Source organism: Schistocerca gregaria, chromosome X (assembly GCF_023897955.1).
Source record: "Schistocerca gregaria isolate iqSchGreg1 chromosome X, iqSchGreg1.2, whole genome shotgun sequence".
Classification (NCBI taxonomy): domain Eukaryota; kingdom Metazoa; phylum Arthropoda; class Insecta; order Orthoptera; family Acrididae; genus Schistocerca; species Schistocerca gregaria.
Window position 1 is genome coordinate 107,364,538 of NC_064931.1, and position 72,089 is coordinate 107,436,626.

A 72,089-nucleotide genomic window follows, 5' to 3' on the forward strand; every position below is an offset into this window, starting at 1 on the left:
GAGATGAACACACTAAGCAGATTCAGAAGGATGTCGGTTGCAGTAGGTACTGGGAGATGGAGAAGCTTGCACAGGATAGAGTAGCATGGAGAGCTGCATCAAACCAGTCTCAGGACTGAAGACAACAACAACCCACTGACGCAATTTACCTTCACTCGTTGCATTCAAGCCATAAACTTCTGTTAACTAACGATGAATTACTGCAGCTGATAGCCTTCTCGCGGTCAAAAAACGTATCACTGACCGTATCTCACATGCGGCGGGCGATTCAATAATAGTAAACATTATAAAGCGGCACAGCGATGCGTACACGTCAGCTACAGAGATGCAACTTGCATCAGTGTGAACTGGAAGGATGCCGGCAAGTGGCGCGGTGGCTTGCGGCGTCCGCGCGAACTACGGGACTATGCGCGAGAACGGCCGTTACCTAAAAAAAACAACCCTCGTATGTATCGCATGCAGATCGTCGCACTGGGTGTCGATGAAGTGTGATAGTAGTGTTAGTGTTGGATGCTTGACTAGTGGCGTGTTCCCCGACAGATGTGCCGCTGATGTGGCTGGGGGCGCGGCTCTCCGATCACGGCTGGGTGTGGACCAGCTCGCTGGAGAGCGTGCCGCCGGAACGCAAGGGCAGGCCGTTCCCACTCTGGACGCACGCAGACAAGCGACAGCTTCCCGGCCACGACTGCCTCGCCGTAGACCTCAGAAATCCGCAGATGCCCATGTTCGTGCCTCGCCTGTGCACTGATGTCCTTCACTTCGCTTGCGAAAGAGGTGAGTACAAGTATCTGGTACTTTCAAGTACGTTGTCCAGTAACTTTGGGGAAGAAGGGCAATGCTCGTCTCTTGAATATATCGCTACTAATGGATTACAGATTATTAGGTAGTTTTATAAACATTTGTTTTTTTCCAAACCTCGAGGCAAATACGGTATCTTCTCAAAAGTATCCGGACACTGCTATGTAATGCGGAATCGATCACTAGGTAACACGAGAGGTAGACACGTCAGCATCATACAAGAAGAGGGTATTGTGTTGTCAGCAGAGAGGCAGTACGAGCGGAATGCATTGGTCAGGAGAGCCCAATGATTTCGAATGTGAACTAGTCATTGGATGTCACCTTGGTAAGAAATACATCGGAGACATTTCAGCCCTTCTACTGGTGCCCAAGCCCACTGTCGGTGGTGTGACTGTGAAGTGGAAACGCGGAGAAGCAACCACAGCTTTACGGAGACCAGACTACGTCATGTGCTGCCGAACAGGAACTGTCGAGCATTGCGGAGATTGGTTGTACAAAATGGTATGAGATCAGCGGAAGGAATCACTCATGAGCTCCAAAGTCCTACCAGGAATACAACTATCACAGTAACTGTGCGTAGGGAATTAAAAGTAATGGTGTACAATGGTTGGCGTAAGTAGCGACCCCACTGGACGGTGGTTGATTGAGAACGAGTGACCTGGAGTGATGAGCTACGCTGTACCCTGTGGCAATCCGATGGAAGGATTTGGGTTTGGCTAATTCCTAAAGAATGTTACCTCTCATTGTGCGTAGTGCCAACAGTGAGGTACAGAGGAGGTAGTATTACGGTATGGGTGTGTTTTCTGTGGTATGTTGTTGTCCCATTATGGAGCTTATGAAAACGTTAAATGTGGAAGGATATGAACACATTTTATAACAATGTGTACTGCGTAAAGTGGAGAAGAAGTTCGGAGACGAGACCGATTGGATCAGCACGACAGTGCACCTGTCATAAAGTAACACTTGTGAGCTAATGGTCTGTGGACAACAACAGTTCTGAAATGGACTAGCCTACCCAGTGTCCCAACCTGAACGCAATGGAACACTTTCAGGATGAGCCAGAACGTCAACTTTCCTCCAGACCCCAGAATCCAACATAATTACCTTCTCTCATTTGGGCTCTTGTGGAATAATTGGCTGTCTTTCCTCTACAGACATTGAGACACATCATTGAAAGTGTGATCAGCACAGTTCAAGCCATCATAAAGGTGAAGGATGGACACACCCCACATTAATGTCTGCTGATAGGTATTCAGATACTTTTAATCGGATTTTGTATGTGATGTTATCGTTATGTAAAAGAGAGACGTTGGCAGCTGCGACGCTGAAATTTGATTCCATGTACCCTGCAGGATAACATGCGATAAGTTATTGTTACTCTTTACTGTTGTTGTTATTGTGGAATACGACGACGTTATCAAAAGGTTGAATATTTTTATCATTTTTTTTCCCTAATGGGCATATTCGATGAGTTTGGCAGTGTTTATTGCTGAATGCACTTTTATTCTTAACTCCTTTTTTATTATCTAACCCACGTTTGTAATTAGGTAGACCCTTGTGTTTGAGGCTATGTCATAAGCTGTTCTTCATCGCATTTCCCTTTCTTCCTTTTCTAAACAAAATTCTTTTCATCTAAATTTCAGTAATTAAATTATGTGTTGGGTTTTGGGGTTATACAGCAATGTATGCATAAAATAAGAGAAAAGCGTTAGTAATGTTTTGTGCATCTTTAAAAAGTAATAACGGTGAAATAAGGCCTACAGCAGATTTGAAGGTGGAGGTTATGTGTAAAAATTGCAACAAATAAAAATAATATATACGATCGACTGAACCGGTTTTAAAACATTTTAATGTGGACTCAGTCGAAATCGGCCCAGCATTGGCAAGTAATTGCACGCTCATCTATTAACAGACAACAGCGTTGCCGCAGTGGCAACACCGGTGCCCGTCAGATTAGCGAAAGTTAGGCGTTGTCGGGCGGGACAAATGCTTGGCTGGGTGACCGTCCGAAGCTGAGCGGAGTATAGCAGGGGTTAGCACACTGGACTCGCATTCGGGAGGGTGACGGTTCAAAACTGCGTGAAGCCAGCCCGATTCAGGTTTTCCATAATTTCTCTAAATCGCCTAAGGGAAATGTCGAGATGGTTCCTTCGAGAGGGCACGGCCCCTTCCTTCTACTTCCTTCCCTAATCCGAGCTTGTGTTCCGTCTCTAATGACCTCAATGCCGACGGGACGTCCAACAGTAATCTCCTCCTACAGTTCCTACGTGCCAGGTCTGTCGACCGCTGTCGGCAAGCGTCATCCACTCAGCCCTTGTGCGGCTAATTGAGGAGCTACTTGACTAAGAAATTGCTGGTCCGGTCACGGCAGCTGACAACAGCCGGGCTAGCGGTGTGCTAACAACTGCCCCTCCTTATCTGCATCTAGCGACGCCTATCGGCAGGGGATGATGCGGCGATCGGTATGTACTGTTTGGCCTTCCGAGGCCTCTTCGGACGGAGTTTACTTTAGTTTTTAATTAAGAAATATTATGAAAAAGGAAGACTAATACGTCCATTAAAAATTAATGGACTGCGGAATCCATAATGGAAAACACCAATTGTTGTACCGTTCTTTTCATCCATCGCATGCATAAAGGCTGGCAGCAGACGTATCCGCGTTCTTCTGTGTACCTGTACTTTTTTTTGACGAAGAGGCTCTTAAAGACAATACAATAAAAGTTCAAAATATCTCGGTGCTGTGGATAAGGTGACGCAGCGCACAGCTGATAAATAATTAGCTGCTTCTGGCGAAAGTAAATGGTTAGATGAGTGGCTTCGTAGGAAGCTAAATGATGTGGATATCAAGAGCTTGATGTGAGTCCTACTGGATGGGGACTAGATTTTACGGAGTTGGATGTGTCACACAATATTTCCTGTCTTTTTTGGTAAACTGCAAAGTATGGCCATTTCAAACTGCACAGGAAGTGATAACCCTTTGGTTTCTATTTTTATTTTTTTTGTCGAGATATAAAGGGTAGCGGGCATTTCCTAAGGACGGGACGGCAGTTAAGTGACATCTTTTGAGTTTCTCTTGGTGCCTTGAAATGCTAGACTACATTCTGGAATCAGAGACTCTGAAGAGAAACCTTGGAACTCAGACTTTGCGATTCTTGGTGAGTCACCAAGATGAACACGGATAGGTGACGTCGTTGACCGTGTTGGAAGAAGCTATGCACCATTATGTGTGACGAGGTAACAACTGAAATCCTCATCAGTAATGTACAAAGTTTCGTGTCTCCTCTGACGGCTGTTATCATCACCGATGGTCATCGCAGTGAACATTTGTAATCACAGTTGCATTTTTTTAAGTGAAGGAAGGAAGATTTAGAGGTAGAGAGGTCTGGAGAAGTTTAAAATTCGAAGTATTGTTGACAAAGAACTATCACACAAGAAGACGGACGTTTGAAAGGAGACGCTGTGGTCTTAAAGAACCAACATGGTGTCCACTTGTACAAATTTAACCATATAAAACTAACTCGGAACTGAAAGACGGAAATTTACATTTTTCCTACCGAACACGAGCCCTATGCCTTAACCAACGTGGCTGTTTTCGTTTATTTAATTTTTGTGTTTGATATCGTTTCGCAATTATAAATAAAGAAATAAACAGTTCCGATACAGCAACAACAACAAAAGGAAAATTCAGATAATAAAAAAATGTAATTGATGAGGTTCTCCTTGGTACCAGCCTAATGCGGTTATTTCAACCATCTGTCGGTAGCACGCAGGTGACACACCTGTACTGTATGTGGCACCATCTGCGTCAACTCGCTACATTTAAAGTATCTAGTGTCTCGCCATCCACTGTTTTGATGTATAGTGATAGTCATTTTTGTGCCACATGCCTGTGTACTATTTTGTACTGCATGTTGTGAATTGCACTGCACTAATAAAGTGACTGCTGGCAGGAAAATTTTCCTATTTTGCCAATTTGTATTTTCATTGGTAAAATGAAATCTCATTTATTTCTATGAAAAGACAGCATGGTAATGGCAATATTTTTCCATACATTCTATGTCGATTTCTTTCGCTTCTCCTATTACCTGCTAATCTCCTAGTATATTCATGTATATCCTTCTTGTACAACGCCTAGTCCGTTGGCTTGCAAGACAGGGAATGAGACAGACCCAAACCCAATAAACCGCCAGAAACAATTCAAAGCAAGTCATAAAAATTCTCAACATAATCGAAATTGAAGTTCTCCAACCAGCTATATTAAGGTCGGTATATGCGTGATCTAGGTTCAATCGCTGTCACAACAAATTTTTTCAACAAAGGTGAATATTTCACGAGTATTTCCGTGAAGTCTTGAGTACATAAAAATGGGGAAAAAAATTGGTAGCTCTCGACACTCGTAATCGCTGGTTCGAGTCTCGTTTAAGTCATTATTTTTTTCTTTTTTTCCTATTCAGTTCGAATACCTACATCATTTAAATAAAAAAATTCATTAAATATGTGCCAACTGACATATCTAATTGTCATTTTTATGAAAAATGAGGGTCTTCCTATGTTCCGTTACATATCGCACACAAAAATCCAGCTTTCATTGGAAAGATAAATATTTAATTGTCGATATTTTATAAAAGATTATTTATCAAACTTGTTTCGATTAAAAAACATTAGCCTTTAATTTTCTCACCTCCGCTTCACTGAAATGTTCATAGAATATCGGCCTTCGCTTAAAAATTCGTTGCCGCTTGGAATCGAACCCAGTCCCCCCTCCTCCGTGTCAGACGAGCACTATACACCTTTTTTTTGTTCTCATTTTAGTCGTTGTATTTGTCCAGTGCGGATGTCCCAGGACACCCGTTCAAGTTAAGTGTTGAGCCTTTGACTCAGTTTTTTTGTTACAGAGGGCAGCTAGCCCTCTGACCGAACACGCTGAGCTACCGTGCCGGCATACCAGAGACCCACAGTATCTGGGGGAAACAAGTGCCCGTATTTCATCATAATAAGCATGACTGGGAAAGTTCAAAGTCGATTTTCTCTTGAACTTTCGGGATTTGCAGCGAACTGTTATGGATCTTTCGTAGTTGAGTTCTGGACCTCGTACACCACTAATTAAAAAAAAAAAAAAAAATACAAAACTCTGCTGTCCGAGTGATCTCATTGTGTGATGATCGTGAGTTCGTGACGTCGACAAACAAAACCAAGTGCATAAGCGAAAACTTATACAGTGAGGACTCTGTAGAATGAAGAATCGTTAGGTGTATCACATTAGAGCATGCGTTGACTTCCCAACATTTTTACCCTCGCATTGAGGTATAATTGCTTATAGATTATATGTTATTTTTCCGGCACATTGTAGCCATGAAAATCAACTTGTACCACATGGCACTAAGCAACATCCATAGATTGTTCAACTAGTAGCCACTCTTGTAAATATCACACACTATCACCATAAACTCTGCAGCTCACCTTCACAACAGCTACAGCGTCTACTAAAAACTTTTTAATGTTACTGCCCTGAACTGCAGTACGTATCACCATTGTGAGTAGAGTGCGTATAAGTTCATTTCTTGTAGACAAGTCTTAGTGTAACACTGGAACCCGTGTATAGTGAAAATAAATTAGAGGGCGTAACAGTAATGCTACCTAATGGAATAATAACATGTAGCACATCTTAAGTCAATTAGAAATATACGCTTTTGTCCACAGCTGACAGGGAGTATCAACATTACATCAAGACGATCCACCTCCCCGATCGTAAAATTATGTTAATCGAAGAAAGGAAATCCTTCGACGAAGCGGTGCAGTCCTGCGCGCAATATGGGGGCGTCCTCGCGACGCTGAACAAGCCACATTTATTAAAAAGGCTTCAACCACACAGCAAAAGTAAGTAACTTCTATAGATCATCCCTTAATTCATATAATTAGCTATAGCTCTTCCGAAAACTACCCTTACAGTCATGTATGTAATGTGCTTGGCAGTCTGAATCGCAACAACAGTTTCGTGTACTGCAATGCAAGAAGCGAAATAGTATAACTCAGGGCTTAGTACCGCCACAGTTTACAACAAGTTATTCGGTAAATGGCTTACCTAAATACATACTAGAAAGCAGTGCAGAGATAATAAAATTAGCATATCAGCCTTTCTAAAATTGAGTAAGGTCTATCAGTTTGTTAACAAACATTCAAAAGAGTACAAAATTATTGCTTTCGGCTCGTTAATATTATTCCCCCCACCCCTCTCACCCCCCCCCCGCCCGTTCTCGTCTGATTAAATACATACAAACATATCTGTATCAGCTGAATTAATTTTTCTCATTTTTAGCTATAGGATTTCAATTCCTATGTCTTAGTGTTCGAAAGAAATTAAAAGCATTTAAGTTTGTTAAAGATTCAATTTTTGGAAATACTTCTGTCAATGTCTTCAAGTGACATTAACACTGATTTTCAGGCGATGCCTGTAATTATGGACAGAAATCGCGAGACTCCTAGCCTCTTCGGTAATGTAATTTGCAAAGCTTTACCGTCTGTTGCACAACATAACAGGCTAGGAGAAACAGTGCTACCATAATAATGTCGACCCACAGTGTCCAAGTTTACGTCACAGGAATCAGATAGTGATATGCTAACTGGACCCACGTTCGGAGTTAATAAAAACGACTTTTCACAAAAACAGTTTTAAAAAATCGTTTTTCTTCTACCATGGTAAATTTTCCCATAGAGTTATAAGCTCTTCACAACTGATACATTCTTTTCTGCAACGCTACCACTGTTAAGACCAGTGAACTTAGATAACAATGAGAGTTGAGATGCTGTAGGTCGCATTCATTAGACAGGTATTTCTGAAACACTGGAATGAAACAGTGCCTATATAGCATTGGATTCCGTGAATTAGATGAAGGGAAGAAAACCGTCGACAGTACTAGTGATGCATATTTCTGTCACCTTCAACAAACCACATCCAGGATACGGACGTTTAGTTGATCGCTAAGCTACCGATGACGATATATTCAGATGAATGTGGCATATTCCTTAATCACTATTAACATGATTATACACTACTGGAAATGGAAAAAAGAACACATTGACACCGGTGTGTCAGACCCACCATACTTGCTCCGGACACTGCGAGAGGGCTGTACAAGCAATAATCACACGCACGGCACAGCGGACACACCAGGAACCGCGGTGTTGGCCGTCGAATGGCGCTAGCTGCGCAGCATTTGTGCACCGCCGTCGTCAGTGTCAGCCAGTTTGCCGTGCCATACGGAGCTCCATCGCAGTCTTTAGCACTGGTAGCATGCCGCGACAGCGTGGACGTGAACCGTATGTGCAGTTGACGGACTTTGAGCGAGGGCGCATAGTGGGCATGCGGGAGGCCGGGTGGACGTACCGCCGAATTGCTCAACACGTGGGGCGTGAGGTCTCCACAGTACATCGATGTTGTCGCCAGTGGTCGGCGGAAGGTGCACGTGCCCGTCGACCTGGGACCGGACCGCAGCGACGCAAGGATGCACGCCAAGACCGTAGGATCCTACGCAGTGCCGTAGGGGACCACACCGCCACTTCCCAGCAAATTAGGGACACTGTTGCTCCTGGGGTATCGGCGAGGACCATTCGCAACCGTCTCCATGAAGCTGGGCTACGGTCCCGCACACCGTTAGGCCGTCTTCCGCTCACGCCCCAACATCGTGCAGCCCTCCTCCAGTGGTGTCGCGACAGGCGTGAATGGAGGGACGAATGGAGACGTGTCGTCTTCAGCGATGAGAGTCGCTTCTGCCTTGGTGCCAATGATGGTAGTATGCGTGTTTGGCGCCGTGCAGGTGAGCGCCACAATCAGGACTGCATACGACCGAGGCACACAGGGCCAACACCCGGCATCATGGTGTGGGGAGCGATCTCCTACACTGGCCGTACACCTGTGGTGATCGTCGAGGGGACACTGAATAGTGCACGGTACATCCAAACCGTCATCGAACCCATCGTTCTACCATTCCTAGACCGGCAAGAGAACTTGCTGTTCCAACAGGACAATGCACGTCCGCATGTATCCCGTGCCACCCAACGTGCTCTAGAAGGTATAAGTCAACTACCCTGGCCAGCAAGATCTCCGGATCTGTCCCCCATTGAGCATGTTTGGGACTGGATGAAGCGTCGTCTCACGCGGTCTGCACGTCCAGCACGAACGCTGGTCCAACTGAGGCGCCAGGTGGAAATGGCATGGCAAGCCTTTCCACAGGACTACATCCAGCATCTCTACGATCGTCTCCATGGGAGAATAGCAGCCTGCATTGCTGCGAAAGGTGGATATACACTGTACTAGTGCCGACATTGTGCATGCTCTGTTGCCTGTGTCTATGTGCCTGTGGTTCTGTCAGTGTGATCATGTGATGTATCTGACCCCAGGAATGTGTCAATAAAGTTTCCCCTTCCTGGGACAATGAATTCACGGTGTTCTTATTTCAATTTCCAGGAGTGTATGTCTATATACGAACCGAGCCATGTCCAACAGTCGTTCCCATAGTTGTGCTAGGATCCAGATAAATTGTTCCTTTTGCCCCTCAACGTGAACTGCGAACTAAAACAATAGCCACTAACTAGCCCAAAGTTCGCCTGGATGTATTTGAGGACACCTCTAAAACCCACACTGGGGCTGGCTGACGTATCCGAATCGAACGAGCTGGCCTCTATCCGAGACGGCTTTCGCCTATCCACTCTGACGGACCGGATCGTTATCCCATCCGGTGCGTGTCCGTGGCCGCTGTTCTCGATTTTCGAAGTGTGGTACCACACAGCGTCCACCACAGAAAATTTATGCATCGACCCTATTTGCTAAAGAAGAGCCAGTTGACTATTAGGTCAGCGAATAAATTCGTAGCGCTATACACATAACAGGCACTTTAGTTGTCACTAACATTTTCTCCTTCACTTCTTACGCCTGCCAACAATTGGGTATTTTGTGTGTGTGTGTGCGTGTATTAAACTGGAGACTTAGAAATGACGGAAAGGCTTCGTCCTGCCGTAGCCCTCAGTGTTTCACAACCCCACAACAGGCCACAGCAGTCCACAAACCCCACTACAGCTCCACACCAAACCCAAGGTTACTGGCGAATCGGCCCCCAGTGGACCCGCCGGGAACGTCTCATACCAGACGAGTGAAACACCAAATGTTTGGGTGGTAGAGTATTTGGTTCAAATGGCTCTGAGTACTATGGAACTTAACTTCTGAAGTCATCAGTCCCCTAGAACTTAGAACTACTTAAACCTAACTAACCTGAGGACATCACACACATCCATGCTAGAGGCAGGTTTCGAACCTGCGACCGTAGCGGTCGCGCGGTTCCAGACTGTAGCGCCTAGAACCGCTCGGCCACCCCGGCCGCCGATAGAGTAATTATGGTGTATGCATACGTGGAGACAGTGTTTCCGCAGCGGCCGCCGACATAGTGTAACTGAGGCGGAATAAGGACAACCAGTCCGAGGTATGTAGAAAACCGCCTTAAAAACCAACCACACGTTGGCCGGCACACCGGACCTCGACACAAATCCGCCGGGCGAATTCCTGCGGGGACCGGCACGCCTTCCCGTTCTGTAAGCAGCGCGTTAGACCGTGGGGCTAGCCGACCGGGCTAACAGTGAGGTAATTTTTCGATACCGCGACTGTAGAAATAACGTAATTTTAAGGCGAAGAACTCGTCGAGCCGTGTTCGAAGTGCATATTCATATGGAAAGGATGTTCCTTGTAGACTGTTCGACAGAGAGCGGAAAAGATGAAAATCTTAGGGCGCAAGATCAGGTGAATAAAGCTTGGTGTGCAATGAGCTTCCGACCCAACTCCTGTATAGTGTTTTTTTGTCAGTGTAGCAGAATGTTGACGGACGTTATGGTGGAGAAGGATCACTTCATGCAGTCATGCTGGTCGATGTTTTTGGATTGCGTCTGTAAGACATGTCAGTTGCTGACAATAAATGTCACCAGTGATGGTTACATCTCGGGGAAGCAATTTGTAGTACAACACCCCGTCGCTGTTCCACCAAATGCATAACATTATCTTTTCTGGATGCGCTCAAGTTTTTGTACGGGGCGCTGCCACTTTGTTTGGGCACAACCATTCCTTTCCTTTCGTTATGTTAGCATAAAGACACCATTTCATGGCACCAGTAACGGTACAGCAAAGGAATGGTCGGTGTTGTTCATGAACCAGCTGATGACGAGCAAGCAGAGTGCACATACGCTACCCGCTGATTTTTGTGATTTTGACTTACAGCATGCGGTATCCATACACACGATATTTGAACGTTCTCCACTGCATGCAAATGTCGCACGACGGTGGAATGACCACAGTTCATCATACTTGTCAGTTCTCTAGTACACTGACGTGGATTGTTGTGGATTAACGCGTTTAAATGATCTTCATCAAACCCCGAAGGACTTCCCGAACGTAGAGAGTCACTGCTGTTAATACGATCCTCATTGAAACGAGAAAACCATTTTCTCGCTGTGCTTTGTCCCAAGGCATTATCTGCATACGTGGCGCAAATGTTCGGGCTGCCTCCACTGTCATCACCCCTATCTTGAACTCAAACAGAAGAATATGTCGGAAATGTTCCGATTTCCCATCTCGGTACTCATCATCCACAGCTCCATCACTATCTCCAAATAACAAAATGACAACGTTTACTCGTAAACTCAAACAACAGAGAACTATAAACAAAAAATGACTACTGATAAATAAACCCAACGCAGCCGGAATACCAACATGCAAAACAAAAACATTGCGAACTTGTACACTAACCTACTAATTTGTACTACACAATGACGTATGCTGGACCCGTACTAGAAGCACTTACTCATTAGCGGAATCGGCATCCTCTGTTACGAATCGTTTGAGGCCACGTTGCCGCACAGCATTCGGATGGCCCACCAGCTGTCTCAGATGACAAGACATTACAAATGTAGGGCTGGGTGGAACGCCAGTGGTTTTCTCTAAACTGAAGATTCCATTTTAAACGTCGTCTACACTAGTTTTAACACTTGCAGTGAATGTAGAAAGTTAACTTTTACTTTAAATGTACGTCAAATATAAGTAGCTGTGATGCAGCCAATGACAACGTCCATTGTTGTTGTTGTGGTCTTCAGTCTGAAGACTGTTTGATGCAGCTCACCACGCTACTCTATCCTGTGGAAGCCTCTTCATCTCCAAATAACTACTGCAATCTACATCCTTCTGAATCTGTCTACTGTATTCACCTCTTGAAGCCCCTTCATGATTTCCTCCCCCATCCCACTCCAAACACACACACTTCCCTCGAGTACTAACTTAGCGATTCCTTGATGTCTCAGAATGGGCCCTATCAACTGATCCCTTAATTTCTTCATGGTGTGCCACAAATTTCTTGGCTCCCTAATTCTATTCAGTGCCCACTCATTAGTTACGTGATCTACCAATCTAATGTTCAGCATTCGTCTATAGCACCACATTTCAAAGCTTCTATTCCGTTCTCGTCTAAGCCGTTTATCGTCCATCTTTCACTTCCATGAAGCAGGAGGAGGAGGAGGATCTTATGGGGCTACACCCCATACACATACTTTCAGAAAAGTAAATCTATATTCAATGTTAACAAACTTCTCTTATTCAGAAACGCAGTTCTTGCCACCGCCAGTCTACATTTTATATCCTCAATGCTTCGACCAACATCAGTTATTTTCCTCCTCAATCAGCAAAACTCATCTACTACATTCATGTCTCATTTACTAATCCAATTACTTCAGCATCATCTAATTTCATTACACTCCATTCCATTATTCTCGTTCTGCTTTTGTTGATGTTCATATTAAATCCTCCTTTCAAGACACTGTCCATTCCATTCAACTGCTCTTCCAAGTCCTTTGCAGATGACATAATTATAATGTAGTCGGCAAACCTCAAAATTTTTATTTTTTCTCCCTGAACTTTAATTCCTACTCAAAATTTGTTTTTGGTTTTCTTTACTGCTTGCTCAATGTACAGATTGAATAACATCAGTGAGAGGCTACAACCGTGCCTCGCCCCGTTCTCAATCACTGCTTCCCTTTCATCCCACTCAGCCCCTATAATCCTGCCTGATTTCTGTACAAATTGCAAATAGCGTTTCACTCTCTGTGTTTTACCGCTGCTACCTTGAGAATTTCAAAGAAAGTGTGGCAGTCAACACTCTCAAAATATTTCTCTAAGTCTATCAATGTTATAAACGTAGGTTTGCCTTTCCGTAACCTATCTTTTAAGTAAGTCGTAGGGTCAGTATTGCCTCACGTGTTCCTAAAATTCTCTGGAATTCAAGCTGATGTTTTCCAAGGTCAGTTTCTACCAGTTTTTCCATTCTTCTGTAAATAATTGGTGTTAGTACTTTGCAACCTTGACTTAGTACGAGCCTTCTTGAAGTCTGACGTATTTCGCCTGTCTCATACATCTTGCACACCATATGGAACAGTTGTTTCATGGCTGGCTTTCCCAAGGCTATAAGTCGTTCTGACGGAATGTCATATACGGCCGGGGCCTCGTTCTGACTTAGGTATTTCGATTTTCTGTCAAATTTCTCTCGTAGTATTATACCTCCCATCTCATGTTCATCTACCCCCTCTTCCATTTCTATAATATAACCTTCAGTTTCATTTATATAAAACCTCAATATACGCTTTCCACTTTTCAGCTTTTCCTTCTTTGCTTAGGACTGGTTTTCCATCTGAGTTCTTGATATTCATATAGCTGCTTACCTTTTCTACAAAGGTTCAAATGGTTCAAATGGCTCTAAGCACTATGGGACTTAAAATCTGAGGTCATCAGCCCCCTAGACATAGAACTACTTAAACCTAACTGACCTAAGGACATCACACACATCTTTGCCAGAGGCAGGATTCGAACCTGCGACCGTAGCAGCAGCACGGTTCCGGACTGAAGCGCCTAGAGCCGCTCGGCCACAGCGGACGGCTTCTACAAAGTCTTCTTTAATTTTCCTGTAGGCGGTATCTATCTTTCCCCTAGTAAAGTATGTTTCTAAATTCGTACATTTGCCCTCTATCCTTTCGTGGTTAGGCATTTTGCACTTCCTGTCAATCTCATTTTTTAAACGTTTGTATTCCCTTTCGCCTGCTTCATTTGATCCATTTTTGTATCTTCTCCTTTCATCGATTAAATCCAATATCTCTTGTGTTATCCAAGGGTTTCTAATATGCCTTGTCTTTTTACCTGTTTGATCCTGTTCTGCCTTTACCACTTCATCTCTTAAAGCTACCCATACGTCTTCTGCTGTATTTCTTTCCCCTGTTCTAGTCAGCCGTTACCTAAAGCTTCGTCTGAAACTCCAAGCAACCTCTGATTCTTGTAATTTATCCAGGTCTCATCACCTTTATTCCCTACCTTTATGCAGTTTCTTTAGTTTTAATCTGCAGTTCATAAAAATAAATTGTTGTCAGAGTCAATATCTGCGCTGGAAATATTTTACAATTTAAAATCTGATTCCGAAATCTCTGTTTCACCACTATGTAATTTGTCTGAAACCTTATATTGTCTCCAGATCTCTTCCACTATACAATCTTTTTTGATGGTTCTTAATCCAAGTGTTAGAGGTGATTAAATTATGCTCCGAGTAAAATTATGGCAAACGGCTTCCTCTTTCATTCCTTTCCCCTAGTCCATATTCACCTACTATTTTTCCTTCAGTTACTTTTCCTACTACAGAATTCCAGTACCCCCTTGCTCTTAAATTTTAGTCTCCCTTAACTATCTGAATAATTTCTTTTACCTCATCATAAATTTCTTCAATCTTTCGTCATCTGTGGAGTTAGTTGGCATGTAAACTTATACTACTGCTGTAGATGTGAGCTTCGTGTCTATCTTGGCTACAGTAAAACGTTCTCTGTGCTGCTCATAGTAGCTTACCTGCATTCTTGTTTTCTTGTTCAGTATTAATCCACTCCTGGGGTACCTCTATTTAATTTTGTATTTATAACCTCGAATAAATCCTGTTCCTCCTGCCGTCCAACTTTACTAATATACTTGTATGGATATGGTGTCTGTTCCTAAGGAACAGACACCATATCCATATACGTATACAGTTCTGGCAATACCGGCCATGACCTTCTGCTTCTATGCGGATGCACACATATTGCCTGAACTCTTACAGGACTTAATAAGAATGTCTTCCACGAGTAATGAGTGTGTTGGGGTGGGACACTACGAATGTAGTGTGTGGACATACAAGGTGAGAATGTCGGTCTCGCGGGAGGCGTGCGGAGTTAGTCCCTGCAATGGGATATCCCCTGCGCCGTCGGTGGCTTACTTAGATGGATGCGGCACGGTAACTCGGCCTGTTTGGTCAGAGGGCTTAGCTACCCTCGGTATTAAAAAAACTGAGTAAACGGATCAACGAACAACCAGAACGAGTGTCATCGGACGTCCGCCACGAACAAATTCAACAAACAATATGGAAGAAAATGAGATTAAAACAAAGAAAAAGATGGATAGAGTGTCAGCCAAGTAAGCAGGAGATCACGGGTTCGAGTCCCCGTCGAGGCACACATTTGCACATGTCCCCGTTGATATATATAAACGCCCGTCAGCAGCTGAAGTTGTTAATATAATTCTAATTTCGTTCTAAACTTCACCAGCTCCCACTATATCTAACTTCAATCTACTGCTTTCCTTTTTGAAATTTTCTAACCTCCCTGCCCCATTAGGGATCTAACATTCCACTTTCTCCTGATGACATGCTCCTGAGTAGTTCCCGCCTGGAGATCCGAGTGGGGGACTATTTCATCTCCGGAATATTTTATCCAAGAGGATGCCTTCATCAGACAGCCTTATAGAGCTGCATTCCCTCGGGAAAAATTACGGCTGTAGTTTCCCATTGCTTTCGGCCGTTCGCAGGACCATCACAAAAAGGCCATTTTCGTTGATGTTTCAAGGCCAAATAAGTCAATCATCAAGACTGTTACCCCTGCAACTACTCAAAACATTGCTGCCTCTCATCAGCAACCACAAGTTTGTCTGGTCTCTCAACAGATACAACGACCAAGGTGTCGCATGGTTAGCACACTGGACTCGCATTCGGCATGCAGATTTAGATTTTCCGTGATTTCCTTAATTCGCTTCAGGCAAACGCAAGCATGGTTCATTTGAAAGGACGCGGCCGAGTTCCTTCCCCATCCTTCCCTACCCCGATGGAACCAATGATCTCGCTGTTTAGTCCCCTCCCCCAAATTAACCAACCAATCAAAAGCTAGCCCTTCATTGTGGTTGCACCTACAATACGACTCTCTGTATAATTGAGGTGCGCAAACCATCCTAAAGACGGCAAGGTCCATGGTTTCTTGCTTAGGACAGCTTCCTTCATACAGATTGTTGTATACATCGTTACCTCTAATACCCAGTAGCACGTCCTCTTACACTGATGCGTGTCTGTATTCGTCGTGACGTACTATCCACAAGTTCATCAAGGCACTGTTGGTCCAGATTGTCCCACTCCTCAACTGTGATTAGGCGTAGGTCCTCAGTGGTTGGTGGGTCACGTCGTCCATAAACAGCCCTTTTCAATCTATCCCAGGCATGTTCGATAGGGTTGATATCTGGAGAACATCCTGGCCACCAACCGAGCGATGTCGTTATCCTGAAGGAAGTCATTCACAAGATGTGCGCGATGTGGGAGCGCATTGTCGTCCATGAAGATGAATGCCTTGCCAATAATCTGCCGATATGGTTGCACTAAGGTGTTCAGCCTGACGGGATTGCCTCCCAACACGTCTCCGATAATTGTCTGGTTGAAGGCATATGTGACAGTCATCGGTGAAGAGGACATGATGCCAATCCTGAGCAGTCCATTCGTCATGTTGTTGGGCTCATCTGTACCGAGCTGCATGGTGTCGTGGTTGCAAAGACGGACCGCGCCATGGACGTTGTGAGGGAAGTTGCGCATCATGCAGTCTATTGCGCACAGTTTGAGGCGTAAAACGACGTGCTGTGGCTGCATGAAAAGCATTATGCAACATGGTGGCGTTGATGTCAGGGTTCCTCCGAGCCATAATCCGTAGGTAGCGGTCATCCACTGCAGTAGTAGCCCTTGGGCGGCCTGCGCGAGGCATTTCATCGACAGTTCCTGTCTCTCTGTATCTCCTCCATCTCCGGACAATATTAATTTGGTTCAGTCCGAGACGCCTGGACACTTCCCTTGCCGAGAGCCCTTCCTGGCACAAAGTAACAATGCGAATGTGATCGACGCGGTATTGACCATCTGGGCATGGTTGAACTACAGACAACATGAGCCGTGTACCTGCTTCCTGGTGGAATGATTGAACTGTTCGGCTGTTGGACACCCTCTGTGTAATAGGTGCTGCTCATGCATAATTGTTTACATCTTTGGGGGGTTAAGTAACATCTCTGAACAGTCAAAGGGACCGTGTCTCTGATACAATATCCACAGTCAATGTCTATCTCTAAGAATTCTGGGAACTGGGATGAAGCAAAACCTTTTTCGATGTGTGTAGGTACTTAATCAATATAATAACCTAACGTGCATTGTGGATCAGTGTCGAAACAATATTTCTAACTGTACCGAAACAAAAAATAAACGTTTCAGTTCCACGGTGCAGTGTTTATTAGTCTTATTAATATTGATTGTAGTGTGCATTCGTAACAAGGAAATAAATTTTGTAATTTCTGAAATGAGAATGACAAACTTTAGGTGGCTTTTTTATTTTATTGCCATATGTTAGCACTATACTATACAACTATAAATGTCAATAATCTATTGTCAACCTTTAAAGCCGTATCCTACCGACGCAAAATGTTTTCCTTTGATTAAAACAATTAATGAGAATTATACTATAGTATATTAAGGACTAATACTAGCGTATACGATTCTATTAAATGAAAACTCAGACACCAGATTTATTAAAAATTTAAGCTTATTTATAAAGACATACCAGCTGACATATAGTTAGTCAACAAACACAAAAATTGGACGCTCGTGTCCTCTCTATTTCTTGCATTGCTATATGCTTCTTAGTAAGTCTTTTGCCATCACAACGAAAAAACGCATATGTATGTTTTAACATTACTGAAGGACTGCAAAAATTATGGTTAAATTAATACAATCATTCACAGCCCTATTCCGTAACCTCAAAAATATCTGGATGATGAGAAAGAAAATAAATATGTGCAACAAGGAGCTGTGTAGAATTAAATTAATTTCGCTAGCACATAATATATATTTTTTTAATTTTGTATCTTTGAGTAATGACACACAAACTAAATTTTGTGATTAAGCAAGATACAGAGTTACCGTTTACCCCTGTCATCGTATACCCTAAATCAGCTTCACCCTAGTCGATAGCAAGGGAAAATAATGGAGTCGATTTTAACGTGATTGCCGAACAGTGGTGGAGCCTGCCGTTCTTCAATTGACATTGCCAAAGGTGGAGGTGGTCTTTTGGCGTGAGTTATATATATAAATGAGTTTGCAATCTAGCATTAGACCTCTAGCATAGGAAACCAGAAACAACCCACCCGACCAAACGCCTTTTGCCTAAAACTATGTGTCTGAGTAAAATTATATCTTAATGATCATACCTAAATTTGAACTATCATACATCTGAATAAAAAGTCAGACGCAGGAATACTGTATGCTTAAATTTTTGCTTGGACGTTATCAGCTGCCTCGTCAGGTAGACGTATCTTTAGTGGTGACAAGATGTGGTGCTTTTATGTCAACTTCATAAAAAGATTAATGTTGACCGTAACAAAACTACATCTCAAGCAATGGTTTCTGCAACTCTTCAGAAGGTATGTAATACATCTCATGACACAATGAAGGTGATGTGCACACCAAACTGCTTCCCAGCGTTTGTTCATCGCTGTTGGCATTCGTTATCAACAATTCACACAACTTCCGGTCACTATACAAGTAAAAAAAAAAAAAAAACTAGAAGACAACAGCAAATCTTTCAACTGTATGATATCGTCCGCCAACAGCCTACCGATTTATAAAAAGAAGCTTCTCAAGCCTTGGTTGGGGAACAGTCCCTCACCACACTTATTTGTCTGGTCTTATGCTATGAAATGTCCCCTTTTTTACGATTGCAATCGGATAACCATCAAGAAAATCCTTTTCTGGGTGAAAATGCCCTTTAACGGTGGGTTAAGAACATTTGAATCAGTAGCTTTCTATAAACGTGGCAACAACAAACTGTCTTAGCAATGTCAGACTGTTTTTGGTCATCTGAGAGGTCATAAGCTTGGTATTTAATTTCACTCTTATATTTATCTGTTGAGTTCAATAAACCAACGAAATATGCGATAAAATATGCACTGTACTGATAGGAATGAATTATTACTTATCATGAAAACTTATAAAAAAAGAATATTTTAGTAAAACGTGATGCATGCATAACATGAGCGTGCTCAAACCACCACTAATTAGCCAGATATTGCACAATTTTAAACTAAAAGTGGTCTGTTTCTATGAGCAGTCCTGTGCCATACACAAGTAGCATTGCAGTACTTCCACAAAAATATGGAAATGTGGCAGAAAGTAGACACACTGCATAACATAGTTAAGAAATAATTGTGTCACAATGTCATCAGTAAAATAATGTATTCACAAAAAAGTAAAAATGACATTGGCAGGAGCAGAAAAATGCTGACCAGTGTGCATTTCCGCAATATAACAAGTTTTAAATCTTCAAATGGGCTCTGACTCTAGGTTGTGAGATAACTTATGATTCATAATTTTTCTTAAGATTTCCTTACTGATTTTTATCCACCTGCTCATAGTTATGTTACAGAAGAAGTAAAAATCTTGTCACCAGTTAGATTCAAACAAAAAGATAACTCAGTTACTGTGTTACGGTGCAACCAGGGTAGCACTGAGCTACTGAACAACTGCACTGTCCATACCTCTCGGAGCGTACCACTGATGGATAAGACACACGATTAGTAACTAAAAAGATGAGATTAGTTGTACAGGTAGAGCAGCGTAAAATTGTGCTGAAAATAATCATTCACCTTAAGATAGGCAAACCAACTTACACTATCTACCGAAGGGTGTGGAGTTTGTAACTTGTGTCGTACATCACATCATAAGATGTATAAAGAGTATTCGAAGGTGCTTTTAGTTTGTCCAGCCTGCAGTTTCCTAGGCTTAGAAACCTAAAATTACTAACTCAGTGTCACACCTTAAGAGGGAATAAATCCGAATAATTAATGGATATGACAAGAAAATATCAATTCTGAGCCACTTCAGAAGGTAATACGACGGTAACAGAGTTGCCAACCATATTCTTGAAGGTCGTCAAGCACAATTACATTAGCGGTAGGGGTAATATTTTTCCACACCCAGACTTTCTTGAGGTGCACTGTTTATGTATCAATGGAGCTGTGGGGGCAGTACTGTCGCCTTAAGGCGAAAACACCAAACGAAGAGAAAATCCTAAGAAATTTTGGTCTTATGTCAAAGCGGTAGGTGGATCAAAACAAAATGTCGAGACACTCTGTGACCAAAATGGTACTGAAACAGTAGATGACAGACTAAAGGCCGAAATACTAAATGTCTTTTTCCATAGCTGTTTCACAGGGGAAGACTGCACTGTAGTTCCTTCTCTACATTGTCGCACAGATGACAAAATGGTAGATATCGAAATAGACGACAGAGGGATAGAGAAACAATTAAAATCGCTCAAAAGAGGAAAGGCCGCTGGACCTGATGGGATACCAGTTCGATTTTACACAGAGTACGCGAAGCAACTTGCCCCCCTTCTTGCAGCGGTGTACCGTAGGTCTCTATAAGAGCGTAGCGTTCCAAAGGATTGGAAAAGGGCACAGGTCATCACCGTTTTCAACAAGGGACGTCGAACAGATGTGCAGAACTATAGACCTATATCAATAACGTCCATCAGTTGTACAATTTTGGAACACGTATTATGTTCGAGTATAATGACTTTTCTGGAGACTAGAGATCTACTCTGTAGGAATCAGAATGGGTTTCGAAAAAGACGGTCGTGTGAAACCCAGCTCGCGCTATTCGTCCACGAACTCAGAGGGCCATAGACACGGGTTCACAGGTAGATGTCGTGTTTCTTGACTTCCGCAAGGCGTTCGATACAGTTCCCCACAGTCGTTTAATGAAGACAGTAAGAGCATATGGACTATCAGACCAATTGTGTGATTGGATTGAAGAGTTCCCAGATAACAGAACGCAGCATGTCATTCTCAATGGAAAGAAGTCTTCCAAAGTAAGAGTGATTTCAGGTGTGCCGCAGGGGAGTGCCATAGGTCCGTTGCTATTCACAATATACATAAATGACCTGGTGGATGACATCGGAAGTTCACTGAGGCTTTTTGCAGATGATGCTGTCGTATATCGAGAGGTTGTAACAATGGAAAATTGTACTAAAATGCAGGAGGATCTGCAGCGAATTGACGCATGGTGCAGGGAATGGCAATTGAATCTCAATGTAGACAAGTGTAATGTGCTGCGAATACATAGAAAGAAAGATCCCTTATCATTTAGCTACAATATAGCAGGTCGGCAACTGGAAGCAGTTAATTCCATAAATTATCTGGGAGTACGGATTAGGAGTGATTTAAAATGGAATGATCATATAAAGTTGATCGTCGGTAAAGCAGATGCCAGACTGAGATTCATTGGAAGAATCGTAAGGAAATGCAATCCGAAAACAAAGGAAGTAGGTTGCAGTACGCTTGTTCGCCCACTGCTTGAATACTGCTCAGCAGTGTGGGATCCATACCAGATGGGGTTGATAGAAGAGATAGAGAAGATCCAACGGAGAGCAGCGCGCTTCGTTACAGGATCATTTAGTAATAGCGAAAGCGTTACGGAGATGATAGATAAACTCCAGTGGAAGACTCTGCAGGAGAGACGCTTAGTAGCTCGGTACGAGCTTTTGTTGAAGTTTCGAGAAGATACCTTCACCGAGGAGTCAAACAGTATATTGGTCCCTGCTACGTATATCTCGCGAAGAGACCATGAGGATAACATCAGAGAGATTAGAGCCCACACAGAGGCATACCGACAATCCTTCTTTCCACGAACGATACGAGAGTGGAATAGAAGGGAGACCCGATAGAGGTACTCAAGGTACCCTCCGCCACACACCGTCAGGTGACTTGCGGAGTGTGGATGTAAATGTAGATGTAGATGAAGAGACCAGTGAGTGTTATTCCCATTTCTGTAACCTGGAGTTGCGAATAATATCAGATCCACCAGCTGCAAGCTGAACACTATAAATTAAGAAGAAGGGGATTATTTAAGATTTGCTTTCTCTTTTTATTTTTTGTATATCTCTAGTTATTGTCGATAATTATAATGAGTAGATAACTCTTTCTGGCCTTATAGCATTAGAAACTTAAAAACTGTTTTTTTAATACTTTAATCGTAACTATCCCAAAAGCAATGAATAAAATAAATTATCAGCTCAATAAAGTGAAATTTGTAGGTAAATCATGTGTAAAGACAATCAAGTGGGCTCAAAAACCCATTAAGACGTGAAACTAGCCAACGTGTGCAGTGCAAATTCGATTCCAGGCTCTGCTAATACGAAGGGAGAAACAACTGTCATCGGAAATGTAGAAAAGGGCACCAAAACCTGACAGTATTGCCTAGAATACGTCATCCATGCGCGAAACTTCCTTTCAGTCTATAATAATCAAAAGAATGAAAAGCATCATGACCTCGTAAAGATAACAATATCACCGCTGCCGTTCCTTTGTCTATAACACCGAACTCCTTCTCGTGAATGGGCTAGTCCAACGTCTGTAAGCTTAATAAAAAGAGAAATCAAAATAACAATAAGAGGTTCATCAAGCTGAGCGTGGGGTGACGTTTCTACGCAGTGCCTCACAGTTGGCGATGTTTGCTCTTTCTTTAATCCGTGCTGAATTCATACAAACGAAGCCTCAAGGCTATCAGCATGTTCATATGAGAAGTTTCATGGTGTAATTGTGGGTACAGTCTGTTAAATTTAGTAGTACTCCACTTGTGGCTGTACATGACTCAGTCGGTGACGCATCAACTATCAGCATTCAGGATAAATTCCGAACTGCTCTGACTGTTGTGTTACCTGCTTCATTAAAGTCACCAGAACAATGCCTTGTTGGCTGGCAGTCAGAACTGATTAGAGAAACGAGCAAAACTCTTCATTGTCAAGGGCTGCTATCTCTTCTTAACAGCATATCGCTCAACACAATAACTCGTAAAATAGTTAAGGGTTCATTTTGCTGAAGGACTGAATGACAGCAAGACCATAGGTAGAGAATATAAACAATGGGAGCAACGTTTACACATAGCGTCCCACAATAACTGAATACGACGGTGGAGATGGGCCAGCGGTGCTGGAATTGGAGGGGAATATCCACATTCTCCTGAACCATACAGAAAAACTGCTATCAATATTTAAGGGCGGACACTGGATGCGTCACTATAAACCTGACTAAATTTATGTCAGCCAAAAAAATGGCTCAACTGTGTGTGAATCCCACCTACACCTATGCGCCCCACACGTAACATCGATATCCCTTCTTAGCTGTTGAATATTTTGTTGTATTCAGTTTAATGTTTTGAACCTTTCAGCATATTTTGACTTTTGGAAACGAATGTCGTGACTGAGCACGGAAGTTCACGGCTGTATGGCAGCAGCTTCCTACAGTGATAGCTGATCGGTAGTTTTGTTTTTCAAAGTAGAGTGTGCAGAACATACAACCTGATGTTATTAATCAAAGGCAGCTTCACGGAATAAATCTACATGTACGTTTATACTCTGAAAACCACTGTGAAGTGCATGGCAGAGGGTACTTCGTATTGTACTAGTTCTTTCGTCATTTTGTGATAAATGAACACTGGGAGACTTTTGAAAGCGATGAATTCGTTCGTTCCAGAAATGTTTAGTTTGTTCCATTCTTGTGTAATTTAAAAATTTTCCTTCACCATTTACATACGTCTTACAGAATTTTTAAAATTTTCAAAATTATCAGTGGTATTGTCAACTGTGAGTTTGCTAGTTTTATGCCTATCTGTCGTTCTGCATTTTCTCTTTTTAATTGTAATTCTCTCATTCAGTTAAACACAATCTTCTGAGCAGTAGTATCAGGAGACAAGTTGACCTACCGAAGATTTATCATGAAAGAGTTACTAATACATTACAGCAGCCTCCCTGCCTTTTCACCGGATATTGATATATGAATCGCTCCAAATTTGAGATCAAACAACTTTGTTTCTGTATGACTAAAGCTGCTACAAGCGTTAAGTCTGCATTTTGCTTAACCACAAAATTAAATTTTTGTATCATTATTGAATAAAAAATACAAGAAATTATTAAGATTTGGCGAAATTTGTTATGTTTTACACTGTTTCTTGTTGCATACATTTCATTTCTTATCATCCAGATTTTTTCAGTGTTACGGAACAAGGCTGTGAATGATACTATTAATCTACTCATAATCTTTGCCTCCTTCAGCGTTATTGTGATACATGTGTGTTCTTCTTTGTGATGAAAGAAATATACTAAGGAGAATACAGAAATGTAAGGAATCGAGAGGACACTAGCGTCCATTGTTTGTCTTTATTAAGTAATTGTACGTCAGCTAGTCTGACTTTATAAATAAGTTCATTTTTAACAAATCTTCTATTCTGAGTTTTCATTCCATACGATCGTATATTTCGCTCCAATATGTCATATCTACATCTGCATCTACATTCATACTCCGCAAGCCACCCAATGGTGTGTGGCGGAGGGCACTTTACGTGCCACTGTCATTACCTCCCTTTTCTGTTCCAGTCGCGTATGGTTCGCGGGAAGAACGACTGTCTGAAAGCCTCCGTGCGCGCTCGAATCTCTCTAATTTTACATTCTTGATCTCCACGGGAGGTATAAGTAGGGGGAAGCAGTATATTCGATACCTCATCCAGAAACGCACCCTCTCGAAACCTGGCGAGCAAGCTACACCGCGATGCAGAGCGCCTCTCTTGCAGAGTCTGCCACTTGAGTTTGCTAAACATCTCCGTAACGCTATCACGGTTACCAAATAACCCTGTGACGAAACGCGCCGCTCTTCTTTGGATCTTCTCTATCTCCTCCGTCGACCCTATCTGGTACGAATCCCACAGTGATGAGCAATACTCAAGTATAGGTCGAACGAGTGTTTTGTAAGCCACCTCCTTTGTTGATGGACTACATTTTCTAAGGACTCTCCCAATGAATCTCAACCTAGTACCCGCCTTACCAACAATTAATTTTATATGATCATTCCATTTCAAATCGTTCCGCACGCATACTCCCAGATATTTAACAGAAGTAACTGCTACCAGTGTTTGTTCCGCTATCATATAATCATACAATAAAGGATCCTTCTTTCTATGTATTCGCAATACATTACATTTGTCTATGTTAAGGGTCAGTTGCCACTCCCTACACCAAGTGCCTATCCGCTGCAGATCTTCCTGCATTTCGCTACAATTTTCTAATGCTGCAACTTCTCTGTATACTACAGCATCATCCGCGAAAAGCCGCATGGAACTTCCGACACTATCTACTAGGGCATATATATATATATATATATATATATATATATATATATATATTGTGAAATTCAATGGTCCCATAACACTCCCCTGTGGCACGCCAGAGGTTACTTTAACGTCTGTAGACGTCTCTCCATTGATAACAACATGCTGTGTTCTGTTTGCTAAAAACTCTTCAATCCAGCCACACATCTGGTCTGATATTCCGTAGGCTCTTACTTTGGTTATCAGGCGACAGTGCGGAACTGTATCGAACGCCTTCCGGAAGTCTAGGAAAATAGCATCTACCTGGGAGCCTGTATCTAATAATTTCTGGGTCTCATGAACAAATAAAGCGAGTAGGGACTCACACGATCGCTGTTTCCGGAATCCATGTTGATTCCTACAGAGTAGATTCTGGGTTTCCAAAAACGACATGATACTCGAGCAAAAAACATGTTCTAAAATTCTACAACAGAGCGACGTCAGAGATATAGGCCTATAGTTTTGCGCATCTGCTCGACGACCCTTTTTGAAGACTGGGACTTCCTGTGCTCTCTTCCAATCATTTGGAACCTTCCGTTCCTCTAGCGACTTGCGGTACACGGCTGTTAGAAGGGGGGCATTGTTAGTTTGTCAGTAACTGTTTCAATAAAAAGCAGATCTTCCATCGGATGGATACGGCCGCAAAAGCTGACAATCGATTGCTATCATTTGTAGATGTTGGTACTAACGTATGCCTATAAAATAAAAATAGCGGCCTAAAGTTTGCCGCTCTCATTTCAGATTACAAAATTAATATCCCTATCACATGTGCACAATAGAATCACCATTAATAAAACTAATGACCACTGCATCATGGAACTGAAGCTTATGTTTGATTAAATACAGTTAGAAATATTGCTTAGACATTTATTCATGATGAACGGTAAGTTGTTATATTAAATATGAATCTATAAAGGAAGCTGTCATCAATTACTTCAGAACTAACTTGCATTTAAATTAGTATTTAAGTTGATACATCCGCCGCTTGTGATAAAACTGGTGTAGACTACAATTGCAATGAAATATTCACTTTGGTTGAAAACAACCGGCGTTCCACCAAGCCGTACATTTGTAATGTCCTGATACCACACAGAGATGGTAGGCCATCCCAACATTGTGGGTCTCCATGGCCTCTAACGATTCGTAACAGAGGATGTAAAGCAGGAGCCCTCTTGTCTGTTCCACTAACGAATAGATGATTCTAGTATGTTCTTGTGTTAAATTTTTATTTTATCCATTGTAATTTGTGACAGAGCCATAATTCCTATATTTCCGGTCTTTAATGTGCGATTAGCTGTTGAAGACGCATAGATTAGCTGTTATAGTAGAAGAACAAGGGGAAACGTTGCTGGTTTGACAACGAAAAACGGTTTTTTTACGTGCAAAATACGCATATTTTACCGTTGTAGTCGAATATGCTTTGTGTAATAATTTTCAGTGTGTAGGTTACATGCCCGAAACGTGATTCAGTAGAGTTCCGCAAAATAACCATGTACATCAGTCATAGAGTCTTCGTTTTGCCACCCAAATGTTTCCTTACATATAACAACAGGTGTAATTCAGATGGCGCCAGATCTGGCCAATAGAATAAATGTTCCCACACCTTGTTCTTTACATCATTTTAAGAGGCTGATGTGGTGTCCTGACGAAAGAAGACTTTTTCTGTTGCATTTTTTAAACAGTTACTTGTGTTAGAAGAGCTGTATAGTATTCGTCGGTTAATTTTTACCCTTTTCAAGGGTAGTGTAGCTTCTAAATTTGAAGAATCACCTTTTCCTTTGATGCCACAACACATTTCTGTTACAGATGGTATTTACACTACTTGTCGTATCAAATTACTTACTTCACGGCGTCCACAGCACTATTCCAATTCCAACACGTCGTTAATCTATCTGTGAGATGAACTGCAGTTCGCTGCCCTAACAAAATGTTTTCCTAACTTTACTATTACCTTTGGACATTCGCATTTTTCTAAACTTGAAGTAAATGATCAGAGAATACCACTCAGTCTCAGACAAAACGTTTGTCTTAGTTGTGAACTAAGTGATTTGCAGAAATATGTTGTTGATCTGAGAGAAACTCACAGTCAATACTAACCTACACAATTATTCCTCTCACGAAATTCTGGTCCACTCATATATGCTAAAGACATGCGTTATTGTACTTTTGTTATCACGTGACATTGCGGGACCGAAAATCTCTCCGTGAATATTTACAGAGACCGCACTAGAGTTTGCTAGTATTTTCCTGACACTCCCGCACTCACAAAGCGAAACGTTCACGGATCGATCCGCTCCTGTTTGGAAGGAAGGAAGGAAGATCAGGGCTTAACATCTCATCGATGAAGTATTATTAGAGACGTGGTACACGCTCTGATGGAGGAATGATTTGGATGAAAATCGGCCGAGTCATTTTCAAATGAGCACTTACCTCCAGCGATCTATGGAAACCATGGAAACAATAATTGTAGACTCCGGACGGGGATATAAAGAGCCGCACCCCCTATGCGAATCTAGGGCATTAAAATTGCGCAACATAGTTCAATTCTTCTTTAGATCTCCTCTACTCGTGTATAAGAAACGAGCAGAAAATTTCCGTTCGAGAGCCGTATAATCCAGAATCGCTATGCCAATCAGGCAAAATCACCGTGAGTATTGATGCAATCTTCCTACGGACTCGCCAAATTGAAGATACCCGTTTCGTAATACACCGTGTCCTGTTACGTGAAGAAGTCCGTAACTGCCAGTTGTATACCTTCGTTCGACTGGAATACTCGACTCTTCAAAGCCCTTTTTTAAGAGACCGAAGGCGTGATAATCGAACGGAGAGAGGTAAGAACTATAGGGCGGGTTCTCGAGTGTGTCAAACTTGATTTTGTGTAACTTCTGCGTTACACCATTTGTGATGTTGGGACCAGCGTTGTCATAAAGTAACAGTACACCGTGTCACAGTTTTCCCGACGCACCATTCCACAACGGTGGTTTTAGACAAACATGATGCCCTACACATATTTTTCATTCTCCGATGGATGTCTACCGGTGTTTGTCCGTCGGCAGCCAAGGAAAGAAAAACAGAACTGTGGTCCTGTCTGGATGCATTTGGTAATAAAATCGCCATAGTTCACATTTCTACGTTCACGGCATGCACGTTGGAAAGACACGAATGCCACATTAATCCATTTCCTGCGTATCGGTGCTTACATACTTGCATTGCTGTAGTGAAACGTTAGCATAGACGCTGCCGCAATGCTCTCAAACGGAAAATATTTGATCGCCCCTTATATTACACTGAAGCGCCAAATAAACTGATATAGGCATACGTAATCATGCACAGAGATATGTTAACAGGCAGAATACGGCGCTGTGTTCGGCAACGCCTATATAAGGCAACAAGCGTATGGCGCAGTTGTTATATCGGTTCCTGCTGCTACAATCGCATGTTATCGAGATTTAAGTGAGTTTGAACGTTGTGTCATTGTCGGCGTACGAGCGATGGGACACAGCAACTCCTAAGTAGCGATGAAGTGGGGATTTTTAAGTGCGATCATTTCACGAATGTATCATGAATATCAGGAATTCGGGAAAACATCAAATCTCCGACATCGCTGCGGCCGGAAAAAGATCCTGCAAGAACGGGACCAACGACGACTGAATAGAATAGTTCAACGTGACAGAAGTGCAACTTTTCCTCAAATTGCTCCAGATTTCAATGCTGGGCCATGAACAAGTGGCAACGTGCGAAATATGCAACGAAACATCATCGACATGGGCTTTCGGAGCCGAACGCTCACTCGTGTATCCTTGATTACTACACGACACACAGCTTTACGCCTCGCCTAAGCCCGTCAACACCGACACTCCACTATAGATGACTGGAAATATGTTGCCTGGTTGGAGGAGTCTCGTTTCGAATTGTATCAAGCGGATGGAGGTGTATGCCTATGGAGATAACCTCATGAAACCATGGACCCTGCATGTCAGCAGGGTGGAGGCTCTGTATTGGCGTGGGGCCTGTGCAGTCGGAGTGATAGGGAACACCTGATACGTATAAATACGACTCTGACAGGTGACACGTAAGTAAGCGTCCTGTCTGATCACCTGCATCCTTTCATGTCCATTGTGCTATCCGACGGACTTGGGCAATTCCAGGAGAACAATGCGACACCCCACATATCCAGAATTATTACAGAGTGGCTCCAGGAACACTTCTGAGTTTAAACGCTCCCGCTAGTCACCAATATCCCCAGACATGAACATTACTGAGCACACCTGGGGTATCTTGCAACGTTCTGTTCAGAAGAGATCTCCATCCCCTCGTACTCTTATGGATTTATGGACATCCCTGCAGGATTCATTGTGTCAATTCCCTCCAGCACTACTTCAGACATTAGTCGAGTCCATGCGATGTTGTGTTGCAGCACTTCTGCGTGCTCGCGGTGGCCCTATTCGATATTAGGCAGGTGTAACAGTTTCTTTGGCTCTTTAGTGTTTATCTGCCTGGTAAGGCTCCCAGACTGACAAGCAACTCTAAATAATCGGTCGAATGAAGGTTATTTAAGCTATCTCATTCATGAATAATTATGCAGGGTGTATCATAATTAATGTCGTAAACGGATGCAGTTGAAAGTACACGATACTAGAAGCAAAAAAGTTTCAGTAAACATAGGGTCAAAAATGCATACCTTAAGAGCTACGAGCAATTTTTCATCTTCGATACTGTGAAGCAAATCTCCTCTACTGCAAGCTCTTTGCTTTCCACATTTTGGGAAGTAGCAGTACGGGCCAAAACAAGGGAAAATGTCCAGTAAACATTTTCTCTAAAATGCATACCTTAAAACTTAAAAGTAATTGTTCATTAGAAGAGTTGTGTTTCCACGTAGCGAAGATGAGCACTTGCTCATAGCTCTTAATGTATGCAGTTTAGGTTAATTATGGTACACCCTGTATTTCCTTAGTAAATCTTAGTCTTGCATTTCCTTTTCGTAGAATAACTCAATTTTTGGTCGCTCTGGATGTATAACCCTGTATATTTAACGCTATTCGATCGCCAGTCATATAATCGAACAATAACGGGTCTATCGGATTATTTATATGCTATACATTTCAATGCCTTATGCTTACGGTCAATTCCTTGTCCCGAAACGCATACTTTCTGACATCTGAGTATTCGTTCGTTGTAGGGGCTCAGAGTGACGTCCATTCATGATACATTTTCATCTTTAAGATCCAACCATGGTACTGCATCCCTCTATCTTTCGGCACAACGAATCACGCATTCTTTCATGTAAAGCCGTTTTTGTTTTTCGTGCTGACGCGCATTACGATGCGATCCTATAGTATTTGCACATCGTTGACTAGAGTGGCGGTGTCCTTCAAGTACCATAGTAACCAAAAGACCAAGAGACTGAGGTCTGGGCTACGAAGAGGCCGAGGTAACTAACCTTTCGGACCAATCCTGAAATGAAAGCCTCAAATGGTGAGACTATCCGTATGGCCTTATTAATCTATCGCCAAGAAGAGTTGTATACATGTTGATTGAGGAACGGCGCCTCTGGCTTATTCTTGCTTTTCCATCGGGATTATCACCAGCCCACACATGCTGATTTTAATCTCTCACAATACTACCTCTCATGAGCTCCGTCTCGTCATTGAATACACTTCCGGACATTAAAATTGCTACAACATGAATGAGGGAATCTCCAAACGTCAATTTACACTGATAAGGCAAAACATTATGACCACTGCCGACCGCGACGTTGGACGTCGCCTAATGGCGTGACGGGCACGTGAGACAGTACATACAAAAGAATATAAGCGGAGCAGACACGAACGGGGGATCACCCTAGCGAAGATACGGACTGCAAATGAGGAAATCCATTGAGGTAAGCGACTTTGACAAAGGACAGATTATTATTGCGCAATGTCTGTGAACAAGTATGTCGAAAACGGCGAAGCCGATCGAATGTTCATGTGTTACCATCATGAGAGTCTACGGAAAGTAGATGGACAGTGAAACTACCATTAGGCGCTAAATGGTTACACGTCCAAGGATATTCACAAAACGTCGGGTTCGGCGGCTTGTCTGTTCTGTGAAGTAGAACATATGGCGATCTGTGGACTCTCTGCCGTAAGAGTACAATACAGGTGCACGCACAAATGTTTCGGAGCACACAGTTCGTCGTGCTTTGTTGGACATGGAGTTTCTCAGCAGACCGCTCCTACGTGTTTACATGTTGACCCAACGACGTCATCAGCACGACTAGCACGGGACCATTGGGATTCGACAGTCAATCAATGGAAAAATTTCAGCTTGATGGGAGACATTCCCCTGCGCTTGCATGGGACCTGTGGTAGTAATCGAAGACACGCTGACAGCTACGGACCACCTGCATCCCTTCATGTTTAATGTCTTCACCGACGGCCATGTCATATTTCAAGAGTATAATTGTCCGTTTCTCTGAGCCACAACCGTGCTAATGTGGTTTGAGGAGCATTATAGTAAACTCACATTGATATCTCTGCGACCAAATTCTCATGATATACATCTTACGGAACGCATCTGGATCGCCATCGGGCGCAATCACCGCGTACACAAATCAGCGGCCCATTACTTACGAGAATTACATGACATGTGCGTGGACATCTAATGCCACATACCTCCACAAACCTACCAACAAACTTTCGGATGCCTGATGAGCAGAATCAGTGATCTATTTCGTTCCAAAGAAGAACAAACAAGGTATTAAGCAGGTCGTTATAATGTCTTGACTCATCAGTGTATCATGAAATGCACTACATGTTCCGATATTCAAATTTTTATCATTTCACTGCAACCGCGCAAAGTACGTAAGAGTGATATCATTTACACTCTGTTAAGAAGGGAAGATTACAGAGCGGGTTTCTCATTCAAAAATTTCATTTGAATGTTCGCTGTGTGTGATACGATTCTGTTATGCCTTGTGTAAAAAGGAGAAAAGTCTATCAGAACCCATCGGAGCTCGACAGTAGCAGCATCGTGCCTATCAACTGTAGTTTATCGATCCGTGATACAGTTGTCAGTTGTCGAATTGGTGCGAGTGGGATCCCACGACTATCATGCTAATACCGAATCGATGGGTCCAGGAGAGCCATCCATACACAGCATCATGCAGGATTTCAGGGGAACTATCACAAGAGAGCATAGACATTTCCAGAAAGAATGTTCACTCTGCAGCGTGGTGTGAGATGATTTGAAACTTTCTGGCAAATAAAAATTGTGAGCCAGACCATTAATCGAACCTGGGACCTTTGCCTTTTGTGGGTAAGTACTTCACTGGCTGAGCTATCCAAGCACCACTCAGCACCCCCGCTGACAGCTAACTTCTACCAATACATCTTCTTCTACCTGCCAAACTTCCCAAGAAGTTCTTCTCCATACTCTGCGGGACTAGCACTCTTGGAAGCAAGGGTATTGTGGAAAACTGGCTATGCCACAGCCTTGAGGATTGAGTCCATAAGCGCTAGATTCACAGGATATGCCGGAAAACTGTGAAGTCTGGAAGGTAGGAGAAGAGGTACTAGAGGAACTAAAGTTGTGAGGGGCAGTTGTGAGTCATGCTTGGATACCTCAGACAGTAGAGCTCTTGACCAGCGAAGAAAACAACCCCACGTGTTCGAGTACCAGTTCAAAATACGGTTTTAATCTGCCAAGGCAGTCTTTGTTCGCCTGGCCTCTTGAGGATCACACAGCCACATGAGGTACCCTGAGTGAGGGAATGGTCTTGTGTGAAGCAATACAAGTATCCATACAGACACTGCAACAATGTCTGGAGCATTGCGGACTGTCAAAACAGCAAACATTGCCGTGGTTTCACTTGGCACAGCAGGAGAGATATTAGTGTCGACACTGGTGCATTCAACGACAACCGTGGATACAGCACTGTTACAGACGACACCTGGTCCTGCCTGCAGCATCATGATGGACGTATCCCTCAGAGGGTGCAGAGTAGAGTGAAAGTTACTAGACTGCATTCGTCATCGCCACGTGGGCATTTGGTATGATACCATGGGATGCTGCTGGGTGCACAACACAACCAACACCACCTCGCATAGCCAGTGATTTGGTCAGCAGCAGTTACGTTTCCGACATGGTAAGGTCTGTTGCAGGACCTTAGCTTCAAGCTTTCAGCGACGTTACCTTTGAGCAAGTTAAAGAAGACTGCAGGTTGCTGTTGCAGTCGTGACCTACTGTTGAAGCAGATAGCATTCAATTGCGCTGCACTGGTCAGCACTTCCTACAGATATATCAACCTGTTCATTTGTTTGACGAGAGACAAGCATGCCATCTCTTGCCAATAGAGAACCTCCACTGTTTCTGGATTAGGCAAAGAATTTTCTCCCTCCCCTCTCTTCTATTCACCCAACGTAAAAGTGAAGGTCGCCCTCACCTCATCATCCACCCCCAGAGAGTTCCGATACAGACAAAGGATTTCCCACTCCCTCTCCCACCTCCAGTCCAAGACTGCTGACAACCCAAGATTTTGGAACAAACCCAGTTGTCTTAAGTTAAAAAGGTGGTAAATTACAAAAATTCAAGGTGCTAAACTAGCACATTTGTGTTATGTTTAAAATAGTGCTAAATTTAAAAAATAACCCAATCATCTTAAGTTAAACTGGCGAAAAATTAAAAAAAAAAAGATACCCACTTCTGTGTGCAGGTTGTTTGTTTAACTTGATTTTAAACAATGTAGTGAAATTAGCCAACCTTATTTTATTGTTATAGATAGTAACTGTCCTCTCCCAGGAGTGTGTGTTTTGTTTTCAACACTATGTCAGAGCGGTTTTCTGTTTATTGATGAAGCAGGAACATTTGACGGAACAGCGACATTTCTTTTATGTAAACATCATAACGTTGTTCAAATGTTCAAATACGTGTGAATTCCTAAGGGAGCAAACTGATGAGGTCATCGGTCCCTAGACTTACACAAGCTTAAACTAACTTAAACTAACTAATGCTAAAAACAACACACACACACCCATGCCTGAGGAAGGACTGTAACCTCCGGCAGGAGCGGCCGCACAATCCGTGACATGGCGCCTCAAACCGAGCGGTCACTTCCCGCGGCTCATAACACTGAAATAGGGGTACTTGGCATGTTTCTTTAAACATTTTACTTTTTAAACAAGCACATAAGATTTCATAGTTTGTACTGGACCATACCGCTTGCCTGTTGCCTTCATCCAAATGCGTCTGGCTCGACAGCGGTATGGGGAGCTACTTCCGCTTCTATGCAGAGGAGTAGAGCAAGGTGCACCTGCTCACTTTGCCAATACAAGGACAGACAAAACATGTTTCTCTCGCTTTAGCCACCGTCATCATAACTGTTCCTTCTGACGGAGTCTCTCAGGCCCACACTCAGCTGGTGAATACTTCTTACTACGTTTCTCATCTGATGAACGCTTCTGAAAAAAACCTTCAAAATTCAGTTTCCCAGTTTGTAGCAACGATAAATATAAAATGAATCTCCCGCCCAATATTAAGAAGTTTTCGAAGTTCAGAAAAAAGTGCGTATAAAAAGTGAAATGAAATCAGTATGCAACATTAAGAATAAGTTTACATCTGATGCGTTTTTAGGTCACACGAAAAAAAACAAAAACATATCGAAACTGCATTAAAAGTTGAGAGCAGTATAATATCTATATCTGTTCTGGAGATATGTCTCGACTAAGAGCCGAATGCACTGCACCCAGTTCTATGCAAGTGAAATGTGAATCACTTATTCGTATCAACTATCACATTCCATAAACACTTCAACATATCGAAACGAGGTTTTTTGCAAATTATAGCATGTCAAGAGGCATATATTTTGTCATATGATTAATAATCTAAACTTATTTATCTTTTGAGATATGGAAGGAACTATAGTTCTTCCGCTGTACTTCCTTTAACAGCATTTAATGTTTTCTCAAAGAAGAATACAGTGGCATGGCACACGTTAATTGTCATTTCAGAAGATATAACTGCTAAATACCTATATGTTTTAATTATTTCAGTGTACCTCGAGACCTTCTGTTTATTTACAACCTTCAAAATGCTTTCTAGCTACATTTAATTATATTAGCTTGTCAACTAGGCTTTCTAGCGTCACTATTCAAATGGTGTTTATGGGCAGCAGTATCGTACTTCAGTTCCTTTTACCGAAAAATCACACTGCCTGATGCCATCAAACTATGATACCAAATACTTTGTACAAGATTAAGTTGCCTCTCATCATCTTCAGAATCCATAAATCCTGAAGAAAAATCCAGCGCACTAGAATATCCTGTGGTAACATGTCAAGTAGAACAACCTGACGTCAAAATGGCTAATGTGATGCAATAATTGCAACAATGCAGCACCATCAATAAGCGACTAATACCTTATGGACTGGACGTAACAGAAAATTTTTTCTAGTGTTTTTAACAAAACATGGAGATGTGATTATCTAACACTAAGCAAGATTTCTGTCTGCAATAAGACTGACAAGAAAACCAGTAGTGTGATTGTGAACAGCGATAAGACTGTTGAAATAGACGGCTTGATGTCGATGAGCTCAAACTGTACAATAAAGCTAACTACCACTAGATATAACCAATGTTCGATCACAGCTACAGTAGCTTGTTGTCCTGGATCCATTGTATTTCGTCCCAGGTTACCTATCATGCGCGACATTACGTCACAATTTTAAAACCTCTACAAATATTGGTCTCCTGTGGGAGAAGGAGTGGAAATTTTCATTGTGATCGGAGATCGCATGTCAAGACAAGATATGATACTATTGTTAGATATACAGGGTGAACATTAGTAACTGCAGGGACGGATTCCTGACTCGAAATGGAAGAAAAAAGTCCCTATGAAAATGCGTCCGGAAATACATCGTTGCTTGGTAGATGGCGCCGACGAATGGAGGCTCCTCTGACTATGTGCCGTGTGTTCCTTATGTGTCGCAGGCTGTTTTACAGACGCACCTACTTTAAGGAGCAGAATGGTCCGGTATTCATGTCGGGAAAAAGCCGAGATTGCGTCAGTGTACGGTGAAGCAGAGGGAAAAGGTCGAGAGGCGGCACAGCTATATCAAAACAAGTACCCTCACAGATACCAAGCACATCACTCAAAATTTCAAGCCCTTTTTGGGCTTTTGTGTGATCATGGATTGTTTCAGACAGACGAACGTACAGGGAGGCGGCGGACTGTGTGTACACCAGATTTGGAGGTCCGGTTTCTACAGGATATTGAGATGAACCGCAGTTCAAGCTGCAAGCAAGTGGTCCGCCAACATGGTGTAAGCCAAAGAGCCGTTATGTGTATCTTGCATGAAAACCGCTGCTATCCCTATTACCCAAAAAGAGTGCAAGGATTATCAGCAGCGGATTTCCATCTACGGGAAGGATTTTGTTGATGGTTTTTGCACCAGACCGTCACAATTATGGGATTTCTATCATTAGTCCGAGTTACCAAAGAAGCAACCTTAAACAGAAATGGTATCATCAATCTGCATACTCGTCTTCAGTGGGCTACAAACAATCGTCGGGGAATGGTTGAGGCGTCTTGACGACTACATACCTGGACCGGTTACTATTACACGATGTCTCGTCGAGGAACATACCTGTACTTCTTGCGCAATACTCTGCCTGAGCTGCTTGAGAATGTGCCTTTGGCAATACGACAGGTTGCGTCGCTTCTGCATGACAGAGCACCACCTCACATCCGCATTACATTTCGCCGACAACTCAACATCTTTTCCGGACGTTGGATAGGTCGAGGAGACCCCGTAGCGTGGCCTGCTAGATCACCAGATTTAAACCTCCTGGAGTTTTAACTCTGGGGGCATCTGGTAAGCGTTGTGTCGTGTACACGTACAGCGGGTCTCCGACATTAAAGGCCACTCTGCCGAAGCCTTCTCTACACAGTTTGCGTTGATACAACACGTCCAATGGATGCTGCAAGGTCAGATGCCAGCTGCCGGTCACTGCTAAGGGGGTACCATCGTGCCTCTACAGCCAAATAACGGTTCTCTCTTTCTGATGTTACACGTGGTCGGTCCCGCCCTCGTCTTCGGGATACAGTTTCGGTCTCTTATAAACTGTTGCTACAATCGAAAAACAGCAGAACGTTCTATGAAGTTTCGGGTTTGCAGCCGGATCACGCTGGCAACCGTCCGGTCCTATTCAGGTGAATATCCGCCACTGAAGCGGTGGCGGAAACTCACGTGAAGGTGGCTGGACGGTTGCCAGCCGAAATATTGTGTCAAAAAGTCAACATGAACCGGCTGCAATCTCGAAACTTCATAGAATATTCAGTACGCCGGGAAACGCCAAGAACCGCGACAGCACAACGCTTCACGTTAAGCCATCGGGCTACATCAGTTTGCGATTGTCCTGTTTCCGTTCTTCACATGGCCCTTCACCGCACAGAGCCTGATAGGCTTCTTCTCTGTGCCATACTGCACCATCTGTAACTGTGTACACAGTGATTGTGGATGTGGGACTACCCAGCAAACACTATCCCGTTTGATAGTTACCCTGATGTCATCATTGGTGTGGTTGTCCGTCGACCAGAATGCCATCTTATGTGCAGGACGTGATCATTGACAGTTTGTATGACTATATAGTGAATTAGACACACGACGAGGAAATAGTGTTCGTTGCTTTAATTTTGGACACCAGTGTATTATGTCAGGACCACATTATTATTTCGTGTTGACTGATTTTCCATGTTGAGCGTGTTTTCACCATATCTTTATTTGTCATCTAACAAAATAATGTAAACTATCCACAATAAATTTTAATAGCAATCATAAAGTTGCAGGAAAATGGAGTTGAAAGTTCTGTCTGTAATCGATGGATACATTGAGTACTACACCTTTGGATGGTCACCAAAGTTATGCAAGCAGAAGTACACTTCCACCATAATAGTGGTTTTTCGCCACATAGGTTGTGTGGCACGAATAGGGAACAAGTTTTCAGCTTACCTGAACCTTTTTTGGTTTGTAACAGTAAAACTGCCCACGATTAACCCCATTTTTTCCAAAATCAACGACAGTTGCCGTAACTGATTTTATGTCAGTACCTGCCGTTCATTCGTGATGTCCAAATTACTTCTGCATTTCATCTAAATCACTGATACATTACTTCATTTTACTGGAACTGCGATATATTACGATTAGGAACTGTATATAAAGGTTTCCCTTGCAAACTTGTAATGTATTTTACTTATTGTCACCAAATATCTGTGTCGGTCACTTTATAGTTACCTGCAACGTCATCCATAGGACACTTCAAACTTTGTGGTATGTTCCCATAATCGATTCCTTCCTGTACCAACAACTGGCTACTACTTATGTACTGCCAATGTCTCTAGAATGCACTGAGAGTTCCCAAGCAGTGTACAAGTCATTGATGGCAAACTATAGTTACTCAGTGTTTTACAAATGTTGACATATGTATCTGTGCATCTATGCAGATGAACTATTCTCCTGACTCCAAATATCATGCAACCATCTGCAGACCGATCAAAGTGCTCAGTAATATCAGTAGTAGGGCAATAAGGACGCCACCCTAGGTTGCATTGTTGCCAAATTTATTCAAGCTGGCGGATCCAAGATGGTGGCGATAGATGTGGCAACATCACAATGACGTCATGGCGGGAAGTTCAAATTTTGGAGCCAAAATAAGTCGATTGGGCTACCTCCACTAACCTAACCCCCTGCCCTCCCCATTCCCTGACCATCTCTCCCTCCATCCCAAAAAAAAGCGACAAGTTCAAATTTTGGAAGGAAAAAGGTCACTTGAGCTACCTCCACCAACCTAAGTCATCCAACCACCACCTCTTCCTTGGAACTAGTGGGAAAAGTACTCAGCTTGTGCTGAGCTGCTGGACAGGATGGACATACGTATTTTGCATACAGTGTTTATTTGAACAATTTTAGTTGTCATAGGCAGTAGCTCCACACAGAGTGTTCAGCATAAGGTCTGCAGTCCAACTGACGTAGAACACAGTACCACCACCAGAGAGTGCTGTCATCCCTCCTGTAATGCAATCAAAGATGGCAGTCTGGGAAAAAATGGTGGGAACCAATAGGATCCCTTAATCCAGTCACATGTTGGACTTCAGCCAGTAAGATGGTGGTATCTGTTAACATCATTGAAGGGGGCATCGGGCAGGCTCAGCAGCCCTGGGACCTCAGTCTCACTCAGTCAGCCAGCAGCAGCAGTAGCAGAAGAAGAAGAAGAAGAAGAAGAAGAAGAAGAGCCATGAATCATCAACAGCTGTCGCAATCCAACACAGCCCTGCAGAACAGGAAGAAACCGAATAGTAAGTACCCGCTATCACATCTTTGTCTGCAGTTAGCATTACTATTATTATCGGTTGTTTTCACATCTTGGTCGATATGTAATGCTTCCTCATGTTTGTTCAGCGGTAGCCCACGACGCGTCCCAGCCCGCTGGGTCAAGTGGCAACATGTCGACCTCTGCTGCTTCTAGACCTGTAGCAACCTCAGCTGCCATCTTGTCGAGACCTGCACCCACCTCTGGACCTGCAGCAGCAACAATCTCCAGCATGTCTGGACCTGTAGCGACCACGTGGGATCCCGTAGTGCACATAGACCACTTGCTGGAGCAGGACAAGGAGCTGTTGTTGTCTGTCCCACTCATCGATTTCTGTAATGCGGACAAGTAATCTGCTCCCAACACATCGACTGCTGCTGATGGTCCTAAATAAAAGCAAGGTAGAGGACAGTACTGGTCACCAACATACAACCCATCTCAGCAGAACATCGCTGTGCTAGTGCAGTCACAAAGTGCAGATGCTGTGGATAAGAAGGCATCAAGTGTAACCATGCTTTTTAGTTCTACATACAATTTAACTCCCAGTGGAACGAATGTGTAAACATTGGTATAGAAGCACATCATGGCTGGGGCTTGCATGCGAGAATAGAAATTGAAAATTCATCAAAGGGAGTTAAAGTACCAACTTCTGAGTTCGACTGGGACAAAATATGTCGTGCAGAGCGCTACATCAATCAGCAGATGACTATAGATTATTATCCAATTCGTACTCCACAGACATTTAACTTACTTTTGTTACACTATCTATTACAACAGTGTATGATGACTCTGCACTATTTATGAAATCGAATGACAGGTGAGTTTATCTACAGCATGCCTCAGTTATGAACTTGTACGATCTGGATACCGTGCTACACCTTGCATTGGAGATATTGAACTGTTGGTTGCCGAGCATAGACTCTGCATACAGGTGATGTTGTAAACTTCCTATATGTGCATAATGTACATGTTAATGATTTGGAGCAGTACCTTTGTTTGCACATGAACGCTGAACCAAACCAGGAACAGATTAAATGAGCGTGTGAAAAACCTGAGTACTGTGAGGCCTGAGGGAGATATTTGTGGAATTTATTGCATATGAAAAAGCTTTGTTTGTGAAATACTGTACAGGCCCGAAGAAGAAGACAAAGAACGAGTCTGATGATTTTTTTGAAACACTGCATCCGATGTAGGATATTTCAATAAATAATGTATGAAAATATAATCTCAAGCTGTGTGTTTTATTTCATTCCTCTCTCATTATAGTCCAAGTATTACGCTTATTAATGTCTTTATTTTTCAATGTTACACCTATAATGATGAAACAGGAGCAGAAAATTACCCCAAACGTCTCCTCACCAGTCACTGACAAAGTGAATGTTGAAGTTATTCTTCATGGGTAAAATATGTATAGCCGATTTCTCTGTGTAGCCAATATAGCTCAGTTGGCTAAGTGATGGAGTTATAATGGCTACACATATTATTACCATCCTTACAAGTGTACCTTTCTGTATATGCCAACTACTTGTCAGTACCTGGCGTAGTTAGTATCATGGCAGGGTGTGTGAAAATATGCTCATCACAAGGACTTTGCTGTCAGTGACTGGTCCTGTGAAGATGCAAAAGAGGACCTGAAGAAGAAGAAAGGAATTCTCCTTCCTGATAGTACAGAGCAATTATTGTAGGACCATCCAATTGTTGCAAGACTAATGTCCTCATGATGCTGCTAACGCTTGCAGATGGAGTCCGATTTGTGTATTCTCAAAAACACCAAGTATCAGCTATTACAAGAGATATTGCGCGGTGTAAAGGGTGTTACATACACGACATTCAGTGAAAGAGGTTATGTCCCCTCACCTGAAAAAGCAAAGCCAAACACCGTCTTCGTATTTGACGATGTTGCTGTGAGAAACCAAGACCAAATTCGGAAATATTTCTATTTCGGTAGTCATATGGATGCTGATGTATTTTATCTAAGCCAGACATATTCCAGAAGCCTGGAACAGTTGGTTAGGGATAAGGCAAACCTCATTATAGCCTTTCAACAAGACAATCTCAATTTAAAACACATTTACCAGGCACATGTAGGAACTAACATGTCATTCAATGACTTTGTAAAGATATGTGCTGATTGCTGGAATCATTCACAGCATGGGCTTCTCGTTATTGATAAAACAAGAAAACTGAATGCTGGTAGGTGCAGGCGAAACTTTAAGAGTTTCTGTATGGTGAGAGAGGTTAGTACATCAGTATACGCTGCACCATGGACAACTTCGTGTGCATGTCTTTCTCTCAACCCCAGAGAATGGGTGTACATAGACAGAAGATTCGCCTGTACATGGATGCGAAAATTTAGACTATTGTGCATAAAGTTGGAGGTATGCGCAGGGAACTAGAGACGCATTACCAGACTCTTCTGAGAATGGTCAGTGCGTTAAGTGACTTAGTTAATGAAATCGGTAGGAAAGTAACCGATTTAAATGGGAACGTCGAGACTATTGAGGGGAAAATAGATTTAGAGTTCCTTGTTGAGAAGGCGGAGCAGGCACATAGTAAGAAGACGAAGAAGAGCGGATAGACAAAGCCTCACGCTGCGTAGACGTCTGATTAGTATACACCGAGATGTCAACGAAGCAGAAAGTCATTCAGGGGCAGAAAGCGGTTCGAGAGAAATTACGGTTGCTAAGGTTAGGGCATATGGATCGACAGCAAACACTAAGAGAGATCTTCACGTCGGTTACTGAATCTCACAGGTAGCTCCCAGCAAAAACGAAACCACACGATAAAGATGGTGTTGCCATTGACGAATTCATTATCCGTCACACCCTTGGTCATATAGATAGAACATTCGGGGTTAGCAGGGAGAGACCACACATGTTAGGCATGCATCCTGTAAATGTAACTTATGATACAATACAGACTGGTGAGAGAGGGTTTGAGGGAGCACCTAGCTTAATGAATCTTATTTTCCTAAGACCTACCAAAAAAACTATAAATTATTCAGTTAATGATTGGAAAATGTAGTGTGAAATACTGCATTTGACTGATGTACATAAGATCGCAAAAAGCCTGAGCAAGAAGAACTATAAAACCATTATAAAATCAATACTTGATGGCGAAAACAACGACAGCAGGAGCAGCAGCAGTGGTATTGACACTGAGCATAGAGCAGTGAACAATAGAGTCCCGCAGTATATATATTATGACGATCACAACGAGCTAATAGATCGACTACAGCTGCTCATGGCATCAGCTGCTGCAGGTAATACATCTCGTTCGAATGAGGCTGTTTCAATAATCTCTGAGCTTAGAAAGAGGGGTATCATCGAATAAGTATGGAGACAATAGTTCGAGAATTGCACAAACCAGCACGCAAAACATACTCTCGTAGGGGTGTCATGGATGACTTATTGCAGACTGATCTTGTAGATATGAGAGAATATTCAGATGAGAATAGTGGATTCAAATATATTTTAATGGTTATTGATATGTACTCAAGATTTGCCTGGACAATACCTGCTTTTTTTTAAAAAAAAAAAAAAAAGGTAGAAATGTTGCGGATGTGTTTGAGCGTTTGCTGCAGACAGGGACGAATCGATGCCCAGATAACATCCAAACCGATCACGGTGGAGAGTTTTACAATTGGTATTTCAAGACTGTGATGCAGCAGTATGGAATACATCACTACACAACATTCACTCACCTGAAGGCAAGTATCGTGGAGCGTCTGAACAGAACAACAAAAGGTCGAATGTGGATGCGTTAAACCTTCGCAGCTCATATAATGGACCGATATCCCCATAGAACTAATTATACAGTATAATAAAACCAAACATAGCACAATAAAAATGAGACTAATCGCAGTTCATGATAATGGACTCATGGATACGATGTACTATCGCATTAAAATGCTGGATCCACACAGACAGAAATTTAATGTAGATCATTTGGTACATATCTCAAAACTCAAGACAGCATTTGAGAAATCATACCTACTGAACTGGTCAACAGAGATATTTAAAGTTTCAAAGGTGCAAAGAACGAATCCTAGAACTTATATATTGAAGGACAGTCGGCATCTTGCAGTTGGTCTGTCTCGCCTGCAACAATAGCAACAAATAAGATATATGAGTGTAAACTGAAAAAAAAAAAAACAAGTAAGAAATAAGAAAATAAGTCGCTACTGTACAAGAACAAATAAAAATGAAAATTCTACTCACCTGGAAATTCTGCCTTTGAACCCACCACAAGACGCTGGACTTAGAGTGTCTGCCATGGTCCAGCCCCCTCCCATCTCTCCTCACATTCCAAGATAAATTCCTGGAGTTGTACTATAACAAGGAGACGTAAATAGTAAGGCGAATTTAACATACACACGAAAATTTCCACTCAGAATACAAATTATTTATTCATTTGGTATTCATGTCTCCAAAACTCTACGCCTCTTGCTGCTACAGTCTGAATCATCTCTTCATCTTGGGGAGGAAAAAACATGCACACACAAAGATGAAGGCACACACAACAAGGCGGACAGCAGCGGACTGAGGACAATGGAGGTTTGTTCTGGGTTTATATATAGACCGAGGTGACAAATGAGAGAGTTTCATTTGAATGGACAACCAATGAGAAGCTTTTATGGAACGTCACTACTTCTGGAAGGACCTGACGCGACCATTGCCTCTCTTTCCAAATAACAAGAATGTTTTTATGATTAATGGTGTTTTCGGAAGCATGCACAAACGTGATGAAGGTTTTTAGCAGTGAGAAGATAACCGTTTCTGAAACGCACGTTGAAAGCAGGATATTGCGATTTCTGGAAGGGTAACACGTGAAGGTCGGGGTGCATCGTTAGGACCATCAGGGAGAATGCAGTTGGTGTTATTCTGGGCTATTTTAGTGAACAGGTCATGGTAGGACAAGAATTTCCGTGCAGACAAGCTGAGACATCACGAAAGCACCTACAACTACAAAACGACCGTTAACTACTACTTTGCACTTTCCGAATTCCGAGATGGGACTGATGCGTAATGGATGGGCTGTCCCATTAGGATCACTAGAAAGAATGCATCTTGTGTTATTCTGGGAAGCATTGCTAAACATTTCTATAGTGCTTTCAGAGGTTGACTTGGCTGTTATTTACATAGACATGTGACATCAGTAGAACACTAACAACCTTTTAGCTGCACCTGCGAGGGTGAGTCGCTATGCCAACATCTCTCGTTCGGTGCTGGACCCGCAGCTCTGTGTCAGCCATGGTGGCCAGGTACACATGTGTTTCAACAGTAATTTCTCACATGTCAAGTATGAAAGGGATGGCAGCGCCTCATGCTTGCAGGACCGGGGACACCTACGTGTGGCCTGGAAACTGATGGCTGTGTCGTCACTTTGCAGGGCAGGTGCACCGGCGTGTGCGCATGTAGGGGCCTCTGTAGGAAACAGTTTGCTGATATGTCACAGTCTAATTTCTTACCGAAAGTTCGAACGCTTTTTTCTACGCGTAATGAGTGTTTGTGCCCTGCATTATTTTCGTCCGTTTAAGCGTTTTGAGCATGTTTGCATAGCATTATATATGCATTTTTTGACAATTTTATACGTAGTGTATGTGTATGTTGCATTTTTTTGGGAAGAGGATTGTAGGCTGTGTAATGCATTATTTGGAGAGTTTATAATTAGTGAGCATGTTTGCAGAGCGTTTTACAGGCATTATTTTGACAATTTACGAGTTGTTTGCGTGTCTGTGCAAATGGTTCAAATGGCTCTGCTCACTATGGGACTTGACTTCTGAGTTCATCAGTCCCCTAGAACTTAGAACAACTTAAACCTAACTAACCTAAGAACATCACACACATACATGCCCGAGGCAGGATTCGAACCTGCGACCGTAGCGGTCGCGCTGTTTCAGACTGTAGCGCCTAGAACCGCTCGGCCACTCCGGCCAGCGTGTCTGTACATCAGTGTACTGCATTATTTTGTGAACAGGTCTGTAGGCTGGGCAGTGCATTATTTCTACAGTTTATAATTAGTCAGCATGTTTGCAGAGCGTTTTACAGGCATTATTTTGACAATTTACGAGTTGTTTGCGTGTCTGTGCAAATGGTTCAAATGGCTCTGCTCACTATGGGACTTAACTTCTGAGGTCATCAGTCCCCTAGAACTTAGAACAACTTAAACCTAACTAACCTAAGAACATCACACACATACATGCCCGAGGCAGGATTCGAACCTGCGACCGTAGCGGTCGCGCGGTTTCAGACTGTAGTGCCTAGAACCGCTCGGCCACTCCGGCCAGCGTGTCTGTACATCAGTGTACTGCATTATTTTGTGAACAGGTCTGTAGGCTGGGCAGTGCATTATTTCTACAGTTTATAATTAGTGGGCATGATTGCAGAGTGTTTTACAGGCATTATTTTGACAATTTACGAGTTGTATTTGTAGCTCTCGCCAGTGATAAAGTATCACACAGAGGAAATATGAGAGTTATTAATATTCGCTCTTAAAAAAAACATTGTTGCAGATCTGTGTTTAATTCACAAGAGTGTTTAATTCCAACATACAATGTCATTGGCTTTGGTTCCTGCGGAATCGGCTGATATCCAGTCGGCTGCCCTTTCGAACATGCGCTCCGCCAATTACGCCACCGCGTTTCCTTCAGCCGCCACTGCTGCGTGGCGGTGTTACCATGAGCGATTACGCAGCAGCCAATGAGATACAAGTATCCCTCTCCGGAGCTCCAGCGGTGCTTGTTCTTAAGTTCGAACATTTATGCATTGGATCATTTTGTGTGCTTTTCAGTTGAATAACATTTACAGACTTTCATAGTGGTCAGGGCTTGACATTTTCTGAATAGACATTGTATTTAAGGTTGATGGATTTATAAATCTTTTGTACCTGCCTATATTTCTACATTCAAATATACGGTTAGCAGCTGATGCTGCCACGACAGCAACAAAGTTAAGTATTACTTTTACTATGTGATATTAAATGTAGAATAAATTAGTATCTGAATTTTCTGTTTATGGGCAGCATCAGTTCCTCTCTCCTACATCCACTTAAGAACCACACAGTTTGCGAGGAAGATATAACAGTTGCTATCTACAGATTTTTCAGAAGTGAGTGTGAAACTAACGCAGGGGCTTCAGAGTGGGTACGTTACATATTTCTTTTGAATCTTGTAAGTATAAATTTATTTATTATAATGTGATTCTGTTTCAACATAACAAACTGGTTGACTGTAACAGTAAGGACATATTTGTCATATTATATGCAGCTGCCCATAGAAAACAATGCAGTGTTAGTTACAGCTGTCAATACGTGGTTAGCTGGTGAAGACTGTAACAACCTACTGTTTCCAACAACCAACGGTCTTACCATAGTGGTAACACAGTTTCCCATCAAATCACAGAAGTTAAGCGCTGTTGGGCTTGGCTAACACTTGGATTAATGACCGTCCTGGTTTGCCGAGCACTGTTGGCAAATGTGGTGCCCTCACCTCTTGTGTGGAGAGTTAGTTGATTGATTACGTAGTTACTGTTTACAATAGATGATATTCTGAAATGTGGTGAAGGTGAATTAGAAGGTATGTTAAATTCGCATGTTTCTAATGTGTATGATGACATAAGAAGTGAATCAGTTCCAATGTATCAAACTAGCTGTAAGGCTACAAATGTTGTTGTGGTGTGAAAAATAATGTAAAAAACATTGTACAATTGAAACTGTGACTATTCCTTGTTGTATGTAAATATGCACGGTCATCCAAGTGTGCATCCAACTTTCCTTGGAATGTAATAAAAATACCAGTATCTAGACTATTTTTTTGAGTCTTTACTTCTTCTACCCCATTTCATCTATATCATACTGATGATGAAGTAGTACAGTGTTTAACATAAACATTAGACGTTAGAGGAGCATGAAATCAGAGAGATTAAATTTACTGCTAAGACAGTACAGTATTCCAGTATGAAAATGAGTAAAGTTTAAAATGATGAAATTTACTGCTGAGACTACATTATATGACATAAGCCTTTGTGTGTGTGTGGGGGGGGGGGGGGGCACATTTCTTACGAACTGTTGGTATTATGGCAAAAGGACCTGATTTGGTTTCCCTCAATTTACATACTAGAAAAATTGATTTCTGTCCAGTATCTGGGATTTTTGATTGGAAGGTGAGGTGGGGTCGAAGGGAGCTGAGCTTGATGACATCATGTATAAGGCGGTGTGGCTCATGACATCATCACAAAGAGAGCAATGACCTGGGTATACAAAGGGAACTAAATTCTACATCAAGATCAGTAAGGTAAGTTACAAATGTAAATAAAGTCAGCATAGCCATAATGCTTCTCATGTAGATGTAAACCATTCTTAAGATGGCAAATAAAGAAAAGGTCTCGATGTAAACTGAAATAATTGAAACATTTAGTTACACAGCAATTGTATTTTGTGACATAACAACAAGTAGATTTCCATTGAAGCACAGTATCCCACATAGTACACTAGTGTACGCCATGCCATTGCATTAATCTTTGATGAGACATCAAATGGTGTTACGCAAAGCACATGGACACGTAGAAGAAAATATAATTACTTCCATATCTCAATGGATAAAGCAGTTAAGAGTATTTATCGTATGTCAAAATACATACCTTTTTAATGCTATCATTTGCAAAAAACCTCATTTCGATATCTTCAGCTGTTTACAAAATGTGACAGTTACTGCAACTAGGTGATTCACATTCCTCTTGCACACAACTGTGTGCGATGCACACGACCGTTCTGGAAGATGTCCAAACTAAAATCTCTAGAATGGAGATTGACATCGTTCTGTTCGCCATATTCAATACAGTTATGATATGGTTGCTATAATTCATATGCAGCGTTCTATGCCTAAAAGATGCATCAGATGTAAACTGAGCCTTAATGTTATATACAGATTTCATTTCGCTTTTCATACACTGTTTTCTGAACTTCCACAAGTTCCTAATATTGGGTGGAAAATATGTGTTACACTCTAGCTGCTACAAATCGAGAACCTGGATTTTTGAGGTCTTTTCTCAGAATCATTTCTCTGATAAGGAACATTGTAAAATAAAATTTACTATCTGAGTGTGATGCTAGGAGGTGGTAAGAGGAACAATGGCAGTGGTAACGGTGCCTAAGGCGACAGAAACATGTAACGTCTCTCCTCGTCTTGGCTGAATAAGCAGGTGCACCCTCTGCTACATTTCTGTATAGGAGCAAATCACTTTTCTTGACCACAGATGTGGCTAAGAGGAGAAAGGGAGGGAGAAGGGCAACAGCATGATCCCACTCAAGCGACTACTGGGCCACATGAAATGGCAGTCAGCTATTAGCAGCTGAGCCTCATACTCACTTGTGCTGCTCTGTCTGTGAGATGTCCCCATGCAGTAGCCGAGTCAGATTCATTTTGATGGTGACAGTGTGCAGAACAACGTAACCTGCAGACACTGGCATGCTTGTTTAATCGCTATATTGGTTAAAAACATACCTGTCGACTCTACTTCACCTTTATAAAGTTTAAATGAACAAAACGTTCTTGCTGCAAATCTGATAACGTCAGACGTTACTACTTCAGTACTAAACAAAAAAACCTCTCTGCCATACTGTTTAAAACATTATACAAATGCCTACATTAGTAGTATTTGTTTATAATGGCAAAACATGGCAGAAAAATTGTGCTACATCTTTTTTTTAAAAAAATTAAAAATAAAACCTTCACACACAAGTGAGTGCCTTTAATTTCTTTTTAATTTACTTCCATTTTAACTTAAGAAAGTGGGCTCATTCCACCATCTCGGAAGGTCAGCGTGTTAGGGTCATAGTGGAGGAGGAGAGGCCGATATCCTTTATTGTGTCACAAGTGTCTTGAGGGTAGGGAAGGTGGTGGAGTGACCTTGATCTTGACTTTAGTTGGAAGTGGGAGGGTGGAAATCCTTTGTCTGTTCCAGAAACGGTGGAGATCCCCTACTCTCGTCGGCCACTACGATTGATGAACTATGGCATATAGCTGAAGCAGCGTGGAATGACACACTGATATCTGTCGTCTGATGTCAGTTTGACTCGATACACAGTAAAGTGCGAGCTGTTGTTGCTGCCAAAGGTGGCAGCTCTGTGTACTCAATTTTGCACCATATATAATATCTAATCAGGTAGACGTTAATCAGATATTTTTCTTACTTACTGTATAGACGCAATAAGTAAAATTTCATTATATCATTTTCTTCTTGAATTTGTAAGTTTTATGACCACCAGTGTGAAATCTTAGATTTAAGCACTCGATCTGCGCCATATTTCTGCAAGAGATGTTGAAATAACTACAATCAGCCACGTTGATTTTGTGGCTCTAAGATGTCATCGCACTGAAGATGTTGTGGACACAGTAATTGTTTGTGAAATCCTACTCAGACAAGGGGACACCTCATGCCTTCATCACATGTTTGTTCCATTAAATGTTTCACATACTTCTCCATCTCAGGCGTGGGAAGTGAGTGAAACGTTTCACTGTTTACATATTGAGTGCTAGAGAAACTGTGAGTAGAGAGACAGGGCCAGTATGAGCCCGGATAATGGCCTTATCTCAAATTCACTGATAAGATAAGACATCTGAGTTAACATGTTACACCTGACAGAACTGCGGCTTTTAAACTAAGTGATCAAAAGTATCCGGACACCTGGCTGAAAATGACTTATAAGTTCGTGGCGCCGACCCCGAATTGCTCTTCAACAGTGGGAAGCAAGAAGGTGCTTAAAACATCAATGTACGCCTGTAGTGTGATAGTGCCACGCAAAACAATAAGAGTGGCAAGCCCCCTCCATGAAAAATATGACTATACCATAACACCACCGCCTCTGAGTTTTACTGTTGGCAGTACACACGCTGGCAGATGACATTCATCGGGCATTCGCCATACTCATACCCTGCCATCGGATCAGCACATTGTGTACCCTGATTCGTCACTCCACACAACGTTTCTACACTGTTCAATCATCCAATGTTTACGCTACTTACACCAAGCGAGGCGTCATTTGGCATTTACCGGCGTGATGTGTGGCTTATGAGCACCCACTCGACCATGAAATCCAAGTTTCTCATCTCCACCTAACTGTCATAGTACTTGCAGTGGATCCTGATGCAGTTTGGAATTCCTGGTCTGGATGGATGTCTGCCTATTACACATTACGACCCTCTTCAGCAGTTGGCGGTCTCCGGTCAGTCAACAGATGAGGTGGGCCTGTAGGCTTTTGTGCTGTTCGTGTCCCTTCACATTTCCACTTCTCTGTAACATCGGAAACAGTGGACCTAGGGATGATTAGGAGTGTGGAAATCTCGCGTACAGACGTATGACCCAAGTGACATCCAATCACCTAAGCACGTTCAAAGTCCGTGAGTTCCACAGAGCACCCCATTCTGCTCTCTCACGATGTCTAATGACCACCGAGGTCACTGATATGGAGCACCTGGCAGTAGGTGACAGCACAATGCACCTAATATGAAAAAGTATGTTTTTAGGGGTGTCTGGATATTTTTGATCACATAATGTATCTCACCTCCCTCCTCACTGGGAACCCCCCAAACTGCTCACACACCTGTGTCAATTGTATTTGATGCATTCAAGGTTCCCCTCCCCCTCCCCTCCTTTCTCTTTGGAACTATGGTAATCAAACTCCCAAACTCCTCCTCTCCTTTCTCATACTTTTATTACAAGAGAAAATGTATGGGTCTCGTTCTTCTTGCCCTGAGTGACATAGTGAGAGGATCATTACAAAAAAAGTTATCCTACCTAAAAAAGTAACTGCAAATATTCCAATAATTTTCAAGGTAAGACACTTTCATGTCACAGTGTGTTATAAGTTAATGTCATCAGGACATATACTGCAAAAATGACGTAAAATATTAGTGATCTAGGCGATTTGTATGACATGGTGCTAGACTACTCAAAAAAGGCAGCCAATATTCCTATGACTGACAGTCTAAATGATCACCTTTATATAGATGCAAAACAAAGGCCATAATGTTCCCTGATATCTAGTCTCAACTACTTTTCCAAAACGCCCAACTGCCGACATTGAAACACCCCCAATTAAATTTTGGTACTATTAGCGGTAGATTAATGTAGCAGGCTAATATTTTTATTCAAATGACTTTGACTTAATCAGTAAGTGCTAATCGGTTTTGGCCACCACAGGAGTCGTTTCAGATGGATTGTCACTGCACAATAATGCTATATTCAACGAACAGTGTTTTTGCATTAATCAAGGCCATAAAACTTGGCACTCAGTAGAGTTACACATTCTCATTAAACACAAATGGAGACGCTGTCTACCATTGTAAGACATTTCTGTTCATCGTTATGTTTGAAACAGGCCAAGTGTATTGAAATATAGTAACACACTGTTGTAATAATCGGCACATGTTATCCCCACTGCAGTCCACTGGCTGGCGCGGCAGACGGGAATTTGTAATACCAGTGTTCCTGTATTTATAATCACTTTTCGGTAAAAATACTTCGTCATCAGCCAGTATAATTCAGTTTGCTAGGGGTCAACCCACATCTATGGAGGCATACACTCAGCCGGTGCAATATGCGTCCTCCCACTATGCCATTAAAATTTACTCACTGCTCAAAACAACTGCCTCTCATAACAATATCACTTGTTGGACGCGCTTGCACTTGACAATAGATTTTTTTCCTACCGCCGAACTGTATAAGTTTACTACTTTAAGTGTCTCATTTCCTTATCTAATTCCCTAAACATCACCCGACTTAATTCGACTACACTCCATTATCCTCGTTTTGCTTTTTTTTGATGTTCACCTTACAGGGTGTTTCAAAAATGACCGGTATATTTGAAACGGCAATACAAACTAAACGAGCAGCGACAGAAATACACCGTTTGTTGCAATATGCTTGGGACAACAGTACATTTTCAGGCAGACAAACTTTCGAAATTACAGTAGTTACAATTGTCAAAAACAGACGGCGTTGCGGTCTGCGAAACTCTATAGTACGATATTTTCCACATATCCACCATGCGTAGCAGTAATATGGCGTAGTCTCTGAATGAAATTACCCGAAACCTTTGACAACGTGTCTGGCGGAATAGCTTCACATGCAGATGAGATGTACTGCTTCAGCTATTCAATTGTTTCTGGATTCTGGCGGTACACCTGGTCTTTCAAGTGTCCCCACAGAAAGAAGTCACAGGGGTTCATGTCTGGCGAATAGGGAGGCCAATCCACGCCGCCTCCTGTATGTTTGGGATAGGCAAAAACAATCACACCATCATCGAAATATTCATTTAGGAAATTAAAGACGTCGGCCGTGCGATGTGCCCGGGCACCATCTTGCATAAACCACGAGGTGTTCGCAGTGTCGTCTAAGGCAGTTTGTACCGCCACAAATTCACGAAGAATGTCCAGATAGCGTGATGCAGTAATCGTTTCGGATCTGAAAAATGGGCCAATGATTCCTTTGGAAGAAATGGCGGCCCAGACCAGTACTTTTTGAGGATGCAGGGACGATGGGACTGCAACATGGGGCTTTTCGGTTCCCCATATGCGCCAGTTCTGTTTATTGACGAAGCCGTCCAGGTAAAAATAAGCTTCGTCAGTAAACCAAATGCTGCCCACATGCATATCGCCGTCATTAATCCTGTGCACTATATCGTTAGCGAATGTCTCTCGTGCAGCAATGGTGGCAGCGCTGAGGGGTTGCCGCGTTTGAATTTTGTATGGATGGAGGTGTAAACTCTGGCGCATGAGACGATACGTGGACGTTGGCGTCATTTGGACCGCAGCTGCAACACGGCGAACGGAAACCCGAGGCCGCTGTTGGATCACCTGCTGCACTAGCTGCGCGATGCCCTCTGTGGTTGCCGTACGCGGTCGACCTACCTTTCCAGCACGTTCATCCGTCACGTTCCCAGTCCGTTGAAATTTTTCAAACAGATCCTTTATTGTATCGCTTTTCGGTCCTTTGGTTACATTAAACCTCCGTTGAAAACTTCATCTTGTTGCAACAACACTGTGTTCTAGGCGGTGGAATTCCAACACCAGAAAAATCCTCTGTTCTAAGGAATAAACCATGTTGTCCACAGCACACTTGCACGTTGTGAACAGCACACGCTTACAGCAGAAAGACGACGTACAGAATGGCGCACCCACAGACTGCGTTGTCTTCTATATCTTTCACATCACTTGCAGCGCCATCTGTTGTTGAAAATTGTAACTACTGTAATTTCGAAAGTTTGTCCGCCTGAAAATGTACTCTTGTCCCAAGCATATTGCAACAAACGGTGTATTTCTATCGCTGCTCGTTTAGTTTTTATTGCCGTTTCAAATATACCGGTCATTTTTGAAACACCCTGTACATCCTCCTTTCAAGACGATGTTCATTCCATTCAACTGCTCTTCGAGGTCCTTTGCTGTCTCTGACAGAACTACAATGTGATCGGCGAACCTCAAAGCTTGTATTTCTTCTCCATGGATTTTAATTCCTACTCCGAATTTTCCTTTTGCTTCCTTTACTGATTGCTCAATATACAGATTGAATAACATCGTGGGTTAGGCTACAGCCCTGTCTCACTCCCTTCCCAACCGCTGCTTCCCTTTCATGCCCATTGACTCTTATAACTGCTATCTGATTTCTGTACAAATTGTAAATAGCCTTTCGCTCTCTGTATTTTACCGCTGCCACCTTCAGAATTTGAAAGAGAGTATTCCAGTCAACAATCTCAAAAGCTTTCTCTAAGTCTACAAATGCTAGAAACGTAGGTTTGCCTTTTCTTAATCTATCTTCTACGATAAGTCGTATGGTCAGTATTGCCTCACGTCTTCCAACATTTCTACGTAATCCAAAGTGATCTTCCCTGAGGTCGGCTTCTACCAGTTTTTCCATTCGTCTGTAAAGAATTTGTGTTAGTATTTTGCAGCCGTGACTTATTAAACTGATAGTTCGGTAATTTTGACATCTATTAACACCTGCTCTCTTTGGGATTTGAATTATTATATTCTTCTTGAAGTGTGAGGGTATTTCGCCTGTCTCGTACATCTGGCTCACCAGATGGTAGAGTTTTGTGAGGGCTGGATCTCCCAAGGGTAATAGTAGTTCTAATGGAACGTTGTCTACTCCCGGGGCCTTGTTTCGGCTCAGATCTTTCAGTGCTCCGTCAAACTATTCACGCAGTATCATATCTCCCATATCATCTTTATCTAAATGCTCTTCCATTTCCATAATATTGTCCTCAAGTACGTCGCCCTTGTATAGACCCTCTATATACTCCTTCCACCTTTCTGCTTTACATTCTTTGCTTAGAACTGGGTTAACATCTGAGCTCTTGATATTCGTACAAGTGGTACTCTTTTCTCCAAAGCTCTTTAATTTTCCTGTAGGCAGTATCTATCTTACCCCTAGTGAGATAAGCCTCTACATCCTTACATTTGTCATCTAGCCATCCCTGCTTAGCCATTTTGCACTTCCTGTCAATCTCATTTTTGAGACGTTTGTATTCCTTTTTGCCTGCTTCATTTACTGCATTTTTATATTTTCTCCTTTCATCAATTAAATTCAATATTCCTTCTGTTACCCAAGGATTTCTACTAGCCCTCGTCTTTTTTACCTACTTGATACACTGCTGCTTTCACTATTTCATCTCTCAAAGCTACTCATTCTTCTTCTACTGTATTTCTTTCCCCCATTATTGTCAATCGTTCCCTAATGCTTTCCCTGAAACTCTGTACAACCTCTGGTTCTGTCAGTTTATCCAGATCCCTTCTCCTTAAATTCCCACTCTTTTGCTGTTTCTTCAGTTTTAATCTACAGTTCATAACCAAGAGATTATGGCCAGAGTCCACATCAGTCCCTGGAAATGTCTTACAATTTAAAACCTGGTTCCTAAATCTCTGTCAAACCATTATGTAATCTATCTGAAACCTTCTAGTATCTCCAGGCCTCTTCCATTTATACAACCGTCTTTCATGAATCTTGAACCCAGTGTTAGCTATGATTAAGTTATGCTCTGTGCAAAATTCTACCAGGCGGCTTCCTCTTTCATTCCTTACCTCCATTCCATATTCACCTACTACGTTTCTTCTCTTCCTTTTCGTACTATCAAATTCCAGTCACCCATGACTATTAAATTTTCGTCTCCCGTCACTATCTGAATAACTTCTTTTATGTCATCATACATTTCATCTATCTCTCCATCATCTGCGGAGCTGAAACTTGTACTGCTGCGGTAGGCATGGGCTTCGTGCCTGTCTTGGCCACAATAATGAGTTCATTCTGCTGTTTGTAGTAACTTACCCGCACTCCTATTTTTTTATTCATTATTAAATCTACTCCTGCATTACACCTATTTGATTCTGTAGTCACCTGACCAGAAGTCTTGTTCCTCCTGCCACCGAACTTCACTAATTCCCACTATATTTAACTTTAACCTATCCATTTCCCTTTTTAAATTTTCTAACCTACCTGCCCGATTAAGGGATCTGACATTACGCGCTCCGATCTGGAGGACGCCAGTTTTCTTTCCCCTGATAACGACGTCCTCCTGAGTAGTCCCCGCCCGGAGATCCGAATGGGGAACTTCTGTAACTCCGGAGTATATTACCCTCAACAGATACTCCGTTGTGGTTGTACCTACGATACGGCTATCTGTACCGCTGAGGCACTCAAGCCTCCCCACCAACAGCAAGGTCCATATTTCACGGGGGTGGGATACATTATAATCTACATTAAATTCATGTAATTCTTTTTCCAGACAGCAATTTGACAAATACTAAGGCAGTATGTTCTCAAAAATCCATTCCTTCTTACAATTCTTCTAGCTGAGTGTATTCGGAAATATTAACGTTGCCTCTTATGTCCTGCATAACACTATTGTTAAAGCATTCCATATCTACATCAGTGTTCGTTGGAAACACTACTCCTACAAATTCTTTCGAAATATCCATATAGAATTTTAAGTACACGACTTCTGCAAATGAGTGCAGTTACTCTGTTAGATTTAAACTATGCAAACAGCTCTTCTGTCGCTAGATGTACAACATCCAGTTCTCCACATTTAGATACAACGGAACCATTCTCTTTAAGCGGACTCAAATGGCAATGGAGATTTATAAACAGATTCTTCATGCGTCTTTTAATGTAATAATCATGCTGGTAATTACGACTTACGTTATTTCCTTGCCCAGTTACCTTCGTTTCTGTGCAAATACCGACACTTCAATGAAAAAGACTGTAATATGAAATCATTAAAATGTAATATGCATTTAATTTCTCCTACAACCCTGGGTACAGATGCAAAAGGACTGCGATGTGGTAGTCGCCTGTGTGGGAACAGCTCAGCAAGGGAGTCGTCGTTATGCCGCTCTTCCACTGCATTCACTGAAACCATACACGAAGTATGAATCACTCACTCTTCATCAGTAAACCTAAGCGTAACACTGTGTGTCACTGTTAACATACAACTAGCACTGCTGGAAAAATAAACCTGAGACACAACATGAAATGTATTCACAGTTGCGAATACTAACACGCATCAGTCGTATAATGGAATGACAACAATGAAAATTTGTTCCAAACTCTGGTTTCCCGCTTATTGCGAGCGGTCCCCTTACCACTAGGCTATCCGTGCACGCTTTACAGACAGAAGTAAACTTCCATATGTCTTCAACCATTTGCCTGCAACCTTCACTCGTACATCCATTACGTATGATCCCGTATAGGGGTGCACTTTAATTGCAAGTCGTTTGCCCATTGTCGGCGGATAAATGTGATATTTCAATGCAATTGTTCAGAAATACGATGCAGTGTTCCTTCAGATATGCATGCATGCCCATAGGAACAGTGCATCGTAGTTCTGAACAACACAGGCTCTGCAATATCGTAAATATCACATAAGACACAAGAGTTCAACACTAAATGCATACTTTAATGCAAAGAGTGAAATGGGCTTTATTGTTTTCAATAGGAAGTATTGCGAGTGCACGGAATAAATTCGTATCCAAACAAAACACACACCGCATTCTGTTGACGTGTGCACTGTTTTCAGTGCAATACAAAGCTACCTGGGCCAAGAAACCAAATGAAATCCAATAATTCATTAACTGGCTGACGGATCTCATACCCTTATACCAAAACGATCAGAAAGTATCTCTGAACAACCGCTGAAACATTGTCGATGGAGTTCTGCTTCATGTTGTACATCGACAGCCATAATCATCTACCCAAGAAAGCTCATACCTTGTACAGCCAATTGTCTCCATATTTCTAAAAGGGGCAGTCAAATGAAAATGAAACAGATGGAAAAAAGTAAGGCAGGTGTTTATTGTGCGTGATCTCCCGGTAGCGATCTCGCTTACCGAGCGCGGGGTACCGGGTTCGATTCCCGGCGGGCTCAGGAATTTTTCACCTGCGTGTTGTTGTGTCGTCTTCATCATCATCATTCGCCCCCATTACGGTCGGAGCAAGGCAACGACGGGTCTCCCACACCGTTCTCCTACTTTCTGTCAAGCTGCATGGGACTTCATTTCCAAGCCGTTTATTATTTCAAAAGTAATCGCCATGAGCGTTAATACAATTATCCAAGTGTCAAATATGGGGGCCAAGGCCTCCATGACAAAATATTGGCGGTTGCCTAATTAACGACGATTGTACCCAGGCGAGAATCTCTTTGTTCGAAGAAATCTATGGCCACCAGTGGCTTTCTTCTGGGCCCCAAAATTATGGAAACGGCACTGAAATATATCGAGACTGTATGGAGGATTTGTGAGGGCTTATCAGTTAAACTTCTGCAGGGTAGCCGAATAACCTTGGCAACACATGGACGTCCCCACGTCGCTCCCTCTTTCTGTGTTAATTACATGTAACCGATTTTTACACGCGCAAGAATTCGCATTCGTTATTTACGTCAACAGTGTAGAGTGACATGACCAGCTGGTAATAGTTCTACAGCTCTTACAGAGCCTCAAATCCATCAGTGTGAACTTAAAGCAATAAACAATATTTTGTGTAGTGATCTTTCCATACTTCTCATCCACCAACTTCAAGGTAGGTAGGATCCAGTAGATTAGCTCAGATTTCCAGTCTTCCCGGAAGTAAAGGGATGGAAAACCCTTATCCTATTGGTGTGGTATGGGTACGGCGACGGAAGGGGAGGGGAAGGGTGGATTAGGGAGTTGAACGACACCCCTAAGAAAGGTAGGTGTCTAGGTCTGATTCCCTATGTAGAAAATTGTTTTGTCACCTTTCAGCTACCTTTTGATTAACTCGATATGTTAAGCTAGTACGAAAGTAGTCAGTCGCAGCCAAGCCCGACGAGAAGGCAGGGGGTGGGGGGGGGGGGGGGGAGGTGGAGGGGCCAAGTCTCTCACAGTTCGGATCCCCCAAGGGTGCTCGGTTTGCAAATACCAGACTTCTATCGTAAAATAAATTATATATCATATTGGATTTTAGAACATGCCCAAATATGCCAACATGCATCTATCGCAGGTTCATAATTGTCAGGTCAGTATTATTATAGCTACACCTCCATCAACGTAAGCTTGCGTGTTGTAGTTGACCTTCACGTTTGATGTTCTAGGATTGCGCCTTCTAATATGCTCATCTAAGTACATGGGCGCCACAAGGCAAGAACCACATTGTTAGTTGAATAATGCTGAAGTCCTTCTAGTGTCATGTGACTGTTGCACAGGATTGTAAATAAAAGAGCACAGTTTGCTTTATTTTGTTTCTAATAACCCAGTATTTGAAACCAATGGAAAGTTTACCTATAGTAACGTTTTATTTAGAAACTGCAACTTTAGCAGCATCGATAACGCAAGGTGAATTTTCGCCTGTTTTCTCTCCCCAGTTATTAGTTATCAGCCGTTTTCTAAAAAGCGATTATAACTGAGACAGGTTTTTCCCGTCCTTATTTCTCATTTCTGTTGGCATCAGCGTCTGACAGCATCGGTCCACGCTGAAGTAAACAATTACTGTAACTGCACCGTCTCCTGGATTCATCCTGTTATTCCTCAAACAATCCTTCTTTTCCTCACAAGGTCACCGTCTTCGCGAACGCCTGATACCCGGCAGCTGCACCCACAACAGGAGAACTACAAGGCAGTAGTAGCATTGTGAGGAATACTGTATCGTAAATCACGATACCAAGAGCTAACCATTGTGCACCTCCACCTCGCCTCGAGACCACTGAGTTTGCAACATTGACTGTTATTAGTTTGAAGAGTACGAGCTTGATTTAAGTGATATTCAGGAATCTAAACACAAGTCTGGGGCATTGAAGAGAAAAGGAAAAGAGACAAAGCAGAGAGTGGGAAAGAAGGCCAGATAAGTTTATTCTGCCTCGTATTTGTTTGTATCTCAATGCACAATTATAAAGAAGACGACAAAAACCATTTTACCTGAGGTTCAAGCTGCAGAAGTGGAAAACGTTAATTATAAATCTACTATGTAATTGTGGAATATTTACTGTTCAATAACTTGTTGCCGCACGGGGTAGCCGCGCGGTCTTGGGCGCCTTCTCACGGTCCGTGCGGCTGCCCCCGTCGGAGCTTCGAGTTCTCCCTCGGATATGGGTGTGTTTGTTGTCCAAAGCGTAAGTTAGTTTAAGTTAGCTTAAGTAGTGTCTAGACTTAGAGACCGAGGACCTCAGCAGTTTGCTCTCATAAAACCTTACCACAAATTTCCAAAATTAATTTTTCATTTCGTATCATTTTTACTTTCTGGAGTACATATTGAAAATAAAGCCTATGTTTGGAAACACATACTAAGACAGTTACTTGATGTGACATTAGTCCTTGGCTAAAGAGGCTTGGCCTCCAGAGGTCCATCTCAGAAAACGGGAGATTCAAAAAATGGAAACGTCCTCGGAATTCTAAAGCACTCGAGTCACAATGACCCAGTACTTGCAAAATGCATTAACAAGGTCAGAGACGGACAAAAGGCTGGAAAGCGTTTACAAGTGCATTATCCGTTTAGTGATACTCAGAATGAATTTATTTCTAGTTTGCCCATAATGTCAGGAGTGCCATCATGGAAGAGAGAGAAAATGCGAAGTGGCTTTCAATCGGTGTGGTGCAACTCCTGACTCAGACAACATTCATCTTGCGTTATATTTACTTCAATAAGGAAATAAATCGACAGTTTTTGTAATTTCGTAGATTGTGATTAGAAATCAGAAGTTGCTATTGCGCATTTAATTCGAGCAGCACGTGTAAAACACTCCGTTCCTGTTAGTGAATGCCAAGGACATGGTTATGGTAACGGGAGTAATATGAGTGGCGCTTATAAAGGAGCTCAGGCTCATTTTGTTTGGTACTCTTGCAAAACTTTTTCCATGTGCTTGAGACAGCCTTAACTTAAGTGAAGTACGTACACGTGGGAGCTGTCATGAAACAGATACGTTTTTCGGAGTGTTCCATGAACTACCGAAGTTGTTCAGTTGCAATCCAAAACGATGGAAAATTATGAAACTGTGTTGAAAGTTATTTATATTTCACGTGTGATACACGTTGGTGTGCTCAGGTTGATGCTGTGAGACCAACTGCAGCTCGCATTGGAACGAACCTACTTCCTTCTGCATCAGCCTCTTCTGTTCTTCTTGGTAGCTGCGATGGCTCCGAAACTTTCTGAAAGATGTTAGTTCCACTAACAGGCTGCAGCAAAAATGTTTACGAAACTAGAAGTACATTTAAAACAATTAAATTACTTTTTTGTGGAAAGAATTCACTGATATGGCCAGTTTCTGGTCTAACATACAGTTCGAATTAAAGGAAAGCAGATCGTTACCTACTACACTAGTTAATAGATAGTTCAATTGTAGTAGTTCAGTAATCACAACACAGTCCACTGGTTCAAAATGATTCACATGTGCCAAACTTTTAGCGTATCAGTTCATCAAGTCATTGTCCTCATACACATTGAAGGAACACGAAACAATTGAGAAAGCGCAAAAAAATAATGACTAAGTATGTCAACACTGCACTGCTCAACAAAATTTTAAACCCAAAATTCAGAATCTTAAATGTAATTTTGACATAATTTGCAACTGAAGTTAGCTATGGTCTAAAGCTTTGATTTTAATTAATCCGGATGATAACTGATCTCAGACAATTTTAGATGCATCGCGGTAAGGTCCTACATACGTACTCTCAAATCATAGGTGTTAATATGCAGAAATATGTTTCCCTACCGCTCACTTAATATGTAAAGTCGTACTGTACTAATCTTTTCAGTTGACAATATTTCGTAATTAATAAAGTTTCTGAGTTAACTAATTATACCTTGCAATTATATTAGGAAATACTAAGCAATAACCAATGAAATTCAATGGGGCTAAGCTTACTTATGAATCTGAAATTACTACGTACTCACGGGGATTAGGTACACTGTCATATTGTCATCATTATAGTTTAGGAAAATGTTAAAAAAATTTTGGGAGCAGAAAAACGTAGCAGGTGAAACTGGATACTCATCATGCTTCGTCTCAATGTGAATAAGATTGCCACTGCTGATGAAATTCACATAAGGTAAATTTGTCAACAGCAACAGGTTCTGTGGTATGGTATGTTTTGACTTACGTGAGATCTTTCAAGAATTTAATCATGGCATCAATTTGGCTGAAGTTTTGGTATCAGCTGACTACAGAACAAATAACTACAAGCTCCAAATACTACGACTGTTGTTGAGATAAAAAACATTCAGAACTTATTAAATGATTTCAAATATCTTCGCAGAAGCTGGGACACCATTCTTTCGGAATCTAGAGTTGTTGCCACTGCAACTAATATCGGTGCTGACTTTCTGGAAGTGCGTACTACGGAAAAGACATCATTTCATGATGAGACAAAAAATGAAGTCACATACACTACTGGCCATTAAAATTGCTACACCACGAAGATGACGTGTTACAGGCGCTACATTTAACCGACAGGAAGAAGATGCTGTGATATGCAAATGATCAGCTTTTCAGAGCATTCACACATGGTTGGCGCCGGTGGCGATACCTACAACGTGATGACATGAAGAAAGTTTTCAACCGATTTCTCATACACAAACAGCAGTTGACCGGCGTTGCCTGGTGAAACGTTGTTGAGATGCCTCGAGTAAGGAGGAGAAATGCGTACCATCACGTTTCCGACTTGATAAAGGTCGGATTGTGGCCTATCGCGATTGCGGTTTGTCGTATAGCGACATTGCTGCTCACGTTGGTCGAGATCCAATTATTGTTAGCAGAATATGGAATCAGTGGGTTCAGCAGGGTAATACGGAACGCCGTGCACGATCTCAGCGGCCTCGTATCATTAGCAGTCGTGATAACAGGCATCTTATCCGCATGGCTGTAACGGATCGTGCAGCCACGTCTCGATCCCTGAGTCAACAGATGGGGGCGTTTGCAAGACAATAACCATCTGCACAAACAGTTCGACGACGTTTGCAGCAGCATGGACTATCAGCTCGGACACCATGACTGCGGTTACCCTTGACGCTGCATCACAGACAGGAGCGCCTGCGATGGTGTACTCAACGATGACCCTGGGTGCACGAATGGCAAAACGTCATTTTTTTAGGATGAATCCAGGTTCTGTTTACAGCCTCATGACGGTCGCATTCGTGTTTGGCGACATCGCTGTGAACGCACATTGGAAGCGTGTATTCGTCATCGCCGTACTGGCGTATCACCCGGCGTGATGGTATGGGGTGCCATTGGTTACACGTCTGGCTCAGCTCTTGTTCGACTTTGAACAGTGGACGTTACATTTCAGATGTGTTACGACCCGTGGATCTACCCTTCATTCGATCCCTGCGAAACCCTACATTTCAGCAGGATAAAGTGCGACCGCATGTTGAAGGTCCTTTACGGGCCTTTCTGGATAGAGGAAATGTTCGACTGCTGTCCTGGCCAGTACATTCTCCAGATCTCTCACGAATTCAGAACTTCTGGTCAATGGTGGCCGAGCAACTGGCTCGTCATATTACGCCAGTCACTACTCTTGATGAGCTGTGGTATCGTGTTGAAGGTGCATGGGCAGCTGTACCTGTACACGCCATCCAAGCTCTGACTCAATGCCCAGGCGTATCACGGCCATTATTACGGCCAGAGGTGGATGTTCTGGGTACTGATTTCTCAGGATCTATGCACCCAATTTGCGTGAAAATGTAACCACATGTCAATTCTTGTATAATATATTTGTCCAATGAATACCCGTTTATCATCTGCATTTCTTCTTGGTGGATCAATTTTAATGGCTAGCAGTGTATGTTGCCATAGACTAGGAGTGCTGTGAGTACGTTTACTTCCTCGTCAGGGCCTCTATCGGTATGCAGATTAGACTGATGCTAATTCTGTCTTCCTAGGTGAAGTAAAATGATTATCCCCATGAATTTAATAGGCTACCTGAAAAATCAACTGCTGCGCACATTGGAAACGTTATTTGATAATATCCTGAACTCGTAAGGGATCTCGCCTATTGCTTATGGTTGGAAGACCTGGGAATTTCAGTTAAACGATTTGCTTTTGTGGTTGCCGAATGGCAGAGTTTAATTTGATAAACATAAGATTTATTGAAACAGTATGCTATCTACCCGCAACAAATTGACGTTGAGATTAAAAATAATTTGGGAATGGATTTTTCATAAATATGATAAATCAGTGATCATAAAAATGAATTGTTATTAGCGTCGCCACCAGCATCATGCTGGATAACTACGACTGAGATGGTGCTCAGACACTTAAAGGACATGAAATGCAGTTTCAGCCGTGGTTGTAAAACTTCATAGTCATGAAAAAACGGAGCACACAACAGATCAACAAATAAAGGAATGAACAGCAAGAATCGTCACTACACGGGTGAGCTCCGATGAATTTATTCAATATCGAAGTTAAACACGAGAGGTTACGGAAAGAGAGATCCCTTTAGACTTAGACTGCAGAACACATGCATGTTAGTGCATGAAGCACGAAGGTCGAATTACGGAAACTGAGAGTGTAAAACGGGAATGAACTCCTCTTCCGGCGTTACATCGCGATCACTGAAGTCGGGAGAGCGAATTACAAATGTGGTCATACCGTGACTGCTGTTGAGATAGACGAGTCATAGTTCACCGTGCTGCAGTTATTAGCCTGGTCCGATGTGGTGTGACTGCGAGTGGAGGGTCTTATCTTCCTCATTACAGATCACGGATCCCAGTAAGTTCGAAGTAGTATTTCGAAGGCCTGGGCGGAAGGCCGAAGCGAAGAAAAACGCGCACAAGCGTGGAATCCCAAACAGAATGAGAGTGAGAATCAGAATCAGACTGATACTGAGACGCAGAGCTAGAATGCTTCTCTAAATTTTGATAGCATGCCTTCAGACCTCGGAAAGACATATGGCACAATCTTTCTAGCCAGTCCTAGAAAAGTCCTAAATGCTCTTCGAATGAGAAATCTGAAAGTCCTTTCTCTGGCTCCCACCATCACGTAAAAACGTATCCGCGAATGAGATTCTTGTCTGTGGAAACGAGAACCGAGTGTCGCCCCGTTCCCAGGGCCAGACTTGTTTGTTGGGCATTCTCGAGATTTTGTAGATCTACGCGGAGTGTTCCCACAGAAAGGGCAGAGTTTGAAAATTTTCCGAACCTACGTACGAACACATATTTAGCCTCTGGAAACAGTGTCTGAGAACCAGAACACATCGGGATAACGGCAAGCGGACAGCTAGCAAGCAGAGTTGTTTCTCCCCCCGCCTCCCCTTTTCCACCACTGGTTTCCCGTTTTTCTATAGAGGGCGACTGTCTACCGTTTCACCGCCCATTATTTCAGGTGCTCGCGGGATAATCCTTGAGGGGCTTGCTGGACTGTTCGTGTGGTCTGCTATCGTGAAAACCTGTATTTTGAGTGACACGACGCTCCTCAAGAGCGTGCAAAACGTTCCACGCGTTTCTGTCTCCAGCGAAGAGCATTTCCCATGATCCAGACCAGATACAGTAAAGCGAAAATCTACTACCAGGATGAAATATTACATTAGTTACAGAGAAATGAGTTATCTACACTGTTAGAAACTATGCCCTGAACAATCATGTCATAAACGCGCAGTATGGTAAAAAGCTGACAAATAGGATAAAATGTGAGGAGAAGGCCTGAAACAGCCCACCATCTCACAATGTGAATTTATAAGATTTATTCAACATTAATGTTTTTATGTCATTACTAACAATGTAGTGTAACTTGGAAACCTGATATGAAGCAGTACAGACATTTAGATGAAACATTTGGGTCTTTATGAAAATATTAAAAGGTGACTGACTATATGTCGCTGAGGCACGCAAGTTATATATCAATGAATACTTCACTGATGCCAGAACAGATTTAGAAGATGAAATGAAATTTTTGAAAAAATTCATACTTTAAACTTCGGAGACATTACTTTGGAACCATTAGACTTCTTGATGAGATCCACGAACTTAAAATTTCAGGCTTATTTCCGAATCTGCGTAGCTTTGTACATCTTTTGGATCTTTCCAGTGACTGTAGCTGAAGCAGAAAGATCATTGACAACTCTGGCTCGTGTTAAAAATTGTCTCAGATTGACTATGCATCAACAATGTCTCACAAATTTCCGGACCCTAGCAACTGAATCTTGGCTAGGCAACTAGAATTTCATAATGCAATTCAAACATTTGCTGAACGACAGGCTCGCAAAGCGGCATTGAGGATGTTATAGGCAAATTCATATTCATTACTGAGTAGCATCGGAAGCCGAACTTGTAAATACATCAGTTACTATTCTTTCAGTCTCCTATTCCCTGAAAGTCTTATTACAGTGGTGTTCTTTCTTTATGTAATATTTAACCCTTGAACACTAATTCATGATACATCCTATTGGTGTGTTAATTCTTTCACACTCCCAGTAGGACACTGGAAGCGCGGTCAACGAAATTTTTGGTTTGTTTTACTACATTCCAAATGATTTTGATTGTAATAGAACATTTTACAAGGTGTATCATAAAAACTATTCCTGGTTTTCTGACATAATAGATGGCATGAATTCAACATTTGTCTTAATAAATCAATGTGCAGAAACGCGTCGTTTTGAGTTTATACTGGGACGAAGAAAACTGTGTATTGTAATAAAAGCGCTGCAAGAACATGATAGCAAAACGACTCCGAAATTTAGAGCACGAGCTTAGAAATGATACATCATGCAAGTGTGCTACAAACTGATTTGTTTCTGCGAAATTAAATATAATGAAAATTGCGAATATATTTATAAATATCGTTTAAATTTGTAGCTACTGCGGTCTATGCTATTTCCAAAAAAATGTATGTGGAATCAGAAACGTGAATGCAAAACTGTACTTGGAAAAAAGTTCATACTATAGGCAGGAATTTTACATTCATTTTCAGTTGCGTAATTGGAAGCTTAGCTTTCCGCATTGTCGTAGAAACTAAGTCATCAAATTTCGCAGAAGAAATTCTGTGACTTACCATAATAAACTAACTTCAGTAGTTCATTGCTTTCATGGCAAGAGTAACAGCTGAAATGAAAGCATGTAAAATCTGAGCGATGAGCACTAGTTTTTGTATAGAAAACTAAACATTTACAGTCACTGATAAATAATGTTTATGTTGATGTCCCCTACGACATCAGAACATTAGGAACAGTTATAAACTTCCTGCTTAGCGCTGGAACACATCGCACGATTTCTTCAGCCTGCTTTCTAAAAACAATGCAATAATTTCCTCGGATGTTTGCAGGCCCTGTAATACAGAATAACATGGTATCCAACATCCAGTCGAACTTAGCGTTATTAATAGTGTCTCGACAATACACGTGTGTATACGAAAGCAAGCTCTGATTTAATCTCTTCCACTATAAAGAACTGTTAGTTCGCCCGATTTCCACTGATAATATCTTCTGCAACGTAAAGTACTATAGTATAACTTAGATTTTTGAATATATGTTTACTGTTTAATAAGAAATTATATTTATTCTGTATTTCATTCCAGTGAATATGTTTTGTGTGTTTTCAATATTATTATAGGTAACTTATGATATGTTTAATTCATCTCAAACTTTCTTTAAAATGCGAGGTGTGTTTTTTAAGTACCGTTTTGAAATTTAAAAAAGACATGCTAACATGTCTCAATAATCTTATTTTTGCATGAAAGCCTGTACCTTAATCAACTTTTTTACATAATTTCCGTCAATATTGAGGCACTTGTCATAACATTGTACCAGTTTTTGAATACTCTCCTCATAGAAGTCTGCCGCCTGACTTGTTAACCACTGAATCACCACTGTTTTGAGTTCGTCATCGTCTTGAAGACGCTGACCGTCCAGTTGTTTCTTAAGGTGCAGGAACAGATGGCAGTCACTGGGCGCAGGATCGGGGCTGTACGGAGGATGATCTAGAGTTTCCAATCGAAAACATGTGATGAGATCTTTGGTCTGATTCTCCACATGCTGACGGGCATTGTCTTGCAGCAAAACGGTGCCCTTGCTCTACTTCCATACACTGTTGCTTTGATTCTGATGTGACGTAGGCCATCCATGTTTCATCGCCCGTAACAATTTGGCTTAAGAAATCATCACCATCGTTGTGGTACCGCTCAAGGAAAGTCAATGCACTATCTAAACGTTTGGTTTTGTGCACATCCGTCAACATTTTCGGTACCCGACGTGCGCACAATTTTCGGTAATTCAAGTGCTCGGTCACAGTGCCATACAAAACGCTACGAGAAACATTAGGAAAGTCATCCCGCAAGGAGGAAATCGTAAAGCGTCTGTTTTCTCTCACCTTATTGTCCACTTCCTGCACCAAACTTTCGTTAACGACAGAAGGACGCTCACACCATTGTTCATCATGAACATTTGTGCGGCCATCTTTAAATGCTCTCACCCACTTTCTTACCATTCCATCACTCATAATGTTTTCTCCGTGAACTCTACAGATCTCACGAAGAATATCGATCGCTTTTAGGGCTTTAGCACTAAGAAATTTTATAACACTGTCACTGTCGGAGGCACTCACGATTAAAAAAATGACTCTGAGCACTATGGGACTTAACATCTGAGGTCAACAGTCCCCTAGAACATAGAACTACTTAAACCTAACTAACCTAAGGACATCACACACATGCATGCCCGAGGCAGGATTCGAACCTGCGACCGTAGCAGTCGCGCGGTTCCGAACTGAAGCGCCTAGAACCGCTCCGCCACCGTGGCCGGCGACTCACGATTATCGGAGGTATCTTAAACACTCAGTACACGACGTAAACAAGGAAGAGTCAGACTGTAATGGCGTCAGTGCGTAGATTAAGTTACAGACTTTCTTGTAAAAATAAAATTATTGAGATATCTTAGAACGTCTCTTTTTAATTTCAAAACGGCACTTACTTAAAAAGCACGCCTCGTAACAGTAAAATTCGATTGCTATATTTGGAGATGAGGTATAATGAATCATCCTGCCCCAGATCTACAGCTGGCTCCTAGTGGGTCTGTCACAGCAGTTACTGCCAATGGGGCGAGTGGAAAATGTAAAACGGTGTGTGTATGTGTGTGTAGAGTTCGCAGGTTTATGGGTTGGCGCACGCTCGGACGAGAAGGGCGTGGTACGCTGGCTGTCCACTGGCGAAGAGGCGCCGGTCTTCGCCGAACGCAGCCTCGTGCTGTGGGAGGAAGACACCGAGGTCCTCGTCACGCACGACCAGTTTAGGATCAACGCGCGCCGCTACGGGGACCTGGCATACAGCTTATTCCGCCGCCGCAGGAACGCCGTCAGTGGCAGTCTCCAAGCCAAGGAAGCCACCAGAGGCAAGTGCATAACCTACATGATAACGAAATACACAGTTCGCAGATTAGCGCCACCTCAGCCTTTAGTTTACCATACGCTGGTTTCCACTTGTTGTTGTTGTTGTTGTTGTTTTCAGTCCTGAGACTGGTTTGATGCAGCTGTCCATGCTACCCTATCCTGTGCAAGTTTCTTCATCTCCCAGTACCTACTGCAACCTACATCCTTCTGAACCTGCTTAGTGTATTCATCTCTTGGTCTCCCTCTACGATTTTTACCCTCCACACTGTCCTCCAATGCTAAATTTGTGATCCCTTGATGCCTCAGAGCATGTCCTACCAACCGGTCTCTTCTTCTCGTCAAGTTCTGCCACAAACTCCTCTTCTCCCCAATCCTATTCAATACCTGCTCTTTAGTTATGTGATCTACCCATCTAATCTTCAGCATTCTTCTGTAGCACCACATTTCGAAAGCATCTATTCTCTTCCTGTCCAAACTATTTATCGTCCATGTTTCACTTACATACATGGCTACACTCCATACAAATACTTTCGGAAACGACTTCCTGACACTTAAATCTATACTCGATGTTAACAAATTTCTCTTCTTCAGAAACATTTTCCTTGCCACTGCCCATCTACATTTTATATCTTCTCTACTTCGACCATCATCAGTTATTTTGCTCCCCAAATAGCAAAACTCCTTTACTGTTTTAAGTGTCTCATTTCCTAATCTAATTCCCTCAGCATCACCCGACTTAATTCGACTACATTCCACTATCCTCGTTTTGCTTTTGTTGATGTTCATCTTATATCCTCTTTTCAAGACACTATCCATTCCGTTCAACTGCTCTTCCAAGTCCTTTGCTGTCTCTGACAGAAATACAATGTCATCGGCGAACCTCAAAGTTTTTATTTCTTCTCCATGGATTTTAATACCTACTCCGAATGTTTCTTTTGTTTCCTTTACTGCTTGCTCAATATACAGATTGGATAACATTGGGGAGAGGCTACAACCCTGTCTCACTCCCTTCCCAACAACTGCTTCCCTTTCATGTCCCTCGACTCTTATAACTGCCACCTGGTTTCTGTACAAATTCTAAATAGCCTTTCGCTCCCTGTATTTTACCCTTGCCACCTTTAGAATTTGGAAGAGAGTATTCCAGTCAACATTGTCAAAAGCTTTCTCTAAGTCTACAAATGCTAGAAACGTAGGTTTGCCTTTCTTTAATCTATCTTCTACAATAAGTCGTATGGTCAGTATTGCCTCACGTCTTCCAACATTTCTACGGAATCCAAACTGACCTTCCCCCATATCGGCTTCTACCAGTTTTTCCATTTGTCTGTAAATAATTCGTGTTAGTATTTTGCATCTGTGACTTATTAAACTGATAGTTCGGTAATTTTGACATCTGTCAACACCTGATTTCTTTGGGATTGGAATTGATATATTCTTCTTGAAGTCTGAGGGTACTTCGTCTGTCTCATACATCCTCCTCACCAGATGGTAGAGTTTTGTCAGGACTGGCTCTCCCAAGGCCGTCAGTAGTTCTAATGGAATATTGTCTACTCCCGGGGCCTTGTTTCGGCTCAGATCTTTCAGTGCTCCGTCAAACTCTTCACGCAGTATCGTATCTCCCATTTCGTCTTCATCTACATTCTCTTCCATTTCTATAATATTGTCCTCAAGTACATCGCCCTTGTATAGACCCTCTATGTACTCCTTCCACCTTTCTGCTTTCCCTTCTTTGGTTAGAACTGGGTTTCCATCTGAGCTTTTCATATTCATACAAGCGGTTCTCTTTTCTCTGAAGGTCTCTTTAGTTTTCCTGTAGGCAGTATCTATCTTACCCCTAGTGAGATAAGTCTCTACATCCTTACATTTGTCATCTAGCCATCCCTGCTTAGCAATTTTGCACTTCCTGTCGATCTAATTTTTGAGACGTTTGTATTCCTTTTTGCCTGCTTCATTTACTGCATTTTTATATTTTCTCCTTTCATCAATTAAATTCAATATTTCTTCTGTTACCCAAGGATTTCTACTAGCCCTCGTCTTTTTACCTACTTGATCTTCTGCTGCCTTCACTACTTCATCCCTCAGAGCTACCCATTCTTCTTGTACTAATTTTCTTTCCCCCACTGCTCTCAATTGTTCCCTTATTCCCTCCCTGAAACACTGTACAACCTCTGGCTTAGACAGTTTATGCAGGTCCCATCTAATTAAATTCCTACCTTTTTGCTGTTTCTTCAATTTTAATCTACAGTTCATAACAAATAGATTGTGGTCAGAGACCACATCTGCCCCAGGAAATGTCTTCCAATTTAAAACCTGGTTCCTAAATCTCTGTCTTACCATTATATAATGTATCTGATACCTTTTAGTATCTCCGGGATTGTTCCATGTATACAACCTTCTTTTATGATTCTTGAACCAAGTGTTACCTATGATTAAGTTATGCTCTGTGCAAAATTCTACCAGGCGGCTTCCTCTTTCATTTCTTAGCCCCAATCCATATTCACTTACTATGTTTTCTTCTCTCCCTTTTCCTACACTCGAATTCCAGTCACCCATGACTA